Source organism: Corvus hawaiiensis, chromosome 4, assembly GCF_020740725.1.
Source record: "Corvus hawaiiensis isolate bCorHaw1 chromosome 4, bCorHaw1.pri.cur, whole genome shotgun sequence".
In the NCBI taxonomy this organism is placed as follows: Eukaryota; Metazoa; Chordata; class Aves; order Passeriformes; family Corvidae; genus Corvus; species Corvus hawaiiensis.
In genome coordinates, this window is record NC_063216.1 from 61,848,403 (window position 1) to 61,920,491 (window position 72,089).

Consider the following 72,089-nt stretch of genomic DNA (forward strand, 5'->3'; position numbering starts at 1 on the left):
TTAGTTCTGTTCTTTTCTCACTGAAGCTTTTCACACTGCTGCAAAACTGATCTGCTAAAATAGCTTTTTCCAGCAGGAACAGGCTTGTTGTGGTTCCTACTGTCATAAATTTAATCAAATAATTTTTACTCCATTTTTCTCTTGGCCAAGCGCATTCCTGATCTTACAAGATTCCACCTTCTGAGTCATTCTTGGAAAGATACTTAACATATACTTATGTGCTAAAATGAGCACACCTTTCTGCATAAAGGGAGTGTCCATATTGACAGAGAGATTGAAGCAGTAACTGCACACTCTTTTCAGTGCTGTTATATAGGAGTGTCTTTGCATTAATCAGTTCAAAAATTTTAGTTAATGGCTTGTGGACCCAATTAAAATAGATAAATAAAACCTTCTGGACAGATTTTTCAACAATAGCGTTTTAGTCAGAGAATGGCAATTCCCAATGGGTGACCTTAATCACCTGACAGTGATGTACTGTATCATGTTTAGTTGTTTACTTATCTATTTCTGAAACTGATGGATCAGATACAGGAGCTTGTTTATCATGTTCAACTCCTTGTCTATTTGATTCAGTAAAAGTTTTATCAGATTTAACATGCTATGTATTTATCAGGTGATATGTGCACTTAATGTGCAATGGAATAGATAACAATAGTGCTGTAAGGGCAGGAAATCCGTCAGTGTTTCCATTATAAACCCCATTTCCCAGAGTTTATTTCACTGAGCCAGAGCTCACTGTTTAAAGGAGCGTAAATGCACTTTTATCATATTTATATTGGCACAACTATTTTGTATTGCAAGAGCTGGTCTGAAGCATGCCTATTGCTTTAGAGACTTTGCACTTAATACAGAAAAAATTACTTCCAAAGGCAAGCAGAAGTGTTTTGTTCCACACTTTTATGCACAGAACTCATGTTATTATTAATGGTAGTTATGTCTATTTCTCATTTGATAGATCTCAACTTATTTTCTAATGGGCAAGAGAGCTCTCTTAGCTTAAACATAAATTAACAAAATGCTTTTGAGATATTTTATGCTTCTAGAATAAGCTGAGGCTTGAATAATAACAAAAAAAAGTTATGTTGTATTTAAATTAGGTGAATAGGTTTGTTCCACCAAAATCTCCACTAAGGTAATGACAGTCTCTTTTTGCTTGGAAGAAAGCTGTTAGGTGAAGGAGAGGTGTTTATGTTTTTTGTGTTTGCCCTACATTCCCACATGGCACATGCCTGTTTGCAGGTGCTTTCTTCCTCTTTTTCAAGAAGTTACTGTTCTCACATATTTGAACCCTGCTCTGTAGAAACATAGATTTCTGCAGAAGCTATTCTCTAGAGCAGCCTCTGGCTAACAGGTGTCAAAGGACACCAGAGCTTCACGTGTGAGTCCTTGTGAGACTGATCAATATACCTAGGCTCATGCAGAAGCAGGTGCATCCTCGACTCACACCAGCATGGGGCTCAGCAAGCTGTGTTGATGAGGGCAAATTTTTGTCTGTAAGTCAGCTATGGTTTTTATACATACATATTTATATAAGGGGATTCAGAGTGATATATATGCCCTGAAGGGTTTGAAAGAAAATAATATTATATGTATATATGTGTGAAATGTTAGAATATTCCCAAATCTCCCTGCATGAAATGTCAGCTAAAGTGTCATGATTTAACCCCAGCTGGGAATTAGCCCCACAGAGCTGCTCATTCACTCTCCCCACCCCCCGTGTGATGGGGGAGAGGACTGGAATAATAAAAGTGAGAAAAGTTGTGAGTTGGGATAAAGACAGTTAATTGGTAAAGCAAAAGCCACACACACAAGCAAAGCAAAACAAAGAATCCATTCACCACTTCCCATGGGTAGGCAGGTGTTCAGCCATCCCCAGGAAAACAGGGATCCATCACATGTAGGGGTTACTTGGGAAGACAATACCACCCATCTGAAATTCATGGTGTTGTTCCCCCCCTCCCCTTCTTTTCTCTTTCTCCAGCTTTATATACAGAGCTTATGGACAGCAAGCTCATGTGCTTGTACCAGGATGCTCTGCCAGGTATGGGGAAAACAACTTGAACAGTGCCCTGTTTGCAAAGCTATCAGTGTTAAGAAGGGGACATCATGCTGCTTTTGGTGTTGAATAATGCTGAAACAAGTCTGACTCATCAGCCCCAAAGCTAAACATCCTGACATTGGCACAATACCTGCATTAAGGAACAAACAAGTGATATTATCGAGAAGTTAGCCAAAGTTACTGAGCTGACACAGCTGACAGTCAATCACTTTACAGTGAGCTATAAAAGCCCAGTCCCAATGGCAGGGTCTTCTGACATACCCCTTTTTGAACTGTATGTATGGACATTCCTCCCTTGAGTGGGGACATCCCTTATGGTTACTCCTCTTCCTTGAAGCTGAAAGAAAGATTTGCCCATGGACATTGTCATCGGTGAGTAGCATCAATCTCTACTTAATAATTGTTTTGCTAGCTTTAATACGATTGCTTTAATATAATTGCTTTGATATTGCTTCAAAATAGTGCAGTGTAATAGTTGTTATAACTCTCATACTGTGTTAAATACTTCTGATTAAGATCTTTTTGTCTAATCATTATCATAAAAAATCATAATATTTATATAAATATATCTGGTTTGCCATCCTTAATCCTGCAGAACGAAGTTGTGTACAGGTTCAATTACATAAACAGTTCAGACATAAACAGTTAACAAAGTCTCTGAGAAGGAATTTAGAAAACAAGTGGGTCCTTTCCATATCTTGTGACTCAATAGGAATGTTGGAAATTATATAATTTTCCTAACTAATTTTTAATTAGTTGCTTTAAGTAAGAGTAAGCAGCGCCCACTTTAGCCAACACTTTATAAAGTTTCTTCATAGACTCCTGTTGTTATTTTGATCATTAAATCATCAAAACCTTAAGTTTGTTAAAACTAACCCTGATAAGCTTCAATAAACACAGCCAAAGGCACTTGAAGATTGTAAATCTGGGATCTTAAATTTATGACCCTTCAAGGCCGTTGGAATAACCAGACGATCCAGAGGAGATTAAGGCCTGGGAAGCTGGAGATTCCATATCTGAGAAAAAGATAATAAAAGGACTAAAGAATGTGGACCAAATTAGCATCAAGAGCGAGAGATCAATAGCCAATAGAGAATAGAATACTAGTTAATGAAGAGGATTATGTAATTTAGGATTAGGTAATTTAATGAACATTTATTTCTTTGTTTGCTAAAAATGTATAAATAAGTGAAAAAGTTTTGTATCAATGTCTGTGTGGCAGCTGGAACTTATTCAGCCACACACACACCTCTTGGCCAAAAGTAATTCAGTAACATTAGAAAGACTGCGTTAGGGAGTCTTGTTTATCCTGACAATTTGGAAGGTTTTTGGTAACAGGAGGGCTTTGCCCTTTCTCATAAGGTTTGTCTGAAGCTCCCACTCTGCCTGAGTTTTATGTGCTGCCATATGGGCTTGGATCATTTGGGGTCAGGTATCCTGGCTGTGCCCCCTCCCGCTCCTTGTGCACCCCCAGCCTTCTCACTGGCGGGGTGAGGAGCAGAAAATGCCTTGACTCTGTGTAACCACTGTTCAGCAATAACAGAAGCATCTCTGTGTTATCAACACTGTTTCCAGCACAAATCTAAAACATAGCTGCATACTAGCAGTTGTGAAGGAAATTTTCTCCATTGCAGCCAAAACCAGCACATTTGCAAGGCAATACCATTCACAGAATGGAAAGAAGAGTAGAGTTGCAACCTAACTTTTACTTCTGAACTCCAGAGTGTTTTTTAAAAATAGACGAATGAATTGATAAACACTTTAGTTCAGGGACTGGGTTTCAAGCTTGTAAGAGATTAGCTGGCATTGTAGACTAGGCATTTCCATAATTCAGGGGCATTTGTGTTCTGGACTCATTGCATCAGCCAGACCTTTTGTATTTTACTTTATCTCAATTTCCCATAGGTAAAAGTCAAGTTGGCATCAATTTTCCATCTATGATAGGCATCAATGAGGTTTTGAAGCTTGACTAAGGTAACCTGTAACCTTTGCAGGGCAGGCTTACGTCACCATACTCACAAATCCGTGCACATTATGTTGTAAAGAGTCAGCTATCTTAGGTACAGCTAGGTTTTCTACCACATGGATGGTGTCTCAGTGCCATGATAACTTAGAATTTTATACTTAAAAGGATATTGTGAGGAAGTAATTTTCAGGGTTTTGTTTGATTTTTCTCATTGTGAAAAGGAGATCTGTAAATTCAAACAGATGACAACAACACTGAAGCAAGAATAGATCCTCATCAAACTGCCTCTTTTACAGACTAAGTTAAAAAATGTGCATCTTTTAACCTTCTTATTGACCCATATAATGTCAACATTTGTAAAAGGAGTTGTGCTTTTAAAGACCCTTTTTCTCCATCAGATATAAAGGGATGTTTTCCTTTAAACTTCAGTGAGACCAGGATTTAAGCCTAAGAGACTTTCCCATGTTCAGAAATGAAGTGGTATTTAGTGCAAGTCTTGTTCTAACAACTTTATCACAAAACCATCTCTGCAAAGTCTGTTTGGTTCTGTTTCACCCTGTGTCATGTGACAGTTTACATCTTTGTGAATCTTCCCATTGTAATATGTCAGCCTTACTGGCAAGGTATGAATTACTATACAAAGCTCACTAGAGTGAAGAATCAGGCCACTTAAGTGAAAACTATTGCTGCCTTTTAATCTGTTTTCTCTAAGTGGAGGGCTTTGCCACAACTTCAGTATTCTGTTGAAAGGTCTTTTTTGCAGTTAATGTTAATGACTTTTCATACAGTGTTCTAAATATTTATTGTGAGCAAAACATCTCTTCAGCATTCTCAGCAAGTATTCACAACCAGCATCCATATAGTATTTTTAATATTTTATGCTAATATTTGAGTTAGTGTTATAATGTCAGCAGGAGCTCTGAGGCTGGTATGACGGAAATCGAAAACTGCTATCAACACTGCATTCCTGCTCTCTCTTCAGTAGTTCATGACAAATGTCAATGCTAATCTCGCCCTATTTATATGAAAAATGCCCCAAAACAAACTGTAGTACACAAGCCATTTGGGGAAAAAAAAAAAGTTAGAAGTCTTGAGTATTTAAATTAGAAGCAGTAGTGCATACTCATGAATAATGTCATTTCAAAAGAAGGTGGAGTACCTTATGTCTGCATAGTCATTGGATGTCAGGAAAGAAACTAATAAACAAAAATTATGTTTCTGGTGCTGGCTTAATCAGTTATTAGTTGGAACATTGTGATAATATTTTTTATTAAATGGAAAATGTGATCGGAATGGAAATAAATGTCCTTGCTCTGGAAAAAAAAATTAAAAAGGAATGCTAAGTCAGTGCAAAAACTTTGCTTCTTTGTGATAGGAAATGCATTCTTTAAAAGTGGTATGTAATGGGGATGTTTTTTGCTATCTTCACAAGAATCCAGTTAGCAGATGGGAAACACAGCGCTTTGATGGATTCAGTCTTGCTGAAAATTTTAAACATATATTTTTTTAAAGCTACCTGTATGTTTTCAGGTATAAATAAACCAGACTAGATTCAATGCTTCATCATTGTACTCTGTGCTCAACACTGAGAGCAGGTACAGTAGAGCAAAACCAAACAGACTGCAAAGACCACAGAATAGCTTAAAAGCAACTTTGTGACACTTGTCTGAGTTGCAGTACTCTAGTACTTGGGACAGTTGGACCATCTGCCAGTTAGACTACTTAATGATGGAAACTAAATGTCAGAGCAGGAGGCAGCTGCTGTAGGTACCATATATACCTACATGAAGTTTGGATGAGTAATGATCCCAAGCAGTCTCTGGAGTCCAGAGTCGGAAAGACTGTCTTGGTGCTAAGCATCGTCAGGGGCCTTTGTCTGTCCCAGCACTGCAGCTTCTTTCTTCATGAGATTGCTTTGAACTCTGAAGTTAATATTTGTTATAGCTCAGATTGTGTTCATGTTGGAAAACATAAAAACACATAGGATTTAAAAGGACACACACATCTTCAGTGCTGACATAATCCACTTCAAAAAATTCCTCATTCCATATCATATAGTATGAATGAATTTGTTCCTCAGTCATGAAAAATAGCTCCTTCACGCAGCAGTAGGCCTGTCTTTTCCCTAGTCTTCATTTCACTAATGATGTACTTGAAAAAGCTCTTCTTGTTGTGCTAGATATCGCTTGCCAGGTTCAATTCCAAGTGGATCTTAATCTTCCTTATTGCATCCCTGAATAATCTGACAACATTCCCTAAACAGGATACAAGTAACTAAAAAAAAAAAAAAAAAAATTACAGAGTGGAGAATTTTATATATATGGACTGGTTTTCTTCTATTTACACACTTAACAAGTTCAGCTGAGACAGCGTACTGATATCAGCCTTGTATGGGATAAGAAGGACAGCAAGAAACCAGTCCTCCTTTACAGCTTCTTTCCAGGGTTAAGCTAACTAACTAATTCTTCTTTGGTATGAACACATACTGCAATTCTGAATCTTATAATCAGAAGTCTGGTCCTTACCTACACATTTCAGAGACACTACTTTCCAAAGATGATGGTAATTTTGCCGTTCCTAGTGTGAGGCCACAGGTTTTTCATTTGACTTTTTATCTACTAGATGTTCCCTTTTTCTCTTAACAAGAATTTGAGTGTATTAGAGCTTAGGAAAAAAAGAACAAAACAAGGGATTCTGACTGACTTTTTTCCTTCTCTGAGATACACATCTTTCATAGTAGGTAGATTGGTCTCAGTGAACCATGTACAAAAAAAAAAGCAAATTAATTTCACTACAGCTGTCTTATGAGTAGGTCTTTACTTCAGTTAGAGCTAGCCTGCATTCTTCTGTAGTAATTGCTCCTTGCTGCTGTCCTGTTTACAAGAGGTCATGGTGATCCAAATGTACCTGACAGGTCCAGGACTGGATTAGAGACCAGATGGTGTTTCAGTTAGCTGGAGACCAATAGCAATTAACCCTTGCTACCCAAACTACAGTGAGGTCCAGACTGAAGTACTCAAGTGCATGTAGTCCTGCCATGATTTCTGTAGTAGATCAAGAGGAGGAAGACAGATATATTCTCTTACTATGAAGGAAGAGAAAGTATAGAAGAATGAAGCTTGTTCAGTTTGAAAAACCCAAGGACTTTAAACAAGAATGAACTGAACAATACATATAAAGTGTGTAATTATACCCCAGTGAAACAGTTCCTCTAGCAGAGGCCACATGCAGAGTATGTCTAGATCCTGTTGATTTTCTAATCACATCATTCTCTTGTTGAATATCTGGAGGCAATCTGTGTGAGTGTGTCTGTCATTTAACCAATACAGTGGGCAGAGTGTGCTAATGTATTCTGGCCATACCTTGGTACATTCTTGTAGGTTCATAAAGAAGAAAATTATTTGGATTGCTCTTGAGGAAAGCCTGGGTCCACCCTTGATAAATATCTATAACTCTATCTAGACATTTAGAGGCATTTGCTGTGTGGCTGATGTGTTTGAACAGGTTTGGACATAGTGTCCATAGTTGTTGCATTTTTTACTAAATCCTCATTTTTTAGTAAATGCCCATTTGGAAGTGCCCCAAAAATGCCTTAAAACACATTTTCATCCTTTCTCTGATGATCAGGGCGTGAAGTTATTCAGTAGACTAAGATTTATCTGCAATGGATTCTTATATCAAAAAAAAAAGCTATTCACTTCAGCTCTTGGTTCCACAGCTGTCTTCCTTGCAAAGAAGGAAGAGGACTTCTCCTTAAAGCCAATGGTTAAATGTTTATATTTAAATTCTGAGATAGATATTTCCACTTGCAGTGTTTGTAGGAACTCACTGTCAGCCACTGTGCTCTCTGAGTATATGCAAGCACGGTGGAGAAAGGTGACTCCCAAACTATTGTATCCCCTTGTAGCAAGATGGAAGCTTTTGTCTTATTGTCTGTTTCTTGGACAAGAAGGTTTTATCCATACCGACAGAGGTTATTGGATCATGGATCCTGCAAAATTTTGAGGTTAGCAAAGACCAGGAAGTTTGCTCCTCAAAGAAGAAAGATGAATCTTACTGATCTTGCAGTTTTTCTGACCTGTGGAGGAACTCAGAGCCTCTCTAGAGCTGCTGTGGTGCACTGGTACTAAAGGACCTATTCACTAGGAGCCGTACTCAGAGGCCAGATAACACAGAGCAGCTTTCTACAAGTTTGTGAGTTGGTTAGACCTCAGCATCCTCTGTTAAATTTTCAGTTTCCTGTGATTATTGCCTCCTTGCTGTCATCAAGTATTCCTGTCAAAGGCTTAAATTCCCTTGAATTCAGTCTGCGGAGCATGATTTCTCTCCTTTAAAAGAAATCTGATACTCCTGCTAGCTTCTATGTCCATTACTATGCCCTTTCCTACTGTGCTTGGAACCACCCACACACATTTCCTTTTTGAGTCCTGTGCATGTGGGTAAGTGTCACATTTCTCTAGTTCCTTATGGGGTGGTTGAATCACACTCCTTCATTTTGGTGTCATGATATCACATGGCAACTAGAAATTATCTGGTGCAGGGTAGTGTCTCTCAGAATTACTAAACACTGGTATTATATTTGTGTGTTTTGAGGAAACAGGAGATTAATTTTTGTGCTACAGTTTCACCTCAATAAATTCTTTTTGTACCGTTATCTCTTCTTGTCAAGATGCCAGCCTGTATTGTAGACACAACAGTATATATTTCATTTACTCTGTTTGACATGGTTCATAGTATGAATAATGCTAAACTTCATAAGAGCGAAGATGTAAGAGCTATTTGTTTGTAAGGATCAGCATGTAGAAAAAAACATTAATTATTTCTTGGGAACAACATTTTCTTGAGAGATATCCATTCAAAGTTCATAATTTTCCTGCAGGCTAAAAATAAAAAGGAAAGTCTTAGCTGACATTTTGCAGTTGAGAGTCACAGTTGTTTAGCTCCAGTTAAATGAGAATGTCATAAAGAACTTGAACTCATATAGTGCATCGAATGGGATCTAATCCATTAGTGATAATGGAGAGTGTATCTGGGAAACTAGATGTTTATCAGCTCTTTTATAAACAGTAAGGAATTAAGCCTAATACCACCTCTGAGGTAGATAAGTATTAATAGCCCCTCTTTCTGGGTAGAAATTGAAAGGCTTGGAGAGGTGAAGTGGTTTGCCTGAGGCCACACTTGAAACAGCAGTAGAATCCAGCTTTATTAACTCAAAGAGCCTTTTAACTGTTACTTATTGCAAAAGCAGTATAAATGAATGACTTCAGTTCTTACACTTATGAAAAAGTAGCTAAATTTTATTTCTACCATGTGACTAACACAGAAAGGTAGGTTACCTGTTCTTTTATTAAAATGTAGTAATAGCAACAGTAATATTATTAATAATAATAGAAAAGTAGTGGCTATATACAGTTATAATGAAAATTTTAGATAAAATCTATCCCATTCGAATATGGATTCACACAAAATTCCCACCAGAAATGACTCTACAGTCAAGTACAGGGATTAACATTAATCCGATTTGATCCAGCATAAAATAGTTTGACTATTTTTTTAATCAGCACAAATAACATAACATTTTAGTATAGGAGTGTAGCTGTAGTTTAATGGAAAATGTTGAAAAGTTCTGATGATTTCATTTTTGGGGTGGTGTAAAGGAACACAGAAACCATCAGAATGCCCTGGTCATTGTCATTTTTTTCTATTGGGTAAGTGATAATTGCTCTGAGGAAACATGAACTAGAGAAAGAACTTCCCCCCTTGATACCTGTGTCCGCTGAGCTGCAAATTTGCAATAGCTCTGGAAACATACTCCAATGCTGTTGTCAGGCATATATTACCGATGTAAATACATTCTAGGGAATAGTCGGGGCATTTTTGCCAAGTCTTCCTCTTGGAGACTGGGGATATTTTTTTTAAAAAAAACTCTTAAGCATTTTAAACATCCCTTTTTCTGGCAAACTTTCTGCTGCAATTTTCATGGTATACAACATGATGTTCAAGCTCAGGTTTGTCATAGTTACAAACAAATGTGATCATGCAGCTGGATTTTTTTTTTTTTAATATTAGCTTATGCAGGTGTAATATGAGTACATTTTTTTTATTTATCCATATTTCAGGCCATCAGACAGCCTAGAAAGAGCTTCTGGGAGTCACTAGATGGCTTTCCTGTGTCTGTGTGAACTCCCAGCAGTGTTAGTTTTACTGTTCACATATTGTACAGCTAGTTCACACACACTAAATTCTACACAGCCCAAAGGCACTGGATCTCTTATGTATACAGGTACAGGTATATTTCTCCAGGAAATTCTGGATGGATATAAAGTGATGTACAGTCACTGCTTCCATATCTGGAATTTGCAGCTGGCATTTAATTATTTAGTATATAATTCAAGGCTTTGAATTTCCTTTGGTTGTCACCTTGTAAGTGATTGTTCTTCTATGACAGTTGTCATAGAATAGTTTGTAAGACTCATCTGGCTGGGGAACAATAACTTTTCTGTTGCTATAGGCTCTCTTTGTAATCAGTCAGGGGAGATGGGACAGTTAATCAGATAGGAAACTGAATTAATCAACTTTGGATTTTGCAGACTTGCTTTTGCACGTGGTTCATTATTAGAAGAAGACTGGGAATAATTCCTTGTAGGGGAGATTGGCTGAACAGCGTTGACATAAAATTGGAAAAAAATTGAGGCCCACAGAAAGGAATTGAGTTGAAATCTGTGTCTTAATTGTTATCAGATGAATTTTAACTTTGCAGGGGATCCTCCTTTTAAGGTTTTATGTTTGTATATATGAAATAACGTGAACTAGTGAAAAGGCTGAAAAGTGATGATTTTGTTTCCTGTATGTTGCTATACTTCTCAGAAAAGGCAGAAAGCAAGTTTTCTTCTGCCACCCATACTTATTTTTAACTCAAATTACTAAGTTCATTCTCTGCAGCAATAATTGTCTTGACAAATGTACACCTCATTTCTGTGGAAGAATTTAAAGGTGCAAATCAAAAAGATAAGTAGAGATTATCCCTCCTTGTATGCTGTAGCAAATACCTTCACTGATGCTTTGTCTCTCACACATAATCATGAGCTAAACATAAGATTAAATAAAACTTCAAATTTTGATTGTATCCCTGTGAAAGTCAGTTTAAATCTGAAGGCAGACAAGATGGTCATTGCACCACTACCTGTCTGGAAAGATAAATTATGCTCCTAGGGCATGCCAAATTTTTAATGCATATAAACAGTTTCCAAGTAATACAGAAGCACATCAAATCTGCCAAGATCATGTTTTATTACTTGTATTGGGTGTGTATGAAAAATTTCTAAATAAAACAAAAAACCAAACCTCCTAAGCATGGCAGACTTAATTGTTCTTTTAAGTCAAATCTACAAAGCCATAAATTACTATGGCTTTAGGAAGTCTTTACAACCTGTGAGTTCTCTTATGTACTATATTTTAGAGGTATCGTGCTAAAAAAATACTTCCTAAACTTTTGTAAAGCCAAGAAATGCTAAAAAGGGATAATAAAAAGAGCTATACAAACACTGACATTGGCTTTGTATGTCTGAGTTAGTATGTGGTGTTCTGCTGGTTTTATTTTATTAGGGACCCAAATAGACTCTATACCATTTGGCCTATGTTGCAAAAATAATTCTCTGAGGTGTCATCTGAGCTGACACTTCTGACAGTGGGAAAATTGTTTTTTCTTCAAAAGCTTCACCACAGTGTAATCAGTTACTTTAGAATATTTCTTTTGTTAAGTATAATGAAATTCTGAATGTTCAGAAAATAGTCAGTGGTATCTGTGATTAACAATTAAATATTTTAATTATTTTAAATTAACAATAAAATATTTTAATAGCTTTTCTTAAAGACACATTGTTTAAATAAACATCTCCTTACTTATTGTATAACCAGCAGAAAATTAATGGCAATATTCTGTGAGAGAAAACTCCCACATTAGTTTTTATTTTGATAGTCAGTCATAGATAAACTCTCTAAGTCATTCTATATGAAGATCAATAAAATCACATTGCAATTTCATCAAGTCTGTGTCAGTTATGGAGAAACTAATTTACGAATTGATTCTGATGATTACATTTTGAAACAGTGAAGCCATGCAAATAATTTTACTGACCACTACCCAGTTAATATAAATTCAAGTCTTATCTGTTGTGTGTTTATACCAATAACGACCCAAAGGGTTTGCAACTCAACACCTTTCATATCACACTGAAAACCATGACATTTTGGTTTTCTAAAATTATGACTCTTATAATTTACAATATGAAGTACTGTAATGTAAAGAAAGATAGATGACCACCTTCACTGCTGATACCTTCTATTTCAAACCTGTGAAAATGTGACCAAAAAAGGCATAACATGCAAAAAAATGCACACTGCATTTGCACCTTTATTTTTCCTTTTCTTGCTAAAATCCACAACATATTAATGTAACGACCTTTGCACCATAGCCTGAATATTCTGAAGAATGTTCTATGGGATCTTTTAAAAAGTTTATGGCTCACCTCGCTGTTAGAGAAGAACCATCAGTCCCAGAAGTTGCACAGTAACTTTTTGTGTTGTATAAATTTCCAGCTCCTGCAGACTTTTGAATACTATATAATGCATCCAATGGCCATGGAAAGAAAAAGAAAGAAAGGGAAAGAAAGAAAGAAAAGTTTCACTTTGGCTGTTTTCTTCTAAATTTTTTATTATACATGCATATTTGTGCCTGTATGGACACAACAGCTGTGTACATTTGCAAGCAGTGTTGTGCAACTCCAGCAGATCCACAGAGCAAACTGGTCAGTACTGAGCAACAGATAAACACATTATACTTATGTGTGTGTGTTTGCTTCTGATCTAACTTCAGTCCAACGGCCTTAACTCCTGTTAGTATTCTAGATGCACTCCTGAAGTTCTTCACACTCCAAGACTGTCCATAAATCAAAGTGTGCTAAGTGGGCTCATGGGGACATTTGCTGGAAAAACCCACTCCAAACAGAACAGTGATTCTTAAAAGTCACTTAGTTAAGTTTCAAAGTCATCGTTACAGCCAAACCTCCCAATATCTAGTTTTACTAATAACTCGTTTTATAAGAACCGCATGAAATGTAGAGCTTGCAAATCCCTTCCTGCAACACTGAAGTTACCATCAGTTGTGGTATTACTTAACAGAAAAACGATATTGACACCAGTGGTCTCATAGCTCTCTACTCAAGCTCTACATGTCAGTACATCCAACCACTGAAAATTATTAATTATAAGTACCAGGTTATCAGAGTCAGGCCACAGGATTCACAGTTCCATGCTCAGTTTGTGGCAGGGATTTACTAGGTCTACTTTTCACATTCACATTTCTTAGGATGAATTGCTTGCCCTTGAACTGTTTCTGGAGCTCATAAATGACTGGGCCTTGGCATCTACCTCACCATTGTACACTAGAAATAAATATCTGCTCTATCTGGATCTATTTGTTTGTCCTGTGGCTTCTTGCTGAGGACTTCAGGGGTGTGGGAAAACACAGCAGCAATTTGTAGCTTCTGCAATACAAGATGTTTTCTAGTTCATATCTTTGAGCATGGCTTGGAGCCAGGGTGCCTGTAATATATCGACATCAACCAAATATCTACACTTTCAGTACTTTGAAAACAGCATTAGTGGACCCAGACACAGGATGGTTTGACACATTCTTTAGTCTTGCCAGAAATGTGCTATAGAAGGAACTCTGATACTGGACACATCTACCAGGCTTCAAAGAGAAAAGTAATATCTTATGTGTGATAGTAGTCTGTCCATTAAATTATATTTAGCAAGAGCAAGATCTGATTTTGCAGCTGGACCTTGAACTCGACTGGATTTTTGTAGGTGTTAAATAGCTGCATCTACTCTGCTTCTTAATTTCTTTCCCAGCCAGGTGTCTGAACTACTAGTCTGAGGAGGTGTCTTTAACCAAAGTGTCATCTTGCAAAAAAAAAAAAAGTTAAAAAAAAGCCCTTCTCATTATCTGTGACCAACACATTTTCAAAGTTGTTAATCTTACACAAAATGATGAAATACTTTATTAAATTCTTGCAGTTATCCTAGTATTATTACAGAAAAATCAATCTTCCCTGTAAAGGAAAGGTGTGGGAGGAGAAAGACTGCACAGTAGGTTTGTAAGAGTGAAATCTAAGGAGTGAGCACAAAGACTCAATAAAGTTTTAAAACTATTTTCTACTTTGCTTAAACCACCCTGATAGTTATTTCAGTCTATATCAGAATTGTAGTCCAGCCAAGAGGAATAAAAGAGAAAAGAAAAAAAAAAATTATTTTCTTCTGAACAGTACTTTCCATGAGCAATAATATCAGTGCCTGCAGTTTTTTTTCCAGTAAATGTCCTTGTTTCCTTGTGTATGGAATAACAATTTCAGCTTGAAATTTTAAAGTGATTTGACAGAGTCACGCAAAGACTTTTTTCCTATGGTCACTTAGACACAGGTACAGCTGGTGCATTTACTGCTTGTGTTGCTTGTCATTTTTCTTAGATATGGAGGATGTACTATTTGTAGTTTAATAACTTGAAAGGCTGAAAATGAATACCTGAACATATCATAGTATTGTTCTTACAAAAACACTGGAAAGGACCTTTTGGGACAAAAAAATCAATTGAAAATACATAATCCAGAATGTTAATTTGATGTCAGTTTAAAGCACTTCAGTGGATTTCTCCAAATAACACTGTTTCAGGTGTCTTCCTTGCTTTTCCACCTTAGCTTAGTTCAGTACAGCTGCAAGATTTTACTTAGACACAATCCTGCTCAATATAGTGATCAGTGCCCAAAAGGCAGTTTAGCTGTCAAACACATCGACACTTTCTACATCAAAAAAATCAGAAACTTACTTAATTATGAAAAGTTTAGATTTTTATAAATTATGAGTTTAAAGTTAGATTTCTATGTTTGTATACATGGAGTTGTGGTCATGAGTTTCCAACAGCTGATGGAACTGCTGGATGCATAGCACTTCTGAAAAGCAGATCACTGATAAGCAGCAAACACAACCCAGAAGTTGTAGGATTTAAGCATCTCTTTTTGAAAAGCTTATCTATATTCAAAAATCACACTAACAGCTGACAGGTAAGTAAATAGGTGCAAGTGATACTAATATTGGCTTTAGGACTTTTTTACTAAAGGACTTCTCTACTATATTTTTCTCCACCAATATGGGGAAAGCTCATAACTTCTGACAAAGAGAACTGGAAAATTAGGTTGTTTTACGGGATTTAAACTTATACGTCATTACTAGGAAATAATAACCCCTCACAATCACAAATGTAAGAATCGTAACATATAATCAAACATAAAGCAATCTGTTTTCTTCAGCTAATTAATGATTGCAAAATTGATTTGACCCTGGAGATGGTTTTCTTATAACCCAAATTAGATTGTGATAGTGTCTATTTCACTCTAATTTTGTCAAAATGTTTGAAAAAAACCCCTTTATTTTTCATTGCCACCTTTGTTCTCTGTTTCTATTTTACTTTAAGAAAAATAATTCTAAAATGTAAAGCCCAAACAAATTCTGTCTTCATATTCTACCATATTGAAAATGATAAAATGTTAGTTCTCTCCCACATAACTGTCTTCTGCTTTTAGTTGACAATGACAAGAACAAAATGTGGTATGACATATTCTTAGTTCTGAACCCTCACTTTCTGTTTCAAAAGTCAATAAGAACAGATAGCACTTGGATTCTGGGTTGTCTGCAAGCTTCCTAATTAGTTCCAGGATTAATTTAAGATGCCAGTGATAAATTCTAAAGCCTTGCATAGTTTTCTTACTAGAATCTGGCATGACATTTCAGGTTCACTGAGTCATCCTGTGAATTTAAAACTAGCCTGGCAAGGCAGGCACAATGGTTTTTGGTTCTGTGGCCATCTGCCCTTGACTGACTCTGTATGTCATCCATAACTTGAAATTAAAAACTCCTGTGAAATAATAACTTTATTTTCAGAGCATATTCATTAGGATCCGTTTAGTTAGGGATACTAATTCAATTATCTTTACAACATTTCCTATAGGAAGCACTTGCATACATACACACACATATGTTTGTTTTTATACTTATTCCAATATCCACTCACTATATTGCAGAGAAAAACAATAGCTTTATTTTTTCTTCACCATGAATAAGTTTTCTCCCTTGAAATAAAAGTTATTTCCTGTGCCAGTAAACAGTTTCCATAAAAATGTATGATATTTATTTCAGCAAATGGGATCACACAAAAGGAGTCAGGTGGGCAGAGGCAGATAAAACCAAAATAAAAAGTAAATTGCTGGAAAAGACTGAAAAGAACCATAACATCTGCAATTTTTTAGGTAGTTTTCTAGCTACAGTGTGAGGAAGGTTGTGTCAACATTCATAGTACAGATTTTTGCTTATGTTGGACTATTTATTTGTAACATATTGCTCGTAGTTTTGAAGTTTCGGTTGTCATAGTTTACTGTGCTGTACATCAAAGTAATGAAAAGATAAAATGTAAACAAAAGATGGGATATACTATGATGCAGTCTTAAAATTTCATGCCATTAGAAATTTAAATATTTTTTTCTCCTCCTTTTAATATTACAAAATAAATTAGGAAATAATTTGGTCTTTCTTATACTTTCCATGATTTGCGTTCAGTGCCTTCAGTCTGTGACTTTCCTAGGCTTTCCACATCAACTGCATGAGTGACATTTTCTTCCCAAAGCCACCTCACTACCAGAGGGCAGTTTGACAGGAAAGTAATTGCTGAATTATTCCAGTTTTGCCCTTTACGAAAAGAGCTATGTAGTGGAACGAACCTTGTTATAGAAGTAGTACCAGAAATACACTATCAAATCCTTCACTTGGTAATTTGATTTGTGATAAGCAGCAGGGGAGAGGGAATTTCCATACTTCTTTTCATTCTTTCATCCGCACACAAAAAAATCCTGGTTTTGCTGAGTATATCCATGTTTTTATATTTACATTTACTTTCCCTCACATTTTGACAATTTCCATATTACCAAAAGGTTTGCTTCAGCTTGACAATAAATGTTATTTCCTGAAACTTCAAGAGTCAGTTCTTAAATCCATAAAAGAATTGCATTTTAATTGTGAAGTTCTCTGTATCCCTTCCACCTTCATTAGAAGAATTGGTTTGAGGTTCTAGAAAGTGAAGAAAACATTTCTGATGGCTGACTTACAAATCAAATTTTCTGTCTGGGTATGTGTGTAAGTGCAGAGGACCAAATTTTTAAAGGACTATACATCACTTACATACTGAAATATGTTGCAGTGATCTGTAGATGCCAAATAAACTTTTTGAAGAATTTCAATACAGAATGAAAGTACAAAAATGACCATGGTCATGATAATTTTTTTAACTGTAAGTATTATATGTGGAAGTTCTCCTTGATCCTGTTCTGAAAATATGTACTATCAATCTTGAAAGACCTAAACTTAACTTTTTAATAAGAATGTATACAGGGAAGTTCTTAGTCATCCATGCCTTTATTTTAGCCTACATTTTTTATGCAAACATGTTATTTTAAAAATGTTATGAGCCACTAGGTTCCCTTAAAAAATTGTTCAAGATCAGTAAGTCTCCTGTGGAGCATGTATTTTATTAGTTTTGAAGACAATTTCATTTGGTATAGTACTGTTTTGCTTTCAGGACTTGCATACATGAAGTATATAAAAGTTGAAACCAGCCATTTTTTCTGCTGCCATTTCCTCCCTTTTATGGGAAACAACATAAAATGAAATTAAACGTATCATTAAGCAATAACATTAAAATGCCATCTACCACTAGGAGCATATGGATCGTAACTTGTTTCATCATAACCTTCTGCACTTAAACTTTGTCATTGGCTTCATAACTTTGAGAGTTTTGTTTAATTTTTATCATTGCTAATCTACCATAAATTTAAAATGTCCAATCTGGAATTTTTAATCACCCTCAGCTGCCCTCATCAGCCTGATTCTCTGAAGCTTCTTATCCATCAAATTGAGCTTTATTTTTTCAGGAAGACAACTTTTTTTTTGGTCAGGGTTTTTTTTAATGGAGTTTGTTCATCAAGGCTCATCCTTTCTTTTACAAAACCTTTTTAATTTTGAGAGAGCTTTGTTGGATAAATTTACGGAAGCCAATTATAAAGGAACAAGATAGCAGTTTCAGTTGACTGCATGCCATCTTTATGACTGAGAGCTGCTGCAAAGTGTTTCTGTGTTTCTGAGATTGAAAGAGAGGAAAAAACACAGAAGTTCCTTGAACAAATAAAACATGTCACAACCAGGATTCATCTTTCCTAAGACTCCATTTAAACATAAGCTTAGAGATCAACCTGGAGATTCCTGTAGAGAAGTAAGCACCTTCTGAGGGTGAATCATCATTTCCTGAAATAGGGAAAAGGTGAAATCAGGTGAATAATTTATGAAGATACTTTTCTCTGTTGAGAAAGAAAAATTCTCATTAGCATGGTATACTTTGGATGAACTCTTTAGGGTCATGGTGTAACAATATGTAAATAATTTTTTAATCAACATTTAAGCTTAGGTGGTTAACAAGAAAACTCAAATACTTTTGAGGAGCAGATGAAGATGTGGAGTTTTTTACAAGCAGGTAAAAACATGTGAACTTGTTTCTTGATCAAAATTGTTCCAAAAATTATTTTATTAAAAAGATGGAATTGAGGATAATTTACAAATCCAAGTATTTAATTGTAAAATATCTCTGAACTTTGTAGCAGGTTACTGAAGTTCCACAATATTTGATAATCAACCAACCAATGAAAAGTGCCGCTATTTTTTATGCATTCATAGAAGCCTCCCCAAACACATTTGTTTTTGCATGAAATAAATTTCTGCAAACATTTTTGTGGATATTTAACAAATAAAATATAAAGCAATGTTTATGCAGAAAACCAAACATAACTACAACATGAAATCCATATTCTAACTTCTTTGCTTGTTATTTTCTTTTTTTTCCTATCTTAAATGACTTTTGCTGGTAAGATCACAATGTCAGAGAAACTCTGCCTCAGTACACAGAGTAGTTGTAAAATATACTCTATTTTCTGAACAGCTACCTTGTGTCTTGTTTTAGTTTTTGACTTTCATTTTAATAATTTAAAATTGATTCCTGTTACGTATACCTGGTGCAGAACACTTACAAATTCTTCTACTTGTTGATACATAATGAATGGCTGAGATTTAATATATATATAGAGATAATGTGTTAAAAATATTGTCCTCCAGAGCTCATGGTTATGTGAGTCATAAAAATCATATATTCATATAATTCCAGTTCCTGTGTGATTCAAACAGATTTATTTATGTGTTCAAGGGCAGTATATTATAGACTTTTTGTTGAACTTGAGGAGACCAAAAGACTAAGCAATCAATAAAGACTGATTAATAGGAGTGACAGCAATCTAGGCAAAGATAATCCTCTGAAATCCTTTTAGGCTTTTAAGATATATGGAACCAGCCCTGCAAGCAAAATAGTGATCTTCACCATTTTGTTCTCTCTCCTTTTGTAGAGTGGCACTGCATTAGTTCATAGTTTAGGACATTTTGGAATTTTTCAACTCCCTGATTTGAGTTTTAGTTTATCAATAATAATGAGAGGCTTAAGAATTTTTATGTACTATATGTTATATATACACACATATATTTCTGCTAACCTGTGCCTTTAAACTGTGCAATATTTAGCTTCCATTTTGAAAAATGAATGGAGGTATGTTTCTGAGAAAAACAAAGGAGGGAAGAGGGATCCAAAACTGAAAATCAATCTTGGCATTTATGACTGCCAGCTGTAATATGGTTTGATTTAGTTTTACATTTTAAAATTTTTTTAAACCCCAGTTTTATGGTTTAAAATAAAAAAAGAAAGTGAGAACATCTCACTTTTCATCAGAAGTCTTGAAATCTAAAGAATTAATTACAAAATGTGAAGTACTATGTTCTTCCATCCAGCTTTCTACCTTGGTGGCAATGCCTGCTCTGAGATGCTGAAGACTGAGTTGATATTTTTTTCTTGCCAGATATACAGTCTTTTTTATAGTCATAGCAAGAAAGAGAAAGGACACAACCAATTTATTTTGCCTGTCTCCATGTTATCATCATGCAGCTTAACTGAAGATGTATATCTAAAATCCAAAGTTTGATTTTCCTGTAGCTTAAAAAATGTTTTTTGAAGAATGCAGAGCATGTTTCTTAATTATGCTCCCAGGGAGTGAAAAAATTCAAAAGAGGACTGAGGTTTTGAAGGAGTATTTTAATTTCTGACCTCTATCATGAAAAGAAGCTTTTTTTTTTTTTTTTTTTAAATTTTCATTATTTACCAGAGCTGCAGGGCATCAGTAACTTATTCATTGACAAATTATTCAACATTTGATCATCTATTTCTTTTGCTTTGGCAGAACTTTTCATCTGCCTATGCTATATTAATGGCAGTGGGTTTGAAAACATGTATTGGCAATGGCCGTTGCAGCAAAGGGAAATCTGCTTGTTTTGTCTTTCTTGTCTTTAGGTGTAGTTTCAGTATTTTTGACTTGCAGCAAGGCATTTTGTCGGGGTAATTGTATCTCACTATAAATATGTACACCTTTGTTTTCCCATAGGACAAACAAGGTAGCTAGTGTGTTACAGTGAGAGCTACTTTGCCTCTTCTCTTATTATTATTATTTGATATTTCAATTCTGTAATACAATAAAAATGGCTTTTTCCTGCTTGACGAGAGGATCATTTAGTTGGATTCATTAAAGGTATACATTAAGGACAGCCAAATATTCTGCTCCTGGGTCTTGGACATGAACTTCTGCAGTGTGTTCTAAGAAAAGTCTGTTATGTGCAGTCTAGTTTTTGTAGCTGGAGTGGACAAAGCTCGTGGTGAAGCAGTTTGACATTTCCTAGGAGACTCCCAAAGTGAGCAAACAGTGAGTCAGCCTCATCAAGGATACAATCAAGGGGTGTCCCCATGTATAACAGTCAGGGAATTTTAAGCCATTCTGAAAGCAGGCACATATGAAGTTATTCAAACTGCTGATGTGTAGTGTTTCTGTGGTATGTGTTCATTCTGCATTCAGATATTAGTGTCTTTGAGGAACTCAGGAAACTTTAAAGACATTGTCTTCCATCAGGTTGTTACACAGGGGTACTCCCAGAAAAAATATGGGTGATTCTACTGAATGGCAGTTATCAGGCACATTTGAGCTCTCCCTCAGAGATATGGACATTAAAATATGTTACATGGCCAAGTATTTTTTACTTCAGTTGCAGTTGTATTCCTAGAGATAGCTACTATAATTTTAGTCAATATTTTATCTACTTAAAAAGTATTGTCAAAGAAAAAAGATAATTTGTTTTTGCATTTTCAAATGGGAATTATCTTTCTCAGGATGGTGTTTTCACAGAATGGTTGAGGCTGGAACAGATGTCTGGAGGTCATCTGGTCCAACCTCCCTGCTCAAGCAGGGTCATTTAGAGCAGGTTGACCAAGGCAATGTCCAGACATTTTCTTTTTGAATATTTGGTATGTGAGAGAAGGAAGTTACTTGAATCTCTACCTCTATTGTTTCTTTTCAATTTATTTTAATGCTATTATAATAATATTATTATAACAATATGATATTATTATAACATCTTTTTGTCTTCAAGGGATGATTTGCATAAAGAGATTTCAGCTCTGAAAGATCAAATACCTCATAATAATTAAGTTTGTGCTGAGTTCATGATTATCAAATAAAACAAAGGATTGAAAATTACAGTTTCTCTGCATAGAAAGCAAGCTGCTAATTATATATAAGGCATTAATCTTAAGGACAAAGCTACTGTGTTCTACATCTCTGGAACCCATTTATTCTTTCTTGAATTTATAATATCATCTCCATGAAGAAGACCTTTCTTGTTTGATGAAACTAGTTTTGCCTAATAAAGTAACTATGTGTGAGGACAGGAGCTGAGCTGGAACTCTACAGTGGTGTTTGTACTTTCATTGAAGAGTGAATTAACCAGTATTGCACATGTGTGAGTTTAGTAGTCTCAGGAATAGTTTCACAGCGATAGTTTCATGAGGTTCCTGTCTAATATAAATAAATATTGTTTGACCTTTCTTACTAATGATGCAGGAATATATGATGACTAGCACTATAAAAGAGCCAGCATTTTAAAGCCACACAGGGACCAATGTTCATGTTTAAAATGATGGGGGATGGCTTTTTACCTCTTCCTCTGAGGATCAAACATTGGGAGTGGCTTAGAATAAGTCATTCAAACTGCATTAACATAAAATGAATGGAAAACAACTGACCTTAATGGAGAACTGTATAAATAACTAACTGAGTGTTTGCAGTTCAAAATCATTATGACCTTCAAAAAATTATGTCAGCTAAAATTCGTGTTTCCCTGGGGAAAGAAGATGCCTCTCCAAACTGAAAATCTGGAATTAATGTTTGATTCAAGATGTTCTTTTTGACTTGGAAGGAAAACAATGCTGCTGAGTCTTTGTAAAAGGAAAGGACATTGTAAGTGTAGTTTCACCAATTTGTTAATAGATGGTAAAGCTACAATCTCTTTTGCATATCTCAGGAATTATCATTCTCATTGGAAATTTTGTTGCATTTATTTTTATGCACTAACATTTTCACGATCATTGGCTCAATCTTAAACAATGTGAAGTGGCTCTAATAGGATCCAAAAGGCATTAAAGAGGGGGACAGAAGGTCATTGCTACACTTTCTCTTTCAGTTATTAGTTTATTTCTGATACCAAGAGGACTAACAGATTACAGGAAAGAATGTAAACCCTTGCGTGGCCTGCTGATATAATTTTAATTTTCCTGGATGTTTCACTTGGACCTCTTAGTGTTTATACCTCCAGAGGTCATTATACTTGAAGGGATAAATTAAAATTTACACAAAGGAAGGAATTGAATTAAGGTATCCCATATTCTGAGTGGATAATCACAATGCTGTGGACAACATTGGAATATTACCTCCTTCACAGGAATAATTTTTAAAATGTTGACATAAAGCTATTTATCTACAATATTAAAATTCTAGCATAAATTTAGTTAATATTATTTTTTTATCAGCCCAATGAATAATTTTTCAATCTTCTCTACTGAACCCCTTGTTAGATACAAAACTTTTATGGGTTTGTGTTTGTTGTTTGGGTTTTTTTAATAGGTTATATGCTGGATCAATGTTTTAAGATCTCTTCCTTCACTTACTCCATTTACATAGTTCAGATAGACTTCCTTTCTTTTTGTATTTCTCATACTTAAGGAGACTAAGTCAATTACTTGGTCATCTTTACTTCCTTTTTCCTATCACAGGACACATGAATATTTACCTTCTGCATCTTTTACTCTTTCTGTTTCTGGGAGTTTGACATTTATTAATCTTCATATTCCATAACACACAGTTGTCTCTCAGCTGTGACCAGTATTCATGATTTTACTTTTGTGATTCCTGTAATGCCGATGTTGTCATTAGTATAACCTTGGAAATGTCATAACACCTTTTGAAAACAACCTTCATAATATTATTGCTGTTTTATTTTGAATAATTCTGAATTTAATTATAGAAGTTATACTGTCAAGGTATATTTAGAAATGCCACACAAAATTATAGAAAGTAAGTAAAATAAAAGTTTCTTTATGATAACACTGGAAATACAGGATTTTTCTAAGGCATTACATTGATTGAATATAAATACAAAAGCAAAACAATAGTGACAGAAATTCTTCCACGTTTTTTCTGCATAATCTTTTGCATACTTAAGTGCATGTCACAGCATTGTTTTTACCCTATTTACAGAAGCCAACCACATAAAAATGTGGAGACTTTCTACGTATTTAATTTGACTTTAAATTCTTTGCCCAGAGTATTTGACCTAATAAGGAGATTCTAATAACTCTGCCTTTACCTTCATATAATGAGTGATTCTACTGGAAGTAAATGACTTCTAAATTGACATTGTGTGCAACCAGACTACAGTTCAGCTTTCTGTGGATAATGACTTCTATAAGAACAAGACTGATATGTTTAACCCTTAGGTGTTCCATGGAAACCACATAAGAGTGCTGTAATGGAAGTGCTTTAGCACAAAATCTTGAGTTTGATTCAAATTTTTAGTACATCCTATAGACCCCAGTCTATAATAACTGCAGTAAGTTATGGAATAATAACTGCAGTAAGTTATGGAATATTCCAATTATATTTTGGTACAATTTTGATGCGTATAATAATTTTGATTCTGATATTTATTGAGTAGCATGAATATATATCAGTAGTTTCTAAAGTAACTAAATATTACTGGAATAAAAAGGAAACTGTAATTCACCAACAAACAGTTCTGAGAATTTTAACACTGTAATTCACCAACAAACAGTTCTGAGAATTTTAACACTATCTATTTTTTATCTATTTTATCTATTTTATCTATTTTAAAGCTATCTATTTGGAATATTCATTTTATGTTTGTATGTGCTTGATGAACATATCCATATAATACATACACATCTATCAAAGCAAGAGCATGAATGCTGAAACGAGGGTGGATGGAGTAAATTGTTGAGAACTTTCTGACCAGCTGGAGTCCCACCAATACTGAAGTATTCTGTATCTCTCAAATCTGCTTTTACTACCTCCCCATTTTGGGGAGGAAGATACCACTGTCATTCTCTTCATTTTTCCAGATAAAACTTTCTTCTAAGTATCAATTTTTGTACCAGCATATCATACAAATTGTGAACTTAAAATGCATTGATGTGTTAACTTGTTTACTGGTAATGAATATTTCTCATGATTCAAATTACACCACAGCTAGTAGTGTACCAGAGAGTATCAAAGAAGGAAAGCAGTGTATTCACAAAGAAATCCAAATTATTTTTTCATACTCCTCAGCTGATATTTAATAAACTTTTGGTGGCTTCTTATAGAATAGAGGCAAAAATCCTACCCAGCTTTTATCCACACTGTGGTACTTAGCCAGCAACAAAAATATGGGAGTGTTAGTGTGTTCTTCTTTCTAATATGTAATATCAATCTGAAAATGAAAAGTTATGTTAATACTTCACTTTTTCTTTGACCCTCCCCAAAAGAAAGAGCTTTCCCTCCATATACTCCAATTATTTTTTTTTAATCAAATCAAAAATAGACTTGAAAAGAGATCAGTTCAGAAAAATGGTTCCTCATCATTAAACAAAGGAATGTTTTAAAGCATGTTTGGCTGAAAAAGTCTTTATGGCTATCACTGTTTCTGCATTGCTCTGGACTCTCAAATAGATGTGTTTCAAAGCAAGAGCCTATTTAGCCAATCTGAATTTCCTTCTGGAGAGATCACTCTCACACACTGCCTACGGATGGAACTCAAGGAAATTAAAGCTCCAAGATAAGTAAGCCATTCTAAATATTCCCTGAGGCACTCTTGAAAATGTTATCTCATGACTTTAATGCAGTTTATCTTTCCTTCTCATAGACACTATAGTAATCTTTTGAAATTGTGTTGTGATATGTTATCCTTTAGTGAGGACTTTTTTTGTGTTGCCTGTCCACAGCAGCTTCTACACCTAAATTTATTTACTGCTTCTTTGGTCTGTTTTACTCTTTTCCCTTATTCCAGAGAAATAATTTCTGGAGACTTCTAATACATTGAATAGTTTTTTTGAGCCATTTTCCCATGTCTCATCTATCTTTCAAACAACTGGATTTGATAAGAATTAGCAATTTTCTCTTCTAGAATCTCTGTAACAGCCCATTCAAGTACAATATCCTTTGCTACCATTGTGTTATGAAATTAGAATTGTGGCTGAACTTTAATGATGAATATAACATATTCCTAACCCAATGATGATTTTCAAACTCTATTCAGCTGTCTGTTCTGTATCTGGCAATGGCAACTGCAATCACAAAGTCTCTGAAGAAGGTACTTTAGTAGAGGAGTGATAATGACAAGAACATTCTGACATCATATTCACAGGGAAAGCCCTCTCTTAAGGTGTTGGTGGTAATGTTTTTCTTCTATGGTTAGAAAGCCTTTTACTCTACTGCCACATCTGAATTTTCTTTTCTTCCATAGTAGTGCTGTGGCTGAATATTAATCATTTACAAAATTTAATAACTCTTAGGGGTGAGACTTTACTAATCTGTGTTGGTAACGCGCTTTTACAAAAGCATTTTTCTTTCATTCATTAGAAATAGCCAGGAGCAATCGGTAGCTGGTGACTTTTAGTTACTGTAAACAAATTCAGGTTCCTTTGTTTGGGAAAAATTTCAGCTGCCTTGAAATATTCCATTTCTTCTTGTTCTCAAGGCTGTGTTGAATCAACTTTCTTTAGTGTTTTGACATACTCTGCTTTTGAGGACATGGCAGGTTAAAATGCTTGGATAAACATCCTTAAGAACACAGTTACTAGGGGTGTTAGGAAAAAAACCCTAAAATCCTTTCTGCCACCTTTATGCTCTAGTCTTCCTTTTGCTTTTCTGACACAAAATGCAAATTAAAATGAAAATTATTTAAAATTTTTCTTTGCAATGGTTGCTTTTTACGAAAACACTCACTTTTTGTCAAAAATAGCACATAAAATTGGAAGGTTTTGGGAGAAAAACAAATACCATTTGATTAATTTAATGGATCTATAGATTTTGAGGTATTTTGTCAGCAGTCACCTACTCATTGAAGAATTCTCAGCCAGACATATGTCCAAAGTATGCATTAGCTAGAGATTTCTGTAGCGCATCACAGTGGCTCATGGAGTGGAAAGACCGTAGCTCTCTACAGGAGATGTAACTTGGTATTATGAGTTCCATGAAGACATGACATCTAGGAAGTCAGAGTCATTGTATAGCTTGAAATTGCATAGCTTCCACTGGATGTCACCATGCTAAAATCTTCAAAATCTTTTTCTATTATTGATTTTCTCAGTACCTGGTGCATGAGAGCTCATCTGGGAGGATTTGGGAGAAGCTATTTTGGTCAAATGAAGGATGTTACCTCAACATCTACTAATTTCCAGTATAGAGCTTCCTGCTTTGCAATCAAAACTGTTCTTGATTCTTAATTCTGAAGAAATAAAACATAGATAGCCATAATTGTGAACATTGAAGCAATTTATGAGTGTGTTTAACAATTTATGGTGCTTTCATAACTTTTTTGGTAAGTTTACCTCTTATGCTAATAGATGTGTATAATTTGTTACAAGTATTATTCTTGAAGTGTTTACACTTTGCAGTGTTGATTCTGTAAACTGTATACACTCTCTTTGGGTGGAATTCAAGAGAAAAACCCCCAGTATTTCTATTTGCTCCTGTATGTGCAATGTTACCCATTTTTTATTGCATTCTTAACTTTCAGTTATTCAAAACACATATTTATGTGTCTACAGGTTTAGAAATGGTAATTCTCAGTATGTGGGAAAACATTTGCTTGAATAAGATGGGTATCTTCCAAGGGACTTGACAGGCATCTATTTTGGGTCAAATATAGTCAGTATCTGTTATCTTCAGAGCAGACACAGAGTGCCAAAAAAGTAATCTAAAAGGGTGGCGCTGAAAAATCCAGTTAATAGTGATAGAAGTCTAAATTTTTCTATTGTAGTTCCAACAAAACTGGGAATTCATTGTTAACAGGGAAAATGAAAAATTAAAGTGATTCATTCCTCTATTCTTTTTTTCAGTCTCATAATTCATCTGTGGGTTTTTTTAAAAGGTTATTTAAGTAGAGACTGTTTCATATATTCCTGTCAATGATGACATTAGGTGATTAGTCCTATCAAAGTTTGAGCTATATTTAAAGCCAATTTTCTGCATGTACTGGATAAATACACCAGCATCGATATATCTCATGATATATATCGATATATAATTGTTTGGTGTCCAAATAAAAAGTTACTAATGTTCATCTATATACAGCTATACAGACTACTAGAAAAGGCAAATGACAGTGTGGGCCTGAGAATCTATTTCCACTTTTCCTAATGACCTGGACTACTTGTCAAAGCCATGAACAGTTCTTGAAAGCCAGAATGACATTAATGTTAAAATTCCTAATATGTCTGAATTTACATACAAAATAAATACCTGAAATTTATTGAACACATCTCCTCAGGCATCTTAAAGTGTTTCTCATGCCATGTTACTTGTACTAATATAAAAAACCTTTGTGCATGATATTTTGAATTCAGATGGAACACCCAGTTTTCAAATAGCTTGTTTACAACAGAACCAACTAAAACATCTATAATGAACACATCACAAAGCACAAATCTTAAAAAAAAAGTTTATAATAATTTCATATTACAGAACAAAGAGAATCTAGAAATGCATGAAGATTACCAATATTAATTATACTAAGAAACAAAGGGAACACATCTTCTTTTTCTATCTTTTAGCCTTTCTACAATACAACAGCTATAATGAAATCTAGACTGTAGATAAAGAATAGCTTCATATGTGGTAGATCAGATCTTTAGCTGGAGAAAATGTTAATCTTTTAATTGCTTTCTGTGATTATATATCTGACCCAAAGCAGATGCAGTTGTAGCAGATCCAAATATTCCCTCCTAATAAAAAAATCCTGATGTCATTAATTTTAAGTAGCTCTAGCTCTTGTGACAAGTAATTTCAAAACTATTAAAATGGAGAAACACTTCCAGAGATCCAAGGGATCAGCCTGTCTCCTCAGAAGGTCCAGGGCTGAATGAGTAGAACTAATTTTCTTCAGTGACGGGATCTGACAGAAACACAAATGTAGGTGATCTGGGTGTGAGATAAGAAAAGACTAGCTCAGAACTATGGCCTTGTCTTTGGTATTCCTGCATTTGCTGACAGAATAGTCAACAAAGTGAATTGAATGGTCCTGAAGACTGATTTAGATGTTGCCTAATGTTCAGTGTAATTGATATAATAACTGCATTTGTGCAATGGCATTAAAATTTTAAAAACTACCTTTGCCTGTGTTTCCATTTTTATAAATTCCTGAAGCAAAGCTAAAAAAGAAATACTGAGTCAGTTACCTGAGCATATCTTTCCCTTCTTCTTCTGAGATCAGAGGAAAATTGCGTCAGGTAAAATATGATGAACTGAACTCTGTTACACAGTCAATAAAATGAGTACCATCTTGCCTTTCCAGCAGTGTAAGTGACCAAAGGTTACACTTAACACAAAAAATGTGACTAGTTTTAATTCAGATGGTTCATTAACAGTAGCAGTGTGTTGCACATATTGAAAAGGCAATCTCACTTTCTTCCAAGAGGTATATTTATAGTGAATAACATATTTTTAGTATATATTTTTAATAGGTAGTAACAAACAAGTTGCATGTGTATTATAGTATAATATGGGTATTTTATAAATGTCAAAAGATACTGCTCTTTTAATAGCACATGATTATGATATGTTAAATTACTTTGAAAAATGAGCAAAGTAGCTATTTTTTTAGTTATTTAAAATTTGGGTACAATCTTTCCATTATGTGCCATGCATAGGTAGTGAACTGTAAACTTATTTAGGAAAATTATTACTCTTTTTAATCATAAGTATAATTGAATGGTGCTTGATGACAAGAAAGCTGAAACACCAGACCACAATACAGTTCACTCTCCATCACAGGGACTGCAGAGTTTGGAATCACAACCTTAGAAATTAAGTCTTTTTCATTAAATGAGTGTGTAACTTCTAAACCAAAAGAGCTGTTGCAGTGGGGATCCTGCAACATGCATATACCAAACCAGGAGTCCCGTGGAAAGGAAATATATATGGACAGACAGATTCTTGCTAGATGTTTCAGAGATGTTTATTTCTCCAGCCGCATGGCCGGGGCTCTGCCCAGGAACTGTTCCAGTCACGGGACCAAGGGTCCTTCTGCCCGCGCAGGGAACACAAACCAACCAATGGGAACGAGGCTGAGCAGGGGCAGGGAAGCCCCGTGTCTGTGCCCTCAGGGCCCCTCTCCCAGGGCTACACGGCAGGGGAGGGACCCCAACATCTCACCCGTTTTATTTTAATAAAAGAGAATGAAAACAACTGGATAAACATAACAAGAACAGTTTCAAAACAAAACAAGCCACCCTCCTGAGTCTATAAATGTCCAAACAGATTCTGTGGAACATCTTAGGGCTGACAGAAGGGAGACAGAACTCTCTGAGCATGCTTTGTGGGGAAACTGAGGCAGGAGAGGGTTTAACTTCTTCCCTCCCCCTTTTCATCCCCCACTCGGCATTGGAAAGGGATTTTTGGGGAAACAGTTGGCAAAAGCATGGTTTTGTGAGGGAAACCATGGATGAAAAAACGGATTGGGAATACACTGGGGGTAATAGGACATAGGGTAAAAGGGAAAGGTGGGATTAGGAAAGGGAGACTGTAGGGGGGACTTACAATAGAGATACTGTCTAACATGCCTACGATTTTTTGCATATATACTGCCTTTTACAGGAACACCATCAGGCCCAGTGACCTGCGATGCTTGTAACCCTTTTCTCCCTAGTACAATATTAAATTCCACCACCTCTCCATCTCCCAAGCTTGGGATGCATTTTTCAGGGTTATTCTTTTTAATAGCAGTTCTATGCACGAATATGTCTTGCTGGTTGTTACACCTTGTTATAAAACCATAATTTTGCTTAACATTACACCATTTTACTATCCCTAAGATCTTAGTTACTATGATCTTTTCCTTTTTCCGAGTGGCTGCTGTTTTCTGTCTCGCTGCGTCTTTGCTGTCTCTTTCGGTCGCTCCCGTGTTGGAATTGTCGGGGCTGTTCGTGCCTGTGCACTCTTCCCGGGGTCGCGTTCGGGGCTGCGCAGGCCGGGTCGGGCCGCGCCGCTCAGTTCTCCGTGCGTCGCCTCCTCTGGTCGCAGCTTTGCTGCCGCTGCCAGGTGCTGCACCCACATCTCGGCCGGGCCCCCGAGCGACGACTCCCCCGCGCCCTGCTCCAGCACGTGTCTCGGCTGGGCGCGGCTCCGTTCCACCGCCACCGCCGCCAGCCGCCGCCCGTGCGCCGCCCCTCTCGGTCGGGCGTTCCCGGGGCTCGCTCCACCACACACTGTGCTGGGCCGTGCGGGCACCGCCGGGTCCCGCTGCTCCCGCCGCGCCTCGCTCCGCCACCGACACTGCGGCTCGCGTGGCTCCGCCCGCGCGTGGGAACTGCCTCGCTGCTGCTCGCAGAGCGCTCGGTGCACGTGGCCTGGGCCGCACGGTCCCTGCGCCAGGCTTCCCTTCGCCAGGACACAGCTGACATTGCTCAACAGTCTCGGTAACTAAATAATATTCACGAAAATATTCTTCCATCGGCATATATTTTGACTCCAGTATTAACTGTGTCCAAACGGTTTTCCAAAAGCCCTTCGTAAGAATTAAATCCCAAGAAACATAGAAAAAGTTCTTAAACAACCATGCCAGGAAGTGTTTCAGTTCTTTTTGAGCTTGAATCAAGCTAAAATTTACAAATCGTTGTTCAAGAATCATTTTAAGATAAATGTCCATATGTGGCTCTGAGAGCCAAGAGTCTTCCCACGGTTCCTCCATAGTTTAGATATGGAATAGCAAAGCAAAACCAAGAAGAGGAATCCAAAGTTTCCAGGGTTTACTCACACAAATCAGTCGCTTAGGGATCGGGGATCGTTCTGCTCTCAATTCTCTACCATTATGTTGCAGTGGGAGTACTGCAACACGCATATATCAAACCAGGAGTCCCGTGGAAAGGAAATATATACGGACAGACAGATTCTTGCTAGATGTTTCAGAGATGTTTATTTCTCCAGCCGCATGGCCGGGGCTCTGCCCAGGAACTGTTCCAGTCACGGGACCAAGGGTCCTTCTGCCCGCGCAGGGAACACAAACCAACCAATGGGAACGAGGCTGAGCAGGGGCAGGGAAACCCCGTGTCTGTGCCCTCAGGGCCCCTCTCCCAGGGCTCCATGGCGGGGAGAGGAGACCCCAACAAAGAGCCACTTTTATGTTCCAGACAACTCCAAGTTTTGTGCATGAAAATCTGCTTGCAACGGATATGGTGGCTCTGCTAACATGGGAAAACCACTGGACTGTCAGCTGGGGTAGACTCCAAATGTGTGATTTTCTTTTGTTAAAATCAGTTGTCAGGAATAATTTAAAACTACCCCCTTCCCACGATTACTTGCAATCTCTTTCTCAACATGATGACAGCATAATTTTGACAGCCTGTTAGACTTTATTGTGTTTGGAAACTAACAGTGTTGAACAACTGACATTGGCTTACTGTGAGATGGAAACAGAGCGGAAGTCAATGAAGATTATATAGTTTGATTATTTGTTAAATGAAGATCCATGAGAACTAAAAATCATATAATCCTTATTGGCAGGTTAGTGTTACTTAAATATGTGACATGAAGAGTGTAAAAGAGCATGGAAAAACATCTGTGTTATCAAGAACAAGACCAGAGCATAAACAATTCCACTGAGTTAATTAGTGGCTTTGTAAAACATAGGCAGCTAATATTAACCTGTACTTTAGGTTTCCTTTCTTTGCATCATATGAAGGTTGACATATCAGTTTTAGACAAAACTTGTTCATGAACACTTAATAAATGCTGATATAATTGGCATTCTCCATATTCAAAAGTACCTACAGTTGCACTATACTAATGGAAGAGAATAGTCACATTAGAAGAAAAAAATATAATGGACATTTTTGCAATCTGAGAATTTCTTGGGAGAGTGAAGAAGCTAATGGGCAGACTCCAACTGCTTTTTATTTTGGGAAATTATGGGGAAATTTTATGTCATGAACATTTATTATATAAAAAGCAGTTTTATATTAACTTACTCTGTTTCATCATTGTATAAGGGTATATATATGTGTGAGGAAACACAAAAGGTGGAAAGGATTTTAGGTGTGAGAAATAAAAGCAGGCTTCAGAAAATAAAGCAAAAGGATTTAGAATTCAGCTTTGCATGTGAAAACTAGAAGATACAGTTATGCAGCACCAAGGACATTAAAACAATGGTTAGGGTTTCTAGGTTTGGCCTAGATAGATTTTGGAGTTGCAAAAAATATGCTTAGCAAGATAGGTAAGTTTAAGCCTTATAATGGGATATTGTGTATTGTTATGTCAAGGCATAACAGACCAGTATTGTGTACAACAGTTGTGCATGTACTATTATGAATTGGTTAAGACAGCTGTCTGTAACTTTTAGAAGCATGCTGATTGGCTAAGAAGCTTTTAAAAATGCCTTGCAATCAAGAAGTTGTTGAATGTCCTTGGCAGCGCAAGCTTTGTACCAACTCTATCTCAACTCGGTATGTGAGGCTGATAATGGAATAAAATAATAAAACGCTCCTGGAGTGCCTGTCCAGGCTCCCCATCCCATTTGTCAACGAAGACGCCGACTTATATGTATATTTATATTTAATGGCATAGAATAAAGAAATGCTCTCAAGTCATCATTCTAATAATACCATGAACAAGCATTACAAAAATTAAAATTTGTTTCTTCTGAGAATAAGGGCTCCCCTTCAAGCTATATACATTTAGGCTCAGAAGAGATAAACTGACATTCTCATACAGAGCGAGAATCAGCAAAATTTCTTTGTGTTAACAAAGTTGATGATGATGTTAATGTACTTAGAAGAAAGAAGCTTACTTGGTCTCACTGCTCAAAGGAGAAAGTGTATACATGTGCTTGTCAATAGGTGACAGACATCTCTGAAAGTCTCTTCTTATAGGCATAGTTTAGTGTTTTGTCTTTGCTCCTATCCAGTTTTCCTCTGAAAGCAAATTTCAGTTTTACCACACAAATTGATTTGCTTTTATGAGTTATTCTAGAGTCTGAGTTTTTAAAGTTGAATTAATAACATTTATTAAGTAGTCATAAAATACAAAAAAGGAATGAATATCATGTGATTGCAAATAATATGAATATCATAATTAATTTCAAGGAGGGAGGTATTTTTTAAAAAAAGAAACCCAACCTACATACATCTGCTTTTTGAGGATATAAAGGGCTAAATATATAACTGTTATTATTGATAGTCTATATGTTATAATTACTGAATACCCTCAAGCAGACTGAAACTAGCACAAAGACTATTATTAGAGACATCACAAGGCACTATATATCTAGCTTTTTGGTCTCATACCATGCATTTTACTGCATTTTACATATCATAAAGCCTCAGCATGACATTGAAATTGTACTCTCATGGTCCAGATTATTTAAACTCATGGGTAAGGAAATGTCGGTTTTCTATCAGAGATAGTCCTCCTGAAATTGTGCATGTCTTGATTCAATATTTATGTATTTACCTACCTGAAATATGTTTAAGCCTTTATTTGCTTAACTAAAACTACTTTTATTTTTTCATTTTAAAAAACCCCAACCGAACAAAAAAACAACCAGAAGATTTCTACTGAGTAATAGATATGGAATTGTTTTATCCTTAGGTCATTTGTTCAGATAGATCTTGACTGATAATGACTAAATGTTGTTCAGTTGTACCCTACAGTGAGAGGGTAGCTAAGTGAATTTGTGTCATTGCATCTGTCATGGATATGTTCAAATCCCAAAAATTCTTGTCCATGTCCATATAAACAGAATGTTCTTGTAGCTAAACACCTTGTTAGCTTATTAAACATATAAAGTCACTTTTATGTATCCTTAGCCTTTTAGGACTTTTTTTCACTTTGTGCAAATATGAGATGCAGTTTTAAAGGACTTCAACCATTAATTTTTACTCATCAAAACTGGTAATTTTTGCTGTTGTCTGTTTGTCTCTGCTTCTTTAGGAGCACAAGCAGTGCAAAGGGGCTACTGGCCATCTCTCTCTGAAGGGCATTGATGGGTCCTAGCAGAACAACTTGTTCAGTACTGTCCATTTTCCATATTGGCTTGTTATCCATGATTACATGAATAAATAGTGTGTTGTATCCTGAACTCCTGGTATGATTTCTCAAAAGAATAGCAAGTATGATAGAAGGGTAGATTTAAATATTAGGAGGGCTATGTCTTAGGAAAACTGTAGAGATTGTCCTACAGAAATACAGACTGGACAAGAAAAACGATGTTGCTAAAAAGAAAAACTTGTTGCTACGCTTGACTAGACCCTGTCAATGTTTGGACTGATCTTATGTAGTCCACAATGATTATTTTAAGGTAGACATCTGCAGTGGTGTTTTATTATATGACTGTGCAAAAACTTTAATTACTGCTTTGTGCAGTAATGCAATATGTTCAAACTTGGTCTCATACTACTTCCTCCTTTGTCTTCCCAAATCTCAAACTCCTCTGGAAAATCTAGGGTCTAGTGGCTCTGATGGTAGAATTGTCAAACAGCCTTTAAATTGTAATCCCAGAAAAATTTACAGCTCAAAACTGGTTGAAAGCAGCCAGTGTCAAAATAGGTCTGACTGGAAGTATCCAATAGGAATTCTTCCTCCAACTTTCTACTTGTACTGCTGGATATTGAATTTCCTTTGTGATAGATTTTGATTTTAAAGAATCAACCTTCTTCAACATAAAAAGACAAGTAAAATTCTATCAATTTCTAAAACAAGTGGGATGCACTCATCCTAGTTTCCATTGTAATTCCACTTCTGAGAAGCAATGGTTTGATTAACAAATACTTTATTTAGAACTTAAATGGGTACTTCTGTACATACCATCAGATGGGGTACCTTTACTAGTTCTTAAAACTTTATTAACAGCAAACCAAGGTATCCATGGGATCATAGTAGACTGAGGTGTGGATTGCTGCATGGTTTGAGATGAGTTCCAAAAACATTTTATTCTGATTCAGACATCTATCTAAAACATAATACAATGAATTATGAATTTTTCTAAAACGTAATACAATGTAGAGTTTTACATGGAAATTTCAAACACTAATTCTTATCAGACAGTAAACTGGCAACTGGTAAAAAGAAGGGAGTTCAAATACACTGTGTCTTGCTGTGAAAGCCATGTGCCTTTCAAAGGTAATATTACAAACAAATTAGTGTAATAGTCTAGCAAAAAGGTAACAAAGACACTTGGGAGGAAAGGACATGATTTCTTTGCCAGTAGTAAACAAAAAAGAGGGTTTTGAAAAGACAGAATCAAGAGTGAGTCTCTTAAGACCTTGGCATTACACATCAAGTCCACAATGACCAGACATATATCCACAGCTGAAAATTGTTCTGGACCCTGTCAGATCTTTCAATATCACCTTCATCATTTTGATTTGTAAGCCAAATTTTATTATTTCTCTTTTTCTATACTCTTTCAAAACAGAAGTAGAGAATGAGAATCAATGGTTATTCTAATTGAAAGCTTCCAAACTTGTAAAAAGTAATATCCAACTTCATTGTTATGGCATGTGATGAGTTTATAACCTTGTGACTATGATGAAAATTGTAATAGAATATAACAAGACATGAAACTTATCACTACACTCAGAAGAGTAGAGGTTTTAGACATTCTTCAGAAAAGCCAACTTCAGTGTCCCTCTGCAAGTGCTACTTGCTTAGGTAGCTATGGAATGGCAAGCCAGAGGATAGAGGAGTTGCTGTTCCTCAGGAATACCTTCTAGAACAAGTAGTCTTCCATTGCTCCTGGAAACCACATTCTCAGGACATTGACATCCTTTGCTGTGGCAGTTGCATCATTAATTCAAACTGTTACTTTAGAGGTGGTATAGCAGGTAATATTTGTCCTTGTAGATTTAACAGCTGAGTAAAGAATTACATATATGTGGGCTAATGATGTGTTGAGACTACTGCTTACTGACAGCACACATTATGTCCTTCGGTAAGGTGGAGTTCACAGGTCTTTGCGTCTATAGCCACATCTCAATTATCAGTGATCTGTAATCTGATCAATGGTCTGTTACCTCCATATTTTAGCAGTCAACACTGTGATTTTTAATTAAAGTTAGCCATTTGTGTGAAATGATTACTCTGTTCATTATCTTGACAATTTCATTACTGTATCAGGTAAAATAAAACATTTATAGCAAGAGGAAAATATATGAGCTACTGTAAGGTTCAAGGAGGTTCATCACCGCAGTTGGCTGAGGCTGTTATCATTAACATCAATGGAACAGGTCACAGTTCCTGGTATGCCACATGCCCGTTATCTCCTTTTAGATGAATTATACATGTATTCATTAAAATTCCCTAAGTACTCTGGGAACATGAACATTACAAGCATTTGTACCCTGCTTGCACATTCACAATCGTGATGTGCATGTGCAGTGGAGCTCATAAGAATTTGACTATGAAAGTCTTTGCATGCATGATAATGCATCTAGGAGCTCTGTTGAGTGTTCCACATTCCATATGCAAAAGTTGTTTGTGTGGCTTTGACTTTACTCCAGCTGAGAATTCAGGAATTCAACTTTGCTCTTTATTTTTTCAAAGTGTACTTCTATGTATTTCTTATGAATCCCAGGGTGTAAAGGAGTGCATGCCCTGAGAAGCAGCCAAAACTTTTGTTCCTTTTTGGATCTGGGAGCTAGTGGGAGGACAAACAAGAGGGGAGTACAGCAGAGGAGCAGTAGACATGTCAAGATGACCATCTTGATGAAAAGTTATCTATATGTAATTGCGTTCAACCCACCAAATGAAATTATCATCAGGCTCCTTTGGACAGAAATGTCTGAAAGATCAACAGCAGCTGAGATTTTAAAGATGGTCACAGAGATGTTGAACAGAAGGGAACATTGGCACGTGGCCTCTCTGTTACCTTTGAATGCCTTGAGGCTCTTTCTATTATGCACACTTGTCTGATGTCCAACTTTTAGATATCTAGACTGTTGACAAAGGCCATGCTTTGGAGTTCAGTTGTCATTTTTCCTAAGGGTGAAAGGAGAGAAAAAGGGCCTGAACTGGGGAGAGAAGGGAAGCATAGAGACAGAGTCGGCTAATTACCACCATTAGGAAAATGCTATTCTTTCCACTGAAGATTTTAGCTTTAATTTTCCAGAGGACATACCTATAATTTCCTTAGCATTGGATGCTACTTTTCTTTGCAAGTATAATAAGGCAGCAGAGCACAGATTTTTTTTTCCCCCACCAGAAGCAGTTTCAAAATGATTCAGTGAGCAAATTTCTTGGGAATGATGTTTAGTGCTTTTAGGGTGTTAGGAAGAGGAACGCCTGTATTCCAGCACGTATTTTCCAGCTAATTTACATTTCAAAGAGGTCCATCATCTCTACACTGAGTTAATTTCATCTCCAGCTGTTGTATTACAAGGATTGGTTAGAGCTTTGTTGTTTTGGGAGTTCAAGCATTCTGACTTTCTGTGTAAGAGTTCTAGTTACCTGCTGGTTGCACAGGAGATAGAGACTAAGTCAGCCTTTGACTATGTAATAAGGTGTTGTACTATCAGTGCTAATTAGACATGGTCAGACCAAAGGTATCAGTTCTGAGCTAGTTCCAGCTCTGTGTTTCTGTGTCCATACTGTGAATCAAAATGTGGAAAACTGGTATCTGCATGCTCACACTGAGTTATTTGTCTGCAAAGAACAACTTATTAGCTCTAGAGAATTCTTCAGACTACATACAGAGAAGCTCTCCGCACTCCTCACACAGTTTGTTGATATTCCAGTAGACTTCCTGAATTCTAGTATTCTTCTAGTAATTCTAGTATTTTTCTAACTGAAGTGGCAAACTCCAAAATAAAGCAAAAACTTGGATGTGTGGGATGTAGCCTAGCCCAAGAAGCCATATACTTTAATAACTCTTCTGTGCAGTTTTGGCATAAAGCTGCAAAGTGAAAGTGGCAACTGTGTGAACTACAGTACACCTAATTTTTTCTTCTACTTTCCATTCTCTTGTGATCTGTGATAGCCTTCCTGTTAAAATTCATGCATGTCATAGTACATCTAAGCACTTGACAACTGTGATGCTGTGCCTGTGTACTTCTGGTTTTGATTGTAATTATCTCACAGATGTGTGCACTACCCATGGGACAGTGCTTAAATTTTAATTCACTTTCCTACATACAAATATTGACTGATGTTTGAGATTGGCCTTTTCCAAGAGCCCATGTATCTTCAGAAACTCTTTTGGGTCTGCCACCCTTTTGTGGGTATTTTAGATATCCTACAGGCTCATACATGTAAGTGCATGTGGGATATGCCCAGCCACTGCCCTGGAGGGATGTCTGCTGAGATAAGAGATTTCGCAACTGCCCAGCAGGACTCCCTGGAAAGGACTTTGGAGTCATGGTGAGGAAAAGTAGACCCACAATCCTTTGGGAGACCCTATGCAGATCATTCTGTAACCCATTGGTCTATCCCAGACCCTCTGTAACCCATTGGTCCCCTTGCTGATCCCCTGTATCCCTATAAAAGAAGACCAGTTCGCCTCTGTAGGGAGGGAGAGCTCCTCCCTGGCCTTCCCTTCGCCGGAGGGAACCCACAATAAAGCTACCTTCGTGCGGAACCAGCCATACGGGTCTTCTCGTGCGGAACCAGCCATACGGGTCTTCTCGTCTCTCTCTCCGGTCTGGTTTGGCCTAGAGGCTGCCCTGCAGAGCTGAGCTGGAATCACGAGCTGATAATCACTAAAGAGCTGACAGCTTCTGCAAGGGCTCCTCTGCCAGCAGCTGAGAGGAAGACACCGGACCTCGGGAAGGTGATTCCTTTCGGGACCATCTCCCCGGACCGGTCACCTCTTCCTGGGTTGCAGCCACGGACCCCACCACCAGCTGTAATAAGTGCATGCCCTTGTTCAGGAAAGTTAATTAAGTCCTCTCTGACTATAAGATCTCTTTATCAGACACTTGTTCGTGTGATCTTTTGTGTATGCAGCCTAGATCAGTGAAATCCTGAACCTTGACAAGACATCCAAATGCCACTTTTGATGAAGTAACTGTTAGGCCTGTAGCAGCACTGCCATGAAATTACAGGGTGATCCTTCCATTTCACTTGTGCTTCTTAATACAGCATTTCCCTTCAGTGGGGTCCAGCATTTCCCTTCCATACATTTTGATATTGTTAGAGGAAAGAATTACTTTATTGAAGCACAGCAGATGATTTAAATTCACATTTTTTACTTTGGACTCTTTGGACTATACCCACCCTTTGGCTTTCTCAACAACATATGTTGAAGTTTGTTATTTAGTTTGTATCTCAATTCCTACTTTTTTCAAAGTTTAGAACTATTTGTGTACTGAGTGGTACACAACCAGAATTTTTTTTTGTCTCAGGAAAAAGTTCTGAATAATTTTATTGGGGAGGTTTACTGGGTAAGGTTGGTGTGACAGGAATTTCAGTGTTCTTACCTCTTTCATAAAGAGTAGTAATAGTTCAAAATTGGATAAATATCTATGAGCAAGAAAACCATGGTAAACAGCAAAGCACAGTGTAACCAGGCCTCTCCCAAAAGAGTTCGTATTCTCTCTGCTTTGCTCATCCTTATGAAGGCGCAAGATGTGACTCAATGCTATTCCATCACATTTTGCAGAAAACTGCACTGGAAATATGCACTAGACAGATACAGGATGTATCACCAACAATAAACTAGTTGCCACTAAAGAACTCTTTTTTTCTTTTTTTTTAGCGGGGGGAATTTTGTCAATTATAGCAATGACACTAGGAATGCCCATTTGGGTGTAGAAAATCTTGTAAATTATTGATAACTTCACTATTATTATCGTGGAGTTATTAATGTCACCAAGCACACGTCACCAAGATTGTCAGGAAGAAAATAAACAATTCATGAGGGGAATTTTTTTTGACAGTGGGAAATTAGAATGTGAAACTCTCTATTCCATTTCTGTGTAATAGGGACTCATAATTTGTAATGATCACAAGGAAAATATTATAATGGCTTAACAACATTACAGAAATGTAAATGGGAAAGAAACCAACAAAACACCAAGCCCAAAAAACCAAAGAAAATTACAAGACAAAAAAGATTAAAAAAAACCTGAAATGAAAACAAATGTGAACTTACTATTAGAAGCCTCTAAATATAATCTCCATTTTAGGAACAGGGAAAGCAAATAAATATAATAAAGCTGGTTAGTAGAAAATGACATATTGGTTATTTAGCATTCTTATTTTCCTATAACTAAAACACTGGGAACACAGTAAATACACAAGCATATATTAAAACCCAATAAATCCTCCATTTCACTTCTCCAGTGCTAAGTAGTTTTCAGAGGGAAAAAACCTGTAATGATAAATAATACAATCTTTGCCTCCTAAGGACATGCATCAAGTACTGGAAAAAGCTGCTATCACTCAATTGTATCTGTAGAAAGGAGGAATAAATAAATTTCTCAAGCCTTTCTGAACACTGAAGTCTTCTTTCCAAAAGAAATTGTTGAAGAGGTAAATACAGATGGGGAAAAATCAGTACCAGAATTTACCCAACCACAATGCATCTAAGGACTTTCATACAATTCCATTCATCGTTGTGCTTTGTGCCTGTGTTTTTGCACCTTTACATAGAAACTGGATAAGATGATCTGCTGTTCTTTTCCTCATGATTGTGCTACTGCATAGCCAGAGGCTGGAAGCAGTCAGTACTTCTCAGGATTGTGGATTATATCCTTAGTTCTTCAACAAGACAGAAACCAATAGGTCTGTGGAACACTACTAATGAGCATACTGAAGGGCAGAAACAACCAGGTCTGTGATAGACTCTCTGATTTTAAGATAGAGAATTCAGATACTGGGTTTAGATTTACTGTAAAATTCTCCACATATTCCTGATCCCACCATTGAAAAGTATGTTATGAAATCGCTATGTAATTTATACGTATAGCTTGTAAATGTCATAGTCTCAATACATTTGGCAGTAGAAAATCAGTTCCATCACAAAGCTATTGAATCGAATCTGTCAGTTCGTCTTTTTGCATTCCTAATGAGGCAAAGAGTGAATGAGCATGAAGTCTACACAGTACTTACTCACTGACCTTTACCTTTGAAAATCTTTTGTCATTCTGAAGAGAACACTGTGCTTCTATGGAATTATATTGCATTTTTGAGAATATTTAACTTATAAAATATGCAACTAGTATACTTTTTTGATAACTTAGTGGGATAAGACATTAACAACTAAAAATCATTAGGAATTACCTTGACGTGTTAAGTGGCTTCAAAAGGCTTTATGTAGTTGAAGAAAAAAAAATTAAAATCTACTTCTTGAAATAACTTCTGAATAATCTCATGAATTACTACATTATCTTACCTTTATTTTATGATTTAAGTATAGAAGAAAAGGAAAGCAAGATAAATAATTTCTGAAATGTCTTTCTTGATGGAAAAATAATGTGAATTAACTTTTTACCAGTAAACCTTTTCCTAAAAGTGAAAACATGGCTGAGGATTCATTTTGTTGGCAACTTTCTATATCCACAATTGTTTAGTCATATATGTTATTTTTCTACATGACTATAATTTCTTTTTTATTTTTTTTTGGATTCAGATCTGAATGAAGAGTGGTGGAAATGTAGAAAATGATTTTAATTTTAAAGGGCTCATGTAAATTCCTGTCTTTAGAATGAAACAATGGTTATTTTAATACCCTATAATTGCAGAATTTAAGTAATCCACTGTGTGTTGGATTGTATCGTTCCCACTATTAAAGACTTAGAATTTTCTTATTTGTCCACTGTAGTGAGTAATAGGTGTGCTAGGGGTGCTAAAATTTTTTTCATGACTGAACTTTCTAAACCTTTCCTCTGTAAGGGACTGTTAGAAATATATGCTCTTTATTTTTGCAGTTTTGAAGATATTAATTTATGAAAGATTTTAAAAGAGAAAATAGTTAGGTTTTTAAATAGTTTTTTTCCAAGCAGTTTAACCAGACAGATAAAGCACCATCATTTTTCAAGGACTGCTTTTGAATTTGAAAGCTCCATGTCTTAACCTTTGCTGTAATCATCTTGAAAATGTAAATACGTAATCATGGTCTTTGTTCAAAAGTCATACCTTATTCCAGTTTTATCACTTGCCTTCTTCATGTTTATCTTTTAAATATCAATGACAGAAACTGAAAATAATACTTTTTTTACATACATAGGGATGATCTGCTTATTAGCGTGGAAATTGGCTCATTTCTATTTCTAATCATAATCTTGTCTTCTGATTTAGGCTGTGTCATCCCAAGACACTTCAGGCATTCCTCAGGTATAGGAGATGAGATAACAGTAGGTCAAAGTTTGAGAAAATAGTAATGATCAATGCATTTGTTAAGAACATTAATGCAATTACATTGCTTTCACTACCCAACAGATGAGACCAGTTTACATGAAGAAAAAAGGAATCACAAATGGAAGGTTAGATGCATTTTTTGCGAGCTGTTAGGTAATAGCTTGAATATACCTGAAAAAGACACGCACCCCTCTCACCAAGGCCAAATTTTCTAATTATCTTTGACAAGCAGAATTACTGAGAAGGGTTTTGTAATACTCGAGATCTATGTATGTGGTTTATTATGTCTTTGTAGATACAATGAAACCAAATGTGTTTGACAGGATGCCAACATTGATGGTGTAAATCCACCAACAGCCCACCTGCAAGTGAGCTACTGTCTAGGTATGGTAGCTAAGGCAAACCATGGCTTTAAGTGAAACAGCTCAGAGCTGTGGGAGACCAAGTGGTCTAGTGAAATATTTCTTTAGAAATAAGAGAGCCTTTCTTTCTTATCATTAAATATTCCATCAATCTTTCATCCAAGTAGAAATTGATGTGTTAATAACACTATTCTCTTAAATATTTGAGCAATGCTCAAGATATTAATGCTATACTGGTACTGACTATTTATTACTAAAGGGAGAGAAGGATGGCTAATGTCCAGAAAGACAGGACACTACAATATGGTGCAGGAGTTGCTTAAAGGTAAAACTGTAGTGAACTGAGATTAAAGAGCTAAGGGTAGGAGAAGAGCATGCCTTAGGAGAAAAGAAGGAAGTGTAGAGCAAAGATGTGATGTAAATCTGAAAGAATAAAAGCAAAAGTGGTAATCCTTTTAAAACAATGAAGTAAAACATCTTTTTAGAAAATTCTACTGTGCAATTATCTCTTAACTTTTACAACAATACTCAGTTTATTTTAAACACCCCAGATGGTGTAGCAGTATTTCATAAAAAAGCTATCTGATGGGGTGGGTAGTGTGTGTGTATGTGTGGTGTTTGACATCAATATAGCCCCTTTGCCTCCCAGACAGTGAAGAATCACCGTGTTTATTTGGACTCTGGAAACAAACCTAGAGTCAGCAAATTCCTACTCAGGTCACAATGAAGTAGAATTCTGTTAAAATTATGCAGCATTTTAAGTGCATACTTGGTAGAATCTTATTTAGGATGTGGTAAATTAACATCTTTTTTGCTTTATTTTGTAACATTTCACTTAAATCATGTTTAGCACACAAATGAGAGAGATTGTATTTAAAGAGTTTGGTATGCAGTGCCCTCCTTGCCAAGGTGACATATGCCATAATATCTAGTAAGTGATCTTTTTCCAGAGCACATATGTTGAGTACATATGGATACCAGTAACCAGCAAGATGCCATTAGAAATACTTTTGAGGACTTTATCCTAAATATTCATAAATATTGATGACTTTGAATCTAAAAACTAGCTGCAACATTTTTTAATCATCATCATCATCACAATACTAATACTAATAACAACAGCATTATCAACAACAACTAACACTAACACTAATACTAATAATACCTTTCCAAAGTTTCCAAACCCCAGCTTAATTTTCTTGTCTTAATGTCGTATGGCATTATGAAATGGCACTTTTTCATCATGTTTACTCCTGCCATCCCTAATGCATTACCAGGTGTGAGATTAATGAGTGGAGCACATGAGACCTGCCACAGTTAATCACATTTGTAACCTTTCAGATACACAGCAGAATTTTTCTTGCTGTGAAACATCCTTTACCTTTTAATCTCTGCTGAGCATAGTGCTAACTCAACACTGTAAGTATTTTCTAATGTATTTCAAGTCCAGTCATCAAATTATTATTCCTCTTTCATATTTTTCTATCAAAGAACTGTTTGTATTTCAAGGAAATATTGAAGTAGTCAGAGACTGATAAGCATAATAATAATCTTTTCTGGAATTAAAGACATATGTAAATAGATGTGAAGGAGGTGGTACTTTTGCCATCATACATCATAATATTTACAGATAAGATATAATTTTTAGAATAAGATTTAGTTCAGAAGTTTACACTTAATTTTCAAGTTTGTGTGAAATCTCAAAAGAACACGAGTGTATTCTATAAATGACAGAGTTGACTTAATGGAATGATCTGTACATACAATTGAAATGATTCATGTGTTCATATACGTCATTGAATATAGCCAGAAATATGTAAGACTTGAAAATTCAAAATTAATATCTTTTACTTCTAGAATTATGTGAAAGGTCTCTGTGGGAATAGATGTATCTGTTTGTTCATATGTATTTTTAATTGCAAATTTAGGAATGTTGATGTAAATTGTATTAATAATTCTTAGGGGAATTTAGCATATATAGGTTTAAACAATGCTCAGAATCATAAAATCACAGAATGGTTTGGGTTAGAAGGGACTTTAAAAGTAATTTAGTTCCGAATACCTTGCAATGGGCAGGGACACCTTCCACTACACCAGATTGTTCAAGACCATCCAGCCTGGCCTTGAGCAATTCTACGGAGAATCCACAACTTTGGGCAACCTGTTGCAGTGCCTCACCACCCTTGCAGTAAAGAATTTCTTCCTTACTTTTGATCAAACCTACCCTCCTTCAGTTTAAAGCCATTCCCTCTTGTCCTATCACTGCACACCTTTTTAAAATATCCCTCTCCAGCCTTCTTGTAGCTTTCCTGTAGGTACCAAATGCTGATATAGTCTCCCTAGAGTATCCTCTTTTTCAGGAAAACAGTCCCAACTCTCTTGGTCTCCCTTCCTAGAAGAGGTGCTCCAGTCCTCTGATCATCTTTATGAGCCTCCTCTGGACTTTTTTCAGCAGGTCTACGTCCTTCTTATGTTGGGGGCTGCAGACCTGCATGCAGTACTCCAGGTGGGGTCCCATGAGAGCAGAGTAGGGGAGGAAGAATCACATCCCTTGACTTGCTGGTCACGCTTCTTTTGACGCAGCTCAGGATATGTTTGGCTTTCTGGGCTGCAAGTGCACATTGCTGGGTCATGGTGAGCTTCTTGTCAAGCAGCATCCCTAAGTCCTTTTCCTCAGGGCTGCTCTCAATCCGTTCTCTGAATTCTGCACTTGCAGCCCAGGACAACTGCAAATGCCCTGGGTCAGGGTAATCCTAAGCACAAATACTGTCCCTGTTGAACTTCATAAGGTTCACATGGGGCCACCCCTCCAGCCTGTCAAGGTCCCTCTGGATGGCATTGCTTCCACCCAGCATGTCAACTGCACCTCGCGGCTTGGTGTTGTTTGCAAACCTGCAGAAGGTGCACTCAATCCTATGATGCATCTCATCAGGTCCCGTGGACTTGTGTAGGTCCAGAAAATATTTAGATGTTCTTGAATCTGATCTTTACCTCCAGTGGGTGGTAGGTAAGCAAGCAGTAATAAAGCAAGCAAGTTTCTCCTTACTTATTTGCTGTTACAGAAAGAATTCACTCAGGAAATGCAATCAAGCTATTACTTCTATAACCCACTATGTCTGGCTCTGACATTACTAAGATAAGACCTCGCAAAGCAGGATCCAACATGTTGTCTCAGCTTGGTTTGGTTCCGGCTGATTTTAGCTTGCTCTAGCAGTCACATCACTGACACCGAAATTACTTTTAGTTTTTGTTTATCTGCGTGCAGTTGTATAGTGCAATGTCTCGTCCTAGTTAATAGATAATCATTCTAAGGAGAATGAAAATGTGGGGTAGAAGCAGAGAGGTGCAAGATGGTAATACAGCAGCCCTAGGGAGTGAACACTAACCATGATATTCAACTGATATAATTGATGAGTTATAACAATGGGGGCGTGAAAGGCAGGGTTCTAACTGCACCATGACCTGATTAGAAGGATGAACACTGCTTGGAACTAGGAGCTTTTATCTCAGGGACAGCACGACATGAAGACCCAGCCTAAACAGGCTCGCACTGGGTGAGAAGGCTCGTAACAATGATTAAACAATAGGATAGGAGATTTTCCCTAATAAATCAGGCATGCAACTGTGGCCAGAATGGCAACTGCCTAGAATCTAGTATAAACCCACTCCTTATGCACAGGAGATGTGCTTACATTAACAAAAACATTTTTGGCTACCAAAATTAATTCCATGTTCTAAACATACATATTTTATATCTATATACAGATAAGAAGTATATATTTAAGAATAGGAAAATCCATAGAAAGAAAAATTACAAAAAGCATTCTAAATGTAATGGCAAATACTATGTCTCATTGACTACAGATACTTTTTAATATTTAAAATCTTTCATTTGTTTTGGAAATCTACATTTTAACATGCTCTGTCTAGAAACTTTCAGGCAGCTCTAATGCTGCAGTATGATGTACACACTTAATGGTAAAGCTATAACTTTATTCAGACTTGTAAATCTAATTTCAATAGAAATTTCCTATATACAAACACAACAAGAAAAAAAACCCCAAAACCCAATGAAAGTAAAAATAGTGCTCATTTTTGCAAAATATATGAAATGTTTAGGAACAGAAGGATAATATTTTTTTTTAAAAAAATATTACCTGTATTTTGTTTTTATTCCAATCAAATCAATTACTTTTCAAATGGGTGAATAACAATAAATCCTGGCTACATTTTATGAACTGAATTCTACCATATATGCACTGCAATAGCATTTTAAACCACCTTTATTCTTCTAAATGCTATCACTAATATCAGTACCTTACAAAGCATACATACTTATGTTTATAGATGTACATTTCCAACATGTTTTTATACTATTGATCCAATGATACAAACCATAAATATATTTTACATTAATCTTATTTAAACTTCTATCTAATCTTGAATTTTTTTACTGTTGTATTCTTGTTTAAAGTTTACTGTTCACATACTTTTGGTCACTTAGTACCTGGTTCCTCTGTCCTTATCTTTTACGTTTTATGAAGACCCCACAGACTGAACATTCTGTAATATCTAAAGCCATTAAATACTCAACAAATTTTTCATTATTACCATTCCCTATTTGCCTCAATTTCTAAGTCTGAGTAGGACCTGAAACTTGTCTCATCTCATCAAAGCTGAGAGGCTTCAGAGCTGTATTATATATAAGTCCCATCAAGATTCACAAACTATGTATTCCCTCATCTGCTTCCCCTGAGGGATCCCATGCATCTGATCGCACCTACCAGATGTCTCGGTCTTTATGAAACAAAGCAAAGACAACTGCTTTCAGTAAAAAACACAGATAGGAAAAAACGAGTGCTGCATTCTTCCCTCTGCTTACTAGCCCACAAGTCAGAATTCTTACACAGTGTGGAAAAACTGGATTGAGCGCCCTTCACAACCACTCTTTTATCTTCTGTGTCTTAACCATCAGGATATAGACTAATCTCCAAAGTGAAAAAGGATTTATACACCTTTGTTAAGAAGAGGCAAAATGAAAATAGCTTTTAAGTTAATGTAAAGCACTCACCTGGAATGCAGGAGAATTAATTCTTTTCTTGCTTGAAGAATTATCAATATTAAGCTCTCAGTCTGTGGAACATATACCTTACTAGAAGTCCTGCTTCATCATAGTGACTCCAGAAATTCCACGAGGGAGTTGCTCACTGATTTTTTCTTGTTTATTTCATGTATTTTGATTCCTTTGATTCATTTCAATTGCATCAACTGAGTGATGTTATTACTTGTTAACAGTATTTCCTCCTTTTAAAGCAACCTAAAAGGACCTGCCTTGTCACATAAATGTCCCAATGATCTTTGTGTTATTCATTTATTATTGAAATACATAGGAATTTAGGAGTTGAAATATAATTGAGAATCTAAATTAACTTGAATTTGGAAACATCCACAAAGATATGTATTGAATACATAGTCTGCGCCTATAAATTTGTAAGAGAGTTCACCCCATTTAGACTACCATTCCACAATTTGTGCTGGTTTTGGCTGGGGTAGAGTTAAATTTTTTTTGCAGTGGCTAGTATGGGACTAGATTTTGGATTTATGCTGAACATGGTTTTGATAATATAGACATGTTTTTGGTATTGCTGAGCAGGGCTTACTCAGAGCCAAGCTTACTCTGTTTTTCGTGCTCCTACACTGGTGAGGATCATGGAGGTGCAAGGGAGGAGACACAGCTGAGAGAGGTGACCCCAACCGACTAAAGGGATATTCCAGATTGTATGACTTCATGCTCATTATATAAAGTCGGAAAAAGGAGGAGAGAGGGGGAAACGTTGTGATGGTGTGATGGTGCTTGTATTCCTGTGTAACTGTAGTGTGTGATGGGGCCCTGCTTTTCTGGTGATAGCTGAACATCTGCCTGCTCATGGGAAGCAGTGAATGAACTTTCTTTTGCTTTGTTTGAGAGTGTGGCTTTTGCTTTCCCTAAGAAATTGTCTTTGTCTCAACACACACATTTTCTAGCTTTTATGCTTCCAATTTTCTCCCTGATTCTACTGGTGGGGGAATGAATGTCTGCATGGTACTTGGTTGCTGGCTTGTGTTAAACCACAACCCACCTTGAAGAGTGATATTTATAGAATCTGAGAATTATTTAGTGTGGAAAAAACCTATAAGATCATTGAGTTAACCAAGTTAACCAAGTCAACCACTAAACCACATCCCTAACTGTCATATTTTTATGTCTTTTAAATACCTCCAGGGATGGTGACTCAAACATTTACTTGAGCATCCTGTACCAATGCCGATTCTGTGAAGAAACTTTTCCTACCATCAATAATAAATTATGGAAAGGGACTCGGTGGGCAGTTTCAGCAGCTCCCTCAGTATCCTTGGGAGGATCCCATCCAGCCCCGTAGACTTGTGTGCGTCTAAGTTGTGTAGCAGATCACTGACCATTCCCCCTATGGGGGCTTCATTCTCCTCCTTGTCCCTGTCTTTAGCTCAGGGGGCTGAGTACTTACAGAAAAACTGGTCTTACTATTAAAATCTGAGGCAAAGAAGGTATTAAGTACCTCAGTGTTTTCCCCAGGTCTTGTCACTAAAAATAAGATTCAGTGCGCAGAATAGGGAGCCATATTAATTAATCAGAAGAAAAAGAGGAGAAAAAGAAAAAGCTGAAGGTATCCAAAGTCATTTAGGTACAAAAATATTTCAATCAGAATTTTTGCTTTGGGGGTTTTGTTTTCAGATATGGTCAATTATTACCATGGGGTTAAAAACACACAGAAATTTTAACATCCAGTTTTCCCATACTTGTGTCACTGGGGGATGAAAGCCTCCTTGCTTCTCCCAAGTTATGAATGGAAATTAAACTATATCACCCTGTCTCGTTCAATATAAGCAAATCATATATCCCTACTCTCAGTTTATAGGTAAGAATGCAACATTTCAATGTGTGACTAGGCCATTATGATCTGCAGTTTCAAGTACAGTACTATTATTGCTTTGCATTTTCTCTTGAGTACTCAGTCCTCCCAAACCAGCTCATTATCTTCAGCTCCAATTACTTCTCATCAAAATCAGATTTCCCTAAAGTTCTATCCCACGTTTCTCTAAGATCCACTGTCTCATTCATCTCTGCCTTTTGTCCTCACCTGGAGAGGGGGTCCTGGTGCTACCTCTGGTGCTGTGTAACATGATCCACTGCAGGAGCAGTGCTGTGGGATGAAATAATATTGTTAGCCCTGGAACAGTGAAGCAAGTCAAACAAGTGTGTTGCAGACTCAGGGTTCCCACTGACTGTATCCTATAGAGAATAAAGTATCCTTGTCATCTAATTAGATTGTATGCAAGATGAAGACAAGACAATATAACAAGCCTCATCATGGACTATGAATTACCCTGGTGACCAGTAAAAATCTGCTTATTTGCTACAAACCAGACAGAATCCTGTTTAGATAACAATCCCTACTACATTTTCTGAATGTATTTTCTTTCTCTAGCAGCTAGAAATAAAGGGACACTAACACCAGTCAGTCTCAAAAAGGTTTGTCTGTGATTGTCTAATATGCAGCATTTGATTTGGTACTGTTTGATATAGTAGTATATGCTCTCAGATCACTTACAGACCTTAATTTTTTTTGCAAAGAACACATTTCCTGAAACCCTTGCTGGAAGCTCAGTAGGTGTAAATTAGCACTTCCCATGTCTTGGTAGCCACAAGCCTTTGCAGCTCTTCACACGTCAGCTGGTGGAAATGTAGAATCCTGTGGAGTTAATAGGCAGCTCAACAGGGTTTTGGAGAAGCTAGGGTGACATATTGGAGTATAGATTTATAAACAGGATAAGACATATTGTCGATTTATGTTAAGTCAGATGAAGCATGGAAAGTATGAGCTAATCTGAGATACTTGGGGAGAGAAGATTCTCCACTTTACTACAGGATAATAGCAGGCATATGGGCAATTACTGCAAACCCTAAGGTCACACAGAAAATCCTTAGCAAAGATTTTAAATCCAGGTTGCAGTCCTGATGCATACCATCACCTCTCTTTGATTCTTTTTTCTTCTTGTTTAAATGTGAATGTTTCAGAAAGGTTATTCAGTTCTGCATTAATCAAGCAGTATGTTTCAGCAAGTCTTGTAGAATTTGCATGGAGGGTGAGGTTACAGAGATTACCAGTATTTCCTCCACCTTATCTGCAAAGCAAGTCTTGATAGTAGGAAAACACAGCTTGAAGTCAGCTGTGGTTGATTTCGGTGGGAATTGCTCAGCCCCCTGCTTCTCCATTTCAATGGGAGACAGCATGGGCTAACTGCACAAGATATGAATGCTCTGTTAGCTTCTAAATGGGTGACTTGCAAGAATGGAGTCAAAGCATTTCCTTAAACTTCTGCAAGTGTGTATTTCTCTCTCTTTTTTCCTTTTTTCCCCTTTTCTTTTAATTTGCCAATATTTTACCTTTTTTTTTTTTCTAATTAAACTGGTTGTAGTTCAAGAGGAAAACATCCCAGTCCATATGTCACTGTGCTCATTGCATGCAAGTGTGGTAAAAATATAGCAACTTCTTCTATGTTTTTTCAGTAGACTGTAATAAAACTGTGTTTATTAGTTATGTGATTAAACCAAAACACCATTTTTGCTTTGTATTAAAGAAAAATAAAACCTAAGGTTTTGAGTACACAATTAGCCTTCTTAAGCAAGTAAAATAGTTTTTAAAATAAGATTTTCAAGGCTTTTTCCTCTGTCTTTCACAAATGAGGCCACACGCCTGAATTTCATTCAGAGTCAATGAACAGTGAATAGATTAATGCCTGTTTCCCTTCCATTCCCCACTGCATTTCTGATTAGATATATGTTACTTTTCCAATAGATACAAATTATCTGGGAGGAAATGTACCACCAGCACTATTACATTTCTACCATAACTGGGAGGATTGTGTGACATCTTAAAGCTGGAGTGAAGAGTGCTTTAGATTTCCACAGCCAGACTTCTGTGAGGTAGATCCCAACAGTGAGCCAGGAGTGTTTCTATATTGCACCCTCACTCCAAGGTAGTAGCAAATTCCTAGGGATTTGTGGGAAGCAAAACATGACAATTTCATATCTTTTCTATTGGTAACAGTTTAATGACAGATTTTAAATGCATTCACATTAAAAGATTATTTGTGCAGGTATTTCCCCCTGTGGAGGGGCTGCCTCCTGTAATCTGAGCACTTCATTGTTTCACTGAATTTGTCTTCACATTTTTAAAACCTGACCTCACTTCATACTTTTCATATCCATACTTCAGTGGCTTTTTAATACTGTGATTCCTAATGTTGACACCCAGGCAAATTTGGCTGCATATATTTCTGCATATGGATGTGCAAAGGACTACATCCCAGATCTACTTTGATTTATTCCCTATTCTCCTTACTTAAGAGCATAGGAAAGCCAATAAATACCTAAACTTACTGTCCTGGTCTGTAGCCTGTCTCTGACAGTGGCCAAGATTTAGGGAAATGGGGATCTTTACAGTGTTACTTTCCCAGACATACCCTCAAAATGCTTCCTATCTGAATCGGGGTGGGGGAGGTGTATTTTTTTTTTCTGGGGGATGACCTCATGGAAAGCAGCTCTGCTGAGAAGAACCTGTGAGTCCTGGTGGACAACAAGCTGTCCATGAGTCAGCAGAGTGTCCTTGTGGCCAAGAAATTCAATGATATCCTAGGCTGCATTAGGAAGAGCACTACCAGCAGGTCAAAAAAATGATCCTGCCCCCCTACACTGTCCTGATGAGGCACATCTGGAGTGCTATGTCAAGTTCTGGGCTCCTCAGGACAACAGAGATATGGAGCTCCTGGAGCAGGTTGATGACTAAAGGGCTGGAATATCTCTCTTATGAGGAAAGGCTGAAGCAATTGGGCCTGTTCTGCCTTGAGAAGACAAGACAGAGAGGGGACCTCATCAATGTCCATCAGTATCTGAAGGGAGGATGTCAGGAGGATGGACCAGGCTCTGCTCAGTGGTGCCAAGCAATAGGACAAGAGGCAATGAGCAGAAACTGAGGCACAGGAAGTTCCACCTCAACATGAGGAGGAACTTTATGTTGTGGGTAACCATGGAACAAGTTGCCCAGAGAGGGTGTGGAGTCTCCATCACTGGAGATATTCCTGTCTGGACACAATCCTGTGCTATGTGCTCTAGGAGGACCCTGAATGGGCAGTGAAGTTGACCAGATGAGTCACTGTGGTCTCTTCCCATTCTGCAATTCTGTGACTAAGACATTTTTACCTTTAACAATCCTTGATTAACTTGTTTTTCATGTTTTCTAATAATTTGTCAGCTTTATTTTAAAACTCATAAACATTTGGACTCTATATTATCTCATGGTACCATTTTTAAAGGTTTCATTTTGGAAAGCTGCTTCTCTTCAATGCTTATTTATTGAGAAGATGTGGAACAAAAGGAAACCTGAATTTTACATAGCAGTCAAGATGTCAATTCACTATGGGTTTAAGCAGGAGCATATTAACATATTGCATTTTGCTCTCTACTTTTTTACTCACTCTTGTGTTCTTTACCTTTTTTTGACACCTATTGAAACCCGACTGATGTTCCATAGAGCCATCCAAAGAGTTTCAAGTAACTTCTTCTTGAATGGCAGCAACTGACTTAGAGTCTCTGAAATAACAGGTACAATTTATAGTTACTAAGAATGTAAATGTCTTATTTTTCTGGCCATAAAGAAAGGTATTGCTGGTATTTTCATTACAGATTACTTCATTTTACTTTACATATTTTGTAATATTAATTAAATTGGAACTGATATCCTACTAATATAATATTTTTATATAATCTTGGCCAAAATCTTTCTTGCTCACTTTTTCTGGAGAATCTTGGATGTAAATTTCTCCCTAAGAAATCTGTGATTGCTATTTTGCTTTGGAAGCTATAAATAGCTCATTACATTTCCAGATTAAACTTGTCATTTGTTGCCAAAAATGGAAGCAAGTGGAAATGGAAGCAAAAGTGGAAGCAAGTATATATATATAATATATATATATAATTTATATATTTAGGAGAATTTATAAACAAAGGAGTAGATCCTGGAAGATTTAGCAACACAGAGTTGTGAAATTTTAAGGCTTGCTAGAGCATTCTCTACTAAATTTGAAGCTAAGACCTTAAGAAATCAATCGTATATGTGTACAAATACGCAGAGGCATACACACAGGCATGCCTTTTTTCACTGTAGTATGCATGCTTTCTGCTAAGGAAGTATAACAAAAAGGGATCTTTTTATAGACATATCAGGATTGAGTTAGCTGTGGTCTTGATGCAGCTCAGTGAAAGACAGAGGCGTTCTTCTGTCTGTTTTGACTCAAATGTTATCTTTATGAATTACATTTTTGGCACTGTGTGAGCAAACCACTTTTCAATTAGTGCTCCCTTTTTGGCAAGCCATGGCCAGTCACGAAGACATATCATGTTAGATAATGAAATATGTGCAACTTACATTCTGTAATACCAGTGACACTTTGCATTGTTCACCATGCCAGGGAAAAAAAAATCAGGTTGATAAAATCCAAAAGACATCTATTTTGGGCTGTGTGAGTAACTTGGCAGTGTTAACAGGAAAAATATTAGAGATTAGTGTTTATTAAGTAAGTCTTCTTTAGTACTTTAGGTATGCGTGATACCCAGTTCCCAGCATGCTCCTTGGGAACATGATGAAAATAGTTTGAATAGGCTACCACAAAATAAAGTATTCCTGAACATTACTCTTCCTAAATTCATGTTTCATATAATTAAGCAAATAGAATTCCTAGTCACCTGTCTCTGGTGAAAATAAGCATCAACAGCTTGTTTTTAATTATCCATATTACTATACTGTTTTTAAGATCTGTTCATAGTCCACAGATATGGTACACCAAAAATTCCTAACCTTTCTCAAAAACTCCTGGGATGATTTGCAGAGGGTCCCGTTCAACTCAGCAAATTCCATGATTCTATGATTCTATATTAGCTGGGCAGCAATGTGCCTTCATATTTTGATCAAAACTATGAGTTTTGACCAAAATTATTCTCCTCAGGGGTAAATACTGACATTAACATTGTTTAATATTTTCTTCTATGCTCTGGACCTTGGGAAAGAATGCACCCTTAGCAAGTCTGTGGGTGACACCAAATTGCTGCTTTCCAGAGAGATGTTAACACGAAGGAGGAATTGACCCATTCAGAATTTCTTGGGGAGTTCAGAAAAGTCCTGCACTTGGAGGAGAATGACTCATGAAATTGTCCAGGCTGAGCAACATCTCTGTAGATAGAGAATCTGGGTGTTGTGTAAGCAAGAAATTGAACATGGATCAGCAGTGTGTTCCTTTGGGATGGTGAATTCTAACCAGCTACAGAATCAAAAGTATTGCTAGCAGGTTGAGGAAAGGTATTAGTCCTGTCTATGACCCTGCATCAAGAAGGGTCCACTTTTGAAACAGAAATATCAGCAAATAGAGATGACTGTCAAAGTGCCACCAAGATGTCTGGGAAATGGAACAGAAGATATACAAGGTCTAGTTGACGAATACGGTTTGTTTAGCTCAAGAAGAAATGTATCCGAGAGTCTAATTGGTGGGAGATTAAAAATTGCACATTGACAGACTATTCTTGAAAGTACACAAAAACAACAAGCTGTGTGGTGCTGTTGACACATCCTAAAGGATGGGGTGCCATCCAGAGGGACCAAGACAGGCTAAAGAAGTGGATACATAGGAATTTCATATGGTTTAACATGACCAAGTACGAGATCCTGCACCCAGGTTGGGGCAACCCCCTGCATCAATACAGGCAGGAGGATGAACAGATTTAAAATCTGAGGAGGACTTGGGGTGCTGGTGGATGAGAGACTGGACATGACCAGCAATGTGCACTTGAAACTCAGAAAGCCAAACATGTCCTGGGCTGCATCCAAAGCAGCGTGGTCAGCAGGGTGAGGGAGGGGATTCTGCCCCTCTGCTCGCTCTGATGACACCTCACCTGCAGTGCTGCATCAAGCTCTGGGGTCCCCAGCATAGAAAGGACATCAACCTGTTGGACCGAGTCCAGAGGAGGTCACCAAGTTGACCAAAGGGATGGAGCACCTCTCCCATAAGGAAAGGCTGAGAGAATTGGGTTTGTTCAGTCTGGAAAACAGAAGTCTTCAGGGTGACCTAATTGCAGCCTTCCAGCATTGCAAGGGAACTCGCAGGTAAGATGAGGCAAGACTATCTACAAGAGCATGTAGTGACAGGAAAAAGGGGAGTGAGTTCAAATGGAAAGAGTAGGTTTAGATTAGATATTAGGAAAAAAAATCTTTACTGTGAGGGTGGTGGGGTGCTGGAACAGGCTGTCTAGTGTAGTTGTGGATGCCCCATACCTGGAGGTGTTCAAGGCCAGGTTAGACATGGCTCTGAGCAACCTGGTCTTGTTGAAGGTGTCCTTTCAGGGACAGCCCCCCTGAAGGGGGTTCAAACTAGATGGTCTTCAAGGTCCCCTTTCACACCAAACCATTCTAGATTCAAACAAAAGACAATGGTCACAACCTGTAACAGAAATATTCCAACAGTGTATGAGGAAAAAACATTTTCATGAGATTGTTTAAACACAAGAACAGAGGTGTTGTGGAATCTTAATAGAGATTTTCCTGATTTGTCTGAATTTTTGAAACTAGCCCTCCATTGAGCAGGTCATCATACTTATGACCCCAGAAGTTCCTTCCAACCAAGTTTTTTGATGATACTGTGATTTCTTCCCTAGATCTGGGATACATGTTGTTCTTAAATCAGAAATTTTTAGTTTTAACAGAAGTCATCAGGTTTGCTAGAAGACTCCTGAATAATTTTTCATGGCTGGTGATACATAGGAGATCATCCAGTAAGTGTTTATCTGCTCTGGCATAATTTTTAAAACAATGTCAAGGGCAGAGAATATATGGGACTTACCAGCATCCACTATTATTGTGTCGGAATAAAAGGTGTAGAAATAATCAGTTGGTTGCTCATTTTCTTAAAATGGAAATTAAAAAATAAAAGCTAGGAGAACACATTACTCTGATTGCATTCATTACATAAAAAAATTATGTGCAAAAGGTACTTGAGTTAAGGTGCTAGAGGAGTCATATGCCCAAACAGCATATCTAAAATAAGAAAAAAATAATCCAAGTCTTCATTTCCAGATGGAAGATCATATGAAAAGGCAGTCATGAATGAAATAAAATAATTATTTGCATGTAAGCAGTGTATTCTTTTCAAAGGCACAGTTGCCAGTTAATTACAGGTTATGAACTCTTTTTATACATCATGGAATGATTCATGAGGGCATTTGGGGGAAGAGTTCACAGTAAGGAGCAGAAATTGAGATTCTCAGATGCTGTAAATCAGCCCTTTTCTTTTTGGTTCTCTCAAGATATACCTCTGTATTCCATCAGAAAATCTAGTGAACAAATACCAAATATACAGCTTCACAGTTAGAATATCATGTATTTGCATTTAACTTTTAAATATTATAGTAAATTGAATTTAATTCTGCCATTGAAACCAGTGCTACAGGTCTGCAGCATTAAGAAAAGGAATTGGATTTTGTTTCCTATTGGTATTATATCATTCTCCAAGCCTTTGCAAGTACAGCAGCAACAAAAAATGGTAGCCTGAAGCTATTCCATAACAAACTGTGATCTTGTCAGATCTTATCAGCTCAGACAAGTTGGTCCTGGTCTGTAGCTGGGGCGTCTGCAGCAGGGAAAAAAATGAACTTAAGGGATGCTTCTATCTTTTGAGTTTTAACCTGGTACAGATACAGCAAATGGTTTTAATCTTGACTCCATGTTTTCCAGCTGATTTTTTCATATTTATGTTGTCTGTCCCTGCCTTTCCTGAGTTTGAGGATACTGACTTCTAGCTTTCTCTGTAGGTGAGAAGGCAGAAAGATGGGACTAAAACTGCTTTTCTGATACATATAGGGAATATGTTAGTTTTATATGGTTCTATGGCTGCATAGTATTCCCATGGAAATAATTTAGTAGAATGTTTTCTTCTAATCTTTAGAAAGAAATTTTTGGTAACAATGATGGACATGAAGACAAAAAGAAGACTAGATGATGGAAAATTCTATGTAGAGAAGAAGCAGGGACAGACTAAAAAAGCAAAATATATGGAGAAATGTATCAATTTATGTTAATCTGAATTCTTGCTTAAAATTCGTCAAGAGGGGAGTTAACTCTTCTTTGTGTATTCCTGGCTTCATTACACACATGGTTTGATGTGTAATGAAGGACCTAATATAATAGGCATGCTGGGATTTGAAAGGGAAAGAATGATACCTGGTTGATAATGCAGGAGGGAAGAAAAAAACCCACACACACAGGATAGAAAGAAAAAATAAGAAAATAACAGTGATAAAAGAAGAATAAAGATGAATTAAAGTGAATTAAAAGACAAAAGAAAGAAGGAAATATTTGAAAAAGAATGAAACAAAGCAACCCAGTCTTGTATCAGATGTAACCATAATGTTAAGACCCATAGCTCACATGTAACTGCCTACAAACTAACATCCAATCTCAAGTGTCTTAATCTCGAAGCTAATCCCAGCTGAAGTGTTTAAAAACATCAACAATATGAATATGTCTTCTGTAGCTGAGTCTTCAAAGTTTATTTTCTTCCAGAGATTTCCCTGCTTTTGGCCTTCTTCATGACTCCTATTTCTTCCAAAAAAATAAAAAAGCCACCTAATAATTAGACTGAAGGTACATGTAGCAAACCTCTTTCTTTTGCTAACATCCAGAAGATGATAATTAAAGACCAACAGAAAAACTCTTGATTTGGAAATATTTATTGAAATCCAAAATATGTTCACCATTATACAGAATAGAGGACTACTTGAGTATTCTTCCTGCTCTCATTCTCTCTCGAGGAGACCTGGGGCACTTTATTTTCTGGGGCATCTGAACACTTCACTGTGTAGCTCAGAGGGAAAAGTATGTTTCCTCAGCATCCCTCTCTAATAATTTCCATCATTCTGAGGCAATGTGCCTCCTGTGAAAAGGTGTGGGGACAGATGCAATTTTTGTGCTAGGACTAGTTCTCTTCAATACTGAATTCTGCAATTTTGTGTGGCCTTTACTATATGGAAGATGTTCAGAATTCATCTGTGTGAGGATGAAACATAATACACTACTTATCAGAATGCTTGTAAGTAAAAAAACATGCTCAGTTTATGTTTCATTTGCTAACTGAGCCCCCCAAAAATTCTTGTTCAGATTCATTATAGGAAAGAATAATAGTAAAGGAAAAGAGAGAGAGAGAGGGAGAAAAATGTCAGAATTGCAGAATCACAGATTATGCTGAGTTGGAAGGAACCCACCAGCATCATCAAGTTAAGTTCCTGGCCCTGCACAGCACCATGCCCAAGTCACACCATATGTGCCTGAGAGCATTGTCCAAATGCTTCTTGAACTCTGTCAGGCTGGTGCTGTGACCACTTCCCTGGGGAGCCTGTTCAGTGACCAACCACCCTCTGGGTGAAGAATCTGTTCCTAATATCCAGCCTAAACCTCCCTGACACAACTTCAGTCCATTCCCTTGGGTCCTGTCACTGGTCACCACAGAGAAGAGATCAGTGTTTGCCCCTCCTGTTCCCCTCATGAGGAAGGTGTAACTGCAGTGAGGTCTCCCCTCAGTCTCCTCCAGGCTGAACAGACCAAGTGACATCAGCTTCCCCTCAAGGCCTTTCCCCATTCTCATGCCCCTCCTTTGTACACTCTCTAATAGCTTAATGTCTTTTTTATGTTGCAGTGCCCAAAGCTGTACATAGGACTCGAGGTGAGGCCACCCCAGTGCAGAGTGGGGCTGGACAATGCCCTCCCTTGCCTGGCTGGTGATGCCGTGCCTGATGCCCCCAGGACATGGTTGGCCCTCCTGGATATGAGGGCACTGCTGACTCATGTTCAACTTGCATCAACCAGGACCCCCAGGTCTCTCTCTGCAGCACTGCTCTCCAGCCTCTCGTTCCCAAGTCTGTCCACACACCCAGGGTTGCCCCATCCCAGGTGCATGTTCCATCACTTTGCCTTGTTGAAGGTGATTGCCCAGTCCTCTAATTTGTCGAGGTTTCTCTGCAAGGTCTCCCTGCTTTCGACAGAGGGGTTTGTATCAGCTCCCAGTTTTGTATCAGCTGTGAACTTGCTCAGTACCCCTTCCAGTCCTGCATCCAAGTAATATTTGAAGATGTTGAAGAGCACAGGGCTGAGGATGGAGGCCTGGAGAACCCCACTAGTGACAGGTCCCCAGTCAGATGTCACCCCATTCACTACAACCCTTTGTGACTCACCCATGAGCCAGTTGCTCACCCATCTCATGATGTGTTTACCCAGCTGTGGCTAGACATTTTGTTCAGAAGGATCCTGTGAGAGACAGTATTGAAAGCTTTACTGAAATCCAAAAATATTACATCAAAGAGCACTTCTTCACAATATGGGGGAATCAATAAAGTACAGAAAATATATCACTTAGAAAAATAGCATCTTCATTCTCTAAGCAAATTTTGGTAAAATCAAATAAAGCTTCAGAGAAATCTAAGCTATTCATAGGAGTCTGCAAATCCTAGAAAAATACATATAGTGTATAAAAAAAAATCTAGGTCTCTGCCCAGGAGGTTCAAGAAGAGTACTGTGAGGGCTCTTTCAGTCCCACTATGCTATAAGCCAGAAACCATAGTAATCTTTGAAAGTGGTTCCCCAGAGAAAAGGGAACCATAGTCTGCTCTTTCTGAGGCACCACTGTTTCTTTTTTTGATACAGTGCTGTTCCTTTTAGATATATTTGTTGATAGAGCTCATTGATTTCTCTTGAGATTTCTATCAAATAGCACCTTGGTAAGTTTATAAGGTGAAACATGGGAGATATTGCTGTTATTATTTCATGACCTGGGAGACCTTTCCCAGATTTAGAAAGTAATCCTAAACCATCAGGGCGCAGTCTGCACTGTGATGCATATAAGCCTTTAGAAATGTAAGGAGTATCCTTGAGATTCATGTAAGTATCTGTCATTAACATCAGCATACCTAATTGAAGGGTGCTGCTCAATTCTCTGAGACTTTTTCATTGCTTTAAATATGTGGCATATATATATCAAATCTTAATATATAGCAAATCAAAAAAGAAGTTCTTCCCTTTGTGAAATAAAAACATATCTTTATTCCTTTAAGTGTTTGTCTCTGTGATTGTCTTTAGTACAGCCATCATGAGGAATGAGAAAAAGGAATATCTCTTTTATTGTGTGAAAATTTAAGTTCCTGTGGTTTATTGCAACCACCTTCAAGTGTTACAATATTGATTATTTAAATATCTGTTGCTGCTCTGAGTATTTTCCTGCTGACTGACAGATTCCATTACTTTATCTGCTGAGGAATTCAGATTTGTTAAAGTTATGAAAAACACCACTGTGTACGAATCATCAATCTCCCTCCATTGTTAGCACTGAGATGTTATGGAGACAGCTGGCATTTCCTTGACATGTTGTACGATGTCCCCAAAATCTCTCATCTTTCTAGACTTGACAGAAAGAAAATTAATCGTGCAGACAGTGATTTGTCATTTTGAGGATTATTCAGGCAGCCCAGTAACACTGAAAGTACTAAATGTGCTGTTCACCATAGTAATTTGCGCACAGATTCCGCAGTGACATAAGGACCAAAGCAGCATTTGGTGGGTCGCACGGGGTTGTTAATTGGCCTCTGTAACGAGTGGGCGCTCGGAGCACCAGCGCGTCCAGCCCGGGCGCCGCCGGTGCTGCCTTAAGATGGCAGCAGAGCTCTTTGTCTGCGGCAGCGCCGTGCGGGCTGGGCTTGGCATCCTGAGCAGGGGGAGAGGTTCGTACATGACTGCTGTAACACGGTGGGAAATTAAACACGGACAAGAACTTCTAAATCATAATTCTGTGTTTCATCTAATGGTATCTTTTTATTTTTTTAGAAGGAATAGCTACTGTTAAGGTATGACAACCTCTTTAAAAGCTGAAATATCTGCTGTGATAGAAAGAATGATATTGCAGAAATGAATTATAAATCACATCTTCAAAAGGGACCTTGCATTTCCTCTCTGGAATACTGTATTTATTTGCTGTTTCTTTTTTAGATGGATACACAAGGCTTAATACTAGCCTTAACATATAGAACACTTGATTTTAAATTAGGATTGTGGAATTAAAGTCAAATTAATGTAGGAAGGCCTATACCTGTACAAAGATATTCATTAAAGAAAATTAGCTCTTCAATTTGGAAAAAAAATTAAAGTTATTAAAACTAGAGTGAGACAACTAACTTAATTCTCTACATTTCACTCAAAAGCTAGTGATGTTTGTCAGATGTGCAAACAGAGCCAGGCTGCCTATCCAGTAGTAAATATAAAATGTGTGTAGGTCTCTTACACCTAGGATTTGTGAAATTCTATTAAGCTTTTCCTAGTGCCTGCTGTTTTCATGTTAAATTCTTTAGGGAGAGCAAGTTTGTGGTCCCAGTACCTATCCCTTCACCACAGTCCCAACAGGTTGTGGCACATAAGTGCTGTAAGGCTGCATTTCTGTTTATTTCATGAAGCCATCTGTGAACAAACACAATCCTGATGGTTGGTCCCAAAGGAATGGAGAATTATTTGCTTCTTTAAGTTGTTCAATAAGGCACAGTAAGTCCCAGCATATAATTCTAAGACAGGGACTGCAGCTGTAAATTGCCACTGTAAAACTGGAAGCTTGTAAAATTGGGTCTCTGTCTGCCCTCTACCATTAAAAAACAGCCCCACATGTTAGTTTCTTCAGATCTGACTATCTAAGAACAAGGAGAAAAACAGATGTAAAACCTGGTCCTTGTTTTAATCTCAAGTGCTTTGGGGGTGATGAAGGCAACCTATTATCCCTTTTAAGTTATTTACTTGTTAATTTAATCCATGACATTGATCTAATTTGTGTCAAGTCTGCATAATGAAATCAGACTATTAGTTTAATATTTCAATCAGTAATTTGCATACTAGGGATTCAATCTGCCATTCTTACATAATGAAACCAGGAGAGGCCAGAGCCACTCAGCAGTGATGTAGAGCACCATATAAATGAAAAAAACCCCCACATTTATATGAAAAAATTATGAATCAGAACACATTTGTGTGTGTGTCATTCAGCTGACATAGGCAAAAGAAAGAGTAAGGTGCTTAAACTGTAAATTATAGCTCTGATTTTCTATAGAACTGTGCACAGCCTGTGTCCTGTAATTTGTGAATTTCTCATTGTTATCCTCTCTTCCGTCATCCTAGCAGTTCAGTCTTTAAAAGAATGCGATAGAAAACAGTGGGCTGCTCATTTCTTCCTTTATATTCATCTCAAATGAATATCTGTTTGTGCAGCCACTATGTGCACATTTTCCTGCAAATATAATGTAATCTTGATTTGAACAAACAGCTGTCTCAGTCCCTCTTTGACATTGAGTGCTAAACACTCACATTTCATCCTGCTTAGTAGTTATGAAGACAGAGATGTGGAGAAAAGGCTACAGCTAATATGGTTTATGCAAAATCTATGGTTGCATTGGCAGAATTGCTGCCCAGGATGGGATGGTGACACAAAGGATCACTATTCTGTTCCTACTTTTGTCATCCATTGTGACTCACACCAAACCACAGGGATGCTCAAAATATTTTCTTCTGGAGGTATTTCATTTTGTACAAGTTAATTAATAAGAAGACTACTAAACATTAGTGAAACTACAGGCTACTGTTGATATTCAGGTACTCAGCTGAGAGATATCCTAGCTATAAGCCTAGTCCTGGGTGCAGCTCATTTTTAGGCATCTATTCAAAGGGAATGACCAGGATTTTCAGAAGGATTTGGAGAAGATAGGATTACAAAACGCAAGGTAGATGGCAAATGGTTATGTGGATCTACCTCTTTCTTTCCTTGCAAAAATTCCCAAATAAAATATATTGTGTCCAAAAAAGGGAAATTAAGCTGGTGAAGGAGCTGGAGCACAAGTCGGATGAGGAGCAGCTGAGGGAGCTGGGGTTGTTCAGCCTGGAGAAAAGGAGGCTTAGGAGAGACCTTATCACTCTCTGCAACTCCCTGAAAGGAGGCTGTAACCAGGTGGGTGTTGTTCTCTTCTCCCAGGCTTCATTTTCTTTCAGTTTCATAGTGTGATTTTATTTCTTTATCTACTCATTTGTATTTTGCTTTTGATTAAGCCGTATGAGCACTACCCTCGTCAGTTATTTTTAGAAATGGACTTTTCCTGCTTTTCCTGCACCCAAATGTACCTACTACTTCTGGAACAGGAGATAGTCACTGACATCATATATATAAATCAGCAATGCAAAATGACCTCTATAGAGCTGTGCTGATTTACTAGATATTCATGATATTGGGGTACAGCTGTCAGTGATTCTTAATTTATAGTAACTATGTCAAGCTATTAGTACGCATCAGCATTCACCTGTAGGGTAGTTTGGGAATGCAAAAATAATATTATAAATATCTAAAAGTCCTATTTTTGGCTAAATTTCACAGTTTTATAAATGTTACTATCAAAATATTAGGTATTTTGTGATGAGTGATTTTTAAACTGAATCTTTATTTCTTCGTATAAATGTTTAATAGCCTTTAATGACTCTGGTTATCTCCTGAGTTAGTCCCTGACTGTGTTTCTGAAATTCATAATGTTAAAGTACATGCTGTAAAACCTGTGCTTTATTTGTATGGATGAAATGATCACAAGCCACAGCTAAGTTTCCCAACCTGACAGTGTATATGAAGGATGTTAAAAATGTCTGCATGATAATGTGAACCAAAGAATGCCACATCAAGCTTTTAGAAAAGCCTTCAATATTGGGAAATAAATATGTGGTAGGCATGGAAATTACATTTATACTTAATGAGACACCTATAGAATAATTCAGTTTGAGAATTGAAAATGATTTTTCAAGGGATTGATTTAAATGAGTTAAAGCAAGAATACTCAGAATAAATGCTAAAATGTGAATAAAATTGTGTATACTTTCAGACATTCTGCTATTTTGGCATTGCAGTGCTGCATCTAAATTACAAATGAGCTCAAGGGCAGGGTACAAGAGCAAAGACTGCATGTAATTTATGTGGGTTAAGGAATACATCTCATATACAGAACTAAGGATCTTAGATTAATTAAAGTATTATCAATCTAGTGAAGGAGATATTATTAACTTAGTCACAATTAATTACTATAACAGTCTATAATGACAGAATTGAAACTGATAAAGACAAACATTTTAGCATCAACCCTCTTCCCTGGTGTTAGGCTCACCTCTGAAGCCTGCCCAGCATGATAAGGTCAAAGGCACTAATCTTCCTCTGTAAGAAAACGCAGGTACAGTGAGTTGTCAATATCCTGGCTCATTTGGCAATAAACATCTTTTATTGATGGAGGATTTCTTCCTTCTTGCTCTTCAGTGTACTTAAAACTCTGTTTATATGTTTGCTTACAGTCTACTTACTTCATCATTATTCACAGAACCGCATTTTCATGTGCTGTTGAGTTTTATTATATATGCAATGTTTTACATACACTGCATATTCATTCTTTGCTCCTTTGTTTTCCTCAAAACCATTTTTTAATTCTCAGTTAATAAGGCTTCATGCCTTTAGTGAATAGCAGCTGAACATTTGTGACACATTTTTGTGGCCCTGGACTGACTAGTATCATGTTTTCAAGGCCTACATCATGATCTTTACTCACACTGTCAGGGTCTCTGTTTCAAGCTCTTGATTTTCTTCGACAGCCTTCAAGCTGTGGTTTCCTGATAACAACTAATATTTTGATACCACAAACTAATCTGAGAGGCATTCGTTCTGGAGTGACACTGAATTGATCAGTCTGCGAAAAAATGATCTACTGATCCATTTCAGATATGTATCTACCCATAGATATTACAGGTACAGAAATGGTACTGTAGTTACTGAATGTTATTAATATCTAATGGTTACATTGACATCACTGATATCAATATTTCTTTGCTCCAACGTAGTGCTTATATGCTAACTGAAACTGCTATTTTAAATCTATTACACCATTCTAATATCTGCTACTCTGCTGTAATCTAGCATCAGCAGTTCTAAGTATATCCTCAGGTACATTGCTGTTGTCCTCCCAGTTACCCATACATTCACCCATAAACTCCTGTACAAACAATTAATCTTCATATATACAGGTGGGTTAGTGTGTCCTTCCAGAAAATTTTTCCTTGAAATGTGAACGAAAAGTTGAAGGCAATAATCATTGTAAGAAGATTCCAAAGGCTCTACTGGCTTTCCAGGTTTGTGGAGTATTGGGGTTTTAGGAGTTCTCCTTTTGTTTTTTTCTCTTAAGGCATTTTTTCAATATGTGTTGCTAGGAGACAATAATGACTGGGTACTTAAGAGAGACAAAAGAAGTCACAGCTTGGGGGAGGCGTCCACCTGGCTCTTTTACCTGGGGTTTCATGGAGGGTAGAGATACCTGAGATTTGGACAGGGAAAAAGGGGCTGGGTGGACCACCTAGGGCTCTTGTTCTCTTGGTGTTCAGAGGGGAGAGAGGCTGTGGTCGCTGTGGGGAGAATTCATCACCACTGCGGGGTCTGCCTTCTGCTGCCTTCCTTCTACCATGAGTGGAGCTCTGCTAGTGGGAGCGGCCATTGCATTGGGACCCTATTTAATACCCTACCTCACTAAAAGAGGGACTTTTCACCGTCTGCTCGGGTGCCTCAAGGGAAAAATCCCAGGATCCTGAGCCCAAATTTCCCTGCCCTGCTAGGAGCCAGCCGCTGCTACCCTGCCCCCACCGTGCCTTTGCCACTGCTCTGAGTATTCACTACTCTGTAGCCATGCTCGCCCTGCCTGCCGAGACCTCCGGGGGTTCCCACCATAGCTCCAGAGTTCGATGCATCTCGTCTACCACCCGGGATTTGTGCTCCTCCCTGCCGTTCCAGCCTGCTGTTCCCGAGGGTCTGGCTAGACACTGGGATCGGCTGCCCAGGGGTTTGTGAAGCCTTTGTCCCATCCCTTCCTGGGATCCCAAGCCGCCATTGCCTCGTGCTCCCCGAGCTCGCTCCGGAGCGCCCCCTGCAGCCGCGGGGGAACCATCGCACCTGCCCTGCTCACCGGGAGCCGCCAGCGCCCCTGCCGGCTGCGAGCGGAACTGCACCCGAGGGGAAAGGGCCTGACAGCCGAGAAGGCTGGCACTGGGTTTGCGGTTCTTTTTGCTGTTACTGCTGTAGTTATTGCTGTTTGTTTGCCTTGTTATACACACACACACATATATATATATTAGTAAATAACTATTATTCCTATTCCTCATATCTTTGCCTGAAAGCCCCCTAATTTAAAAATAATTCAGAGGGAAGGGGGTTACATTTTCCATTCCAAGGGGGGCTCCTGCCTTCCTTAGCAGACACCTGTCTTTCAAACCAAGGCATGAAGTAAAATCATAGCCAGTGAACCAGGAGGCATGGATAAATGTGTCACTGGGCTTTTCCAGAGGCCTTTCTCTTAGGTCCTGGCAGGCAGCATGTTTTTGTGTTGTCTGGTGTCACTTCCCTGCCTTTGTCAAGTGTTGTGTGCTGTTGAAAATATAAGTCACTGCCACACACACAGAGAGAGAAACACATCCTCTCTTGAATGAAGTTCAGTGTTAGTGAAATGACTATTTTCATTCTGTTTAACTCTGCTTCATGATAGGCTTTTACACTTTCAGCAAGCTAATGCAAACAGGATGAATTAGCAGTTGCTGAAGTTTTCAGCTTTACATGTATTTTGTAAAATCAAATCTATTCTGTCTCTGTGCTTTGGGGAACATTAAATGTGTGTCAGGGAATCACAGATGAGTTGCTGCTTAACCATTGGGGAAGCTGCATCTCCTGGCCTAGAAACTCCAGGCTACAAACAGACAAATATCTAACACAAACAGCCACATCAAGAATTGCTCTCACAGGATAAGACATTTTATTTTCAATATCCTAATATCTTTATGAGAAAAAAAAAGCAAAGAAATTACAAAGTGATCACAACTAAGGGAAATAATATCTGTGGTTTGTAGAGTGAAGAAGATTTACCAACAATCTTGTATCATTCTCATTTCAGCTTGGAAGAAAATACCAGCTGGTGGCATGTTTTGTAATGGACATTCTATATTTGTTGTTCTAAATTTCTAACAATTTGGTTATTTCTTTTAAGAATCCTCTATTAAATTTTTGTTGGTTTTCTTTTCTTTAAAGCTAAATTGCTGCTCTTTGTGCCCTCCGTGGGAGCTTCACACAATAAGAAAGACAGTGGGATGAAATACTGTAATGGCACAAAAAAAGGGCAGAGTTAAAAATGAAACAATCTGCTGTAAGGAACAGAGAGCTAGAAATCTGAAAACTTCACAGACAAATTCTAGTCCTGGTGCTATTGTACCTGTTGTCTAGCTTGGATCAAATGATTTCCATTTTTTGCCATTTTACCTATGTTAGAACAAACATCGCCAGTTCTCCCCGATGGGATGATAATTCATGACTAGTTTGATACTCAAATAGTACTATTATTTAGTATGGGTGATAAAAGTTTTCAATCATATGATGTTCAAACACCATAGAATGTTCCATACTCTATTCCAAAAGGTTAGTTTTTGATAGCTGTAACTTTTAAAAATATCAAATAACCACCCTGAAGACTTTTTTTTTGACAGTTGGAGCAAGAATAAAATGTTCTGCACAATCTGTTCTCTATTTGAAAGTATAAGTGTTGGAAAACAATTGTCTGAAGATGGTAAAATAATTTTCTTTTTTTTCAAGAATCAATATGAAAAAGGAAGTTCTAGAAACAGTTAAATGAAATCTTGGGAGGAGGGATTTGAACAAAGTAAAATAATTTTTACAGCTGAAATTAAGTATGCCAACTCTTTTACGTAGTATTTTATAATTGATTTATGATTACTGAAAAGAGGAACTTATGATGACATCTTCAAAGGACCTTTTAATCCAGATGTTTTAATAGAGTCTGCTAAAACAATTAATAATGCATATAGCACTTTACTATGTTGTCATTTTTCTTTCCTAGTTAATGGATATTGCTTTCAATTTTGTGTTCAATTACTCTGATTTAATTTTTTGTCCCTTATTTCTATTATCGTATTAAATGTTATAGATGTCTCACTTTGGGGTAATTATACATCCTGTTAATATGAAAAACTAATTTTTGTCTGCTGGCTTATCTTTATAAATATCCTTCTAATCCTACTTTTTTTCTCATGGAGAAAGCCAAGAGGGAGATATAGGAATGCAAATGTTTCAGAATTTACCCCCTCATTTTTTTCTCTGCATATGAACTAGAAAAGGAAGGAATTAGAGCATGGTATCTTTATTTTCTACTACCCTGTGTCTAAAAGAAGGAAAGAAACATTTTCTATCAAACAAGTTTCTGTAGCATTTCTTGTCATTAACTAATTTTTTTTTTTTTAACCAAAAAATACAGGGTACTTACAGGTCTTGTCTTCTCTTTTCATGTGTTGCACTGGAATTGAGACTCCTCTATACAATTTCACTGAAATTGGCTGAGAGATGTGCAGACCTATTTTTCATGAGAAGCCAAGGTGCAAACCCTTTGCATGTTGCATTCTCAGAATACATAGTGCACTATGAATAGTTTTAGAACTTCCTTACAGGCAATGTTTGAAAAAGGCATTATTTCTGGATCTTTCTGTGATTCCTAATGCTGTCTCTGTCAGCAGCAACCATCTGCTTCACAGCAATGAGACTATCCTCTCTTCCTAGGGAGGTGAAAATGCAAAGCTTTAGTATACACTATTCATGGCCACCTCTTGACTACTCTTAAAATTACTTTTATGGTGTAAGACTATCCCCTGAACATGCTTGTGGCAGCATCAAGGTTTTTTCTTTAAGTTGCTTATAATAATCTTCCATGAAATTACAGAAACATATGCCCATGTGTGAAGATTCATTTTAAATCTTAATATTTCCATTTATAAATAAATCCAAATAACGTTATATTTATCTTCTTTATAGCAGACACTCTCACAATGGAAATGGTTATTTACTCAAAGATGGACCCTGCAGCAAGTAAAAACCAATTGAGTTAGACTCTAAAAATGTGCGAATCATTTTCAAATCCTTAACTAAATCTTCACATAGCTAGTATTAGAAGATCTTACATATGCTATGACAACATAAAATCCTTTAGGAATGTAATAGCCGAACATAGTTTCTCTGCATAGATATATAATTATCTGTGGGATTAGTGACTGAATGATGTGAACATCATGATTTATGCATATAACATCATGTCACTTAAGCATATAAAAAGATAACCCACATTACCGTTACATTGAGAATAGCCAGTATCAAACTTCTATGAATTATTTAAACATAAAATTTAGAAGTGGAACTGAATATAACAACCATCATTTCAGTGGACTTTACATTTTGATGCTTTTTCCCTGTGGGGTGGGTTGACCCCAGCCCATTTGCTCACTCACTTCCCCAGAGGGTTGACAGAGAGAATCAGAAAGAAAAAAAAAAAGAGAAAAACTCATGGATCAAGAAAAAGACAGCTTAATACCTGGGAAAGAAAACCTTAAAACCACTCACCACTCCTACAAGCAGACCTGTGCCCAGACAATCTCTGAGCAATGCCTACTTTGGAACATCACTCCCTTTGTAACATGCCTCTCCCATTTTATTGCTGAGCATGGCTATTATGGTACAGAAAAGCTGTTTTAATTTGTGTTAGTTGCCCTGGCTATGTCCCTGTCTGAACTGTTACCCTCCCCTGAAGGAATGACTCCAAGGAATGGAGTCAACTGGGGGAATTTCCCTAAAATTTCACTACTTGCAACATCACTGAAGACACAGTCTGGATTTTAAGTTGGGGCTAAATTTTGATTAGTCTTTTTGAATACATTGATTATTGAAGTTATCTCAGTGATTAATTTTTTCACTGCTAAAATTAAAGGCAGGAATGAATTTCATCCTTACAAGTATTTTGCATTAGTTTCTCAATACCACAAAAATACTCACAATATGAACTTCCACAGGTTACTTCTGCATTACAGTCAGTGATTCTATTATGGTAGTTTTCCAGTACAGAATACGAGCTACACTACAGATGCAAAGCCATGCACTGTAATTCAAAATGTGAATGGATGGATTAATAAGTTCAAGCTTTATTCATCTGATATTTTTTAAAAATTAAATTGTTTCAGACTTAAATAAATAGAAATCATCATGGGTGAACTAAAATAATGTTATTAAAAATTGTGGTATAATGCAGGCACGTAGAAAGTCAGACAGAATGGTGAATCACACTGTGGAAATGCCTTTTTCTTCTGACGCTGAAATCTTGCATTTAAAATTAGCAATCCCTTGAAAGCTGACAGCTGCATCAATGAGTACTTTGAAACAGATGTGAACCATTATGAAGGTCTAAGAATCCTTTATTTTTATTTTCTTTTTTTTCCCTCATAAATTAATAAATAAATCAAAATATATAAATTAGGGAA